At 35.3% G+C, this 72,089-nt stretch overlaps 2 protein-coding genes across 2 annotated transcripts; both read right to left on the bottom strand.

Annotated features, from left to right (window-relative positions):
• Nucleotides 1-15,751: 15,751 nt before the first annotated feature.
• Nucleotides 15,752-16,339, bottom strand: LOC112023872 (uncharacterized). Its single transcript, XM_024056494.2, has one exon. It carries the CDS (start codon nt 16,337-16,339, stop codon nt 15,752-15,754), a length of 588 nt encoding a protein of 195 aa, XP_023912262.2.
• A 25,545-nt stretch (nt 16,340-41,884) lies between these two features.
• LOC112023886 (mitochondrial inner membrane protein OXA1) lies at nt 41,885-50,139 on the bottom strand. Its single transcript, XM_024056511.2, has 10 exons — nt 49,952-50,139; nt 48,973-49,461; nt 48,140-48,230; nt 47,720-47,767; nt 46,434-46,492; nt 44,804-44,879; nt 44,573-44,704; nt 43,002-43,109; nt 42,699-42,753; nt 41,885-42,462 (listed from the first exon to the last, which is right to left on the bottom strand). Exons 2-10 carry the CDS (start codon nt 49,449-49,451, stop codon nt 42,203-42,205), a joined length of 1,308 nt encoding a protein of 435 aa, XP_023912279.2. The 5' UTR covers nt 49,452-49,461; nt 49,952-50,139; the 3' UTR covers nt 41,885-42,202.
• Nucleotides 50,140-72,089: the final 21,950 nt, after the last annotated feature.

Raw genomic sequence — 72,089 nt, 5'->3', positions numbered from 1 at the left:
AAATGAGCAAAAATCTATTTTTGGAAATAGAAGACCAAAGTGGCCCTCGGCCCATGCATGTGGACAATGGCCTGCGTAAATGGGCCAAAGCATGCGTACATAGGCACGCTCTTGCATATGCAACTAGGGTTTTAAAAGCATGAAAAATGCAAGTTTTCTGCAATAATGACTGAGGTTTGGAATGAATCCCACATCATCTGTGAGCCATTCCTAACCCCATTTTTTCCATTATATAAAGCCTTACATAGTACACTTTCAAAACAAACAGAAATCCCATGTAAAAAACCTAAGATTCACTAGAAAATAGTGAATTAAAAGGGAGTTTTTCACAAAACACCCTCAAGTCATATTTTATTTGATTGAGACATTTTCTAGCCCCAATCCTTTAAGTTTAAGATTACTAATCGCTTGTTTAATGACTTATGATAGATTTGACTAAAGGAACAGTCAAAATTAAATCTTGGGAACTCCTTTTGAGGTATCAAGCTTCAACATTTCTTTTCTCTTTTTTAGTCTTTCTTTTATTGTTTAATCTTTTTTCTTGTTTTGTTTGTGTTATAATCTATTTGCTTAGAATAGGCTTATGTTTTCTTGTATATTTAGAGCATGTTTGGTTGTTAGAGTTAGGGTTTTCGTTTATGCTCTACTTTTCTATTTCATGTTTTTGGATTAGGGTTTTTGAATAACCCCTGCGCATGCATGTCATGAGCATGCATACGCAGGTCAAATCCTGTGTACGTGGGATTTGGCCTGCATACACAGTCCTCTGTCTACGTATGCATGCATTTGCCCAGAAACCTTAATTCGGATTTCTGCTTTGTTTAGTTTGCTCGTTTCACATGTTTTGCCCCTATTTAAGTCCTTTTTGCATACATATATGTGTTTGAGTTCTTGTTTCACATGTTTTGCTTGGTTATTTTCTTTTAACTTGTTAGATTAAGGTTTTCTTGTTTAAGATGCTATGTACATGCATTCATATGTCCATGCATAGTGCCATAGGTGCTGAGATGTTGCAAGGCAAGCAAGGTAAGTCATGCATTCACATGTAGATGCATGCCATTTGTTTAATCCTCTCTTGATATATGTGTAAGAAGTTGATGCCTTATTTTTTATTCATGATATGACTTGCTATGCTGCCATGTTTGGGTTGTCGCCTTGCCTTAAGATGTATGATAGGGTGTTCACATGTTAGATGAATGCTAGGGTTTCTTATTTGTATTTAGCTTTGGCTCTCTTTTGCTTTAGGTTTGATATATAGGTTGTTTTGGGATAATGATGCCATGATTGTATGTTAGATGCATGCTAGTGTGTGTGTGAGTTAGGATACAAACTGTTGAACATGTTTTTAATAAGGTTAAGATGTAAGACACAATGATGGGAGGCCAACCTTAGGGTTTGGCGATCTTGGGTGCCTAACACCTTCCCAAGAACGTACCTAAGCTTTGAACCCATACTCTAGTAGTAAGATCAAAGGTCCTTCTTCGGAAAGGACGCTATATATATGTTTCCTAGACCATTGCAAAAACTAGGTGGTGACTCCCCCCTTGTGTCTATAGGATGTCATGGACTTACACCCAAAAAAGGAACTTTGTTAAAATCTAAATCACGCATAAGAATATCACTTACATAACTTTGTAAAACTACCAGATGCTTATCAAAGCTCTAAGGATAGCTTTTGAGAATTCTATTTACATTAGGTAGATTATCAAATACAAACAGGACAATGTGATTCCCCTGATTGTGGATTCTGAAGCCGTTGTTAGACCACCATAGTTGTTTGAACGTCCTCGCCACAGCCTCCATATGTAGAAAACGGGAAGTTAAGAACTTTGTAGCAATGACAAACTCTCCCTTCCTATGGTCCTTTAGGAGAATAAACCCTTTGTTTTCCTTATCTGAAAAAGAAAGATTATGCCTACCCTTTGTCAAGTTCTCCATAATTAGAAGAATAAACCTATGACGTCCACTCCATAATGATTATTCTATATAAAAAATTTGTAATTAGGATTCAAATCTAAGTTCATTATTCATGGATAATAGACTTTACCAATTAAACTTATTGGACTCTAAAAGATACCATTTTTTAACTAACATTAAGTTATAGGTAATGCTACAACCACAAAATATTTTACAACATTTTTACAAATTGTTAATGTGGCCAACTTCTTATTGGTTTTTATCTTAGCCCATCATTAACATCACTTTTTTATTTACCAATAACCACTCACAACATCAGTCGTTTGTAAAAATTTTTGTAACATCACTTTTTCTTTTTCATTTACCAATAACCACTCTAACATCACTTTTTCATTTACCTCTAACACTATTATGATTTGATTAATCTTTGTCTGCTATGTTTTGTAATCAAGTTGACTTATTTGTGTTCGTGAGGTTTTCCAATTCAGTCTAACTCAATGATTACATTGTCTTGTGTAAAGTTGTTATTTACAACTATGTATTTTGTTGGCTTTTATTCCGTGCCAAATTTGATTGTAATTAATTTCAATTGATCATACCCTGTATTTGTTGTGGGATTTGTTGTAAGGGCTGTGTGATAGAGAGAGTGTCTGAAGACTTAAGCATTTGGAGGCTGAAGGATTCTCGCGGGTATGTCGCGACCTAGCTTCCCGCGAACTGAAGCATGTGCCCTGCATGTGCTGGAATGCGAAGAGTCAGGCCAGGTGGAGACAGCTGTCTCTTGCGAGTATATCGCGGGTAAGGCCTTCTCGCGAGACACCCGCGAGACACGCTATTCTGCCAGCCTGTACTGACTGACTCACACATTTTGCACCCATCCTATATAAACCCTTATTACCCACAAATGTTGAGGAATGCTTCAGAGAGAAAACCCTAGCCAAACACATTGGGAATTAAAGATTGTCATCCCCACCTTTCTCTATACACTTGCTTGTGGTATTTTCTCAACTCTTCCCTCTCCATTTCCATACCATTAAGAGGTTGATAGCCCAAACACTTACCTCACTCTCTGAGTGTGTTGAGTGATGTTTTGCTGCTGTTAGGAAGCATTGGAAGAAGCCTGGAATGGCAGATGCAACATGGAGCTTGTTGCGAGATCCGGAGAGCTAGACAAGACACGGTTTCGAGAAGCCTTATTGGAGTAGGAGCTTGAAGGGCTTAGGTGCATCGGGTAGATTAGGCTTGGAGGGTCTCTTGCTAATCCATGTATCCCAACTGATTGTCTAGTGGATCGATTTCCGCTTTGAGGCCGGTGGAGAGGTTTTTCGCCGAGTTCTTCGGTTTCCTCTTCTAAAACACATCTTGGTGTTTTCTGTGTTTGCATCCTTCTTCCCTACTCTTTTATATTCCATTATACTGCTGTGTTGTTTGGTTTATGGATTACAGTAGCTTATTTGCTTATCCGCTCGCATTTACACTATTCCGCACTTTGTATTAAATTAGTGTAAAAACTATCGAGCCGTAACTTTAAATTGGGAGTCTAAATTGCTCTTGTGTTTTCAACATATTTTCGAGCTTTCACAAAGCAAAAACAATCCTTGGCCATTCTAAAAGCATAAACCAAAACATTGTTTTTTAAAAAACATTTGTATTAGAGGGTTAACATCTTTGATGAAATCATTGCCACCATTTTCTTAATCACATGAAACATAATTTTTCGTATTCTTTGGATCATTCTTTTTATCAAATATATAAAGTGGGGTGAATTTTGCATATGACGGATTTTTTTCTCAAAATTTTTATTTTGGGTTCACTTTGGTCTCTTTTGGTAAAATTCGGTGCATTTTTTGGTCCTTTTTAGTCCCTTTGGATTCACTTTGGTCCATTTTAGTCTCATTCGATCCACTTCCTTCCCTTTGGATCCACTTAGGTCAATTTTAGTCCATTTAGGTCCACTCAGTCTACGTCGTTCCATTTTGGTCCACTTCGGTCCAAAAGAAAAGTGGTTTACAAGTGAATGGATAAAGACTTGATCCAAGTCAAAAAAAAAAAAAAAAAAATGTGAAAGTGAGAAATAGATAGAGACAAACACACCTAAAAATGAAATTTGTCAAANGTCCAGTTCAATATGTCTTAACTCTTAAAACATATTAACACATCAACCAGAAGTCACCACTTCCATGATCAAGACAAATCATCATGATTGATATGTTATAGTCTTCGCAGATGAAATGCCCAATTTCATCACCGACTACGAACTATAATTCTGAGTTTACAAAAGAACTTGTGATTTATATCTTCTGTGACTCTTCACATAAATTACATACTATGCATCTCATGGACTATGTGATAATGTCCGAATATTCATGTTACCATTATTTCAGATAATAATAAAACAAATTTATTAAACGTAATATTAAGTCATACATAATGTCATACACAATATCAAACTTAATATCATACATAGCATCATACAATAGGATTTAAGGGCACTAATCCTAACACCAGTAGTATCCAGCCTAAATCAGTTTGTATACCAATGACTGCGACCCTGAGTAGTTCTTGCAGATCTTTTAGTGAACTTCTCTCATGATATAGTTCGCTTCTTCAGGGCTTAAACACCTTAGGTATGGGCGAGAGAAGCCTCTCTTGTACAAGATGTCCTTTATTAGAACGAATCATCCTGCTTGGACCTTCAACCTCCTTGCAACTTCCTTACCATTTGGTAATGCATCATTTTTTAAGGAGGAGACTAATGGTGTGGTCCAATTACTTTCAAAACCTATCTCTTGCACATCGATGGGATCTATTAATGGTGAAAACTAAACAAAGAAAAGCATCTTGTCAGGGATGATCATGTGTTCTGCTGATGTGGCCTTGGTAAGACGGTTGACTTGCTTGTTCTCTCATTTGGGGATTTGAACAATCTTGGCCTATAGGTCATCCACCCTTCTCTTTACTTGTTCCAGGTACTTCTTCATCATTTCGCCCTTATATTCGTAATCACCGTTTACTTGGTTTGTGACGACCTGGGAGTCACAATGGATAACCACACTCACGGCTTCTGCTGTTTTAGTGAGATCTAGTCCCGCTACTAAAGTTTCGTACTTTGCTTCATTATTGGTCGTAAGGAAGTCTAGATGAACCATGCATTCAATCTCGTCCCCTTCTAGAGAACGAAGAACAATGCCCGCTCCACCAGCATGTCTGTTAGACGATCTGTCCATGTATATACTCCACTGAGGATACTCTTCTACCTCCTGGCTTTCCATGTTAGTGAATTCCGCAATAAAGTTAGCGACCACCTCCCCTTAATGGTAGTACGTAGGCAGTACTATTTGTTGAACTCACTTAACTCTATTGCCCATAGTGTCATTCGTCCGGCGACTTCAAGATTGCACATTGCTCGCCGTAAGGGCTTGTCAATTAGGACGATCACCATGTGGGCTTGGAAGTATGGCTTGAGCTTGTGGGCTGTTGTAACTAAAGCGAAGACGAGCTTCTCCATTGGTGGTTACCTTTCTTGTGCACCACGAAGTGCCAGGTTGGCGTAGTATGCGGGCTTTTGCACCTGGTCTTCTTCTCTGATCAGGGCTGCCGAAACAACCAAGTAGAGGAACAATTCTTCTCTTGGTTTTGAGGGACTCAGCAACGGTGGGCAAGAGAGGTAGGCCTTCAGATCCTCGAATGCCTGCTGGAACTCGGTCGTCCACTTAAAATATTTCTTCAGTGTGTGGAAGAAAGGTAGAAACTTATCCATCGCCCTTGACAAGAACCTATTATGCGCGACTACCTTGCCGTTGAGGCTTTGTACTTCTTTCACGTTCTTTGGGGGGGGGTCATTTCTATTATGGCCTAGATCTTGTTCGGGTTGGCCTCGATACCTCTCTGAGACACCATGAACCCTAGAAACTTTCCTGCTGTCACCTCAAATTGCCTAGATTAAGTTTCATGTTGTAAGAGCGAAGGGTGTCGAAGGTTTCCTTAAGATCATCCAAATGATCTTCCTCCCTTTGGTTTTTTACCAGCATGTCATCAATGTAAACTTGGACATTTCTTCCAATCTGATGCGCCCGCGTTCTTGAGGCCGAATGGCATTACTTTATAGTAGAAGAGGCCCTACCTGGTAACAAACGAAGTCTTCTCTTAATTCGTTTCATCCATTTTGATCTGGTTATAACTTGAAAAAGCATCCATAAAACTCAGTTACTAGTGTTGAGCCATAGAGTCAACTAGGACGTCAACCTATGGGAGGGGGTAGTTATCCTTGGGGCATGCTTTGTTCAAGTTTATGAAGTCCATGCACATTCTCCATTTCCTGTTGGCTTTCTTGACCATCACCACATTCGCTAGCTAGTCGAGGTAGTAAACTTCCTTTATGAAGCTTGCCTCTTGTAACTTGCGAACTTCTTTTGCTATAGCTCGATCTCATTCTTGGGTGAACACCTGTTTCTTCTAACGGACGAGTGGAAAGGAGGGCAACACATTCAACCTGTGTACCATGACCGAAGGGTCGATTCCTGGCATGTCTTTGTGGCTTTAAGCAAATATGTCCTGGTTCTCTTTGAGAAAAGTCGTGAGTGCTTGGCGGACCATCGGGCTAGCAAGGGTGCCGATCCTTGTTGTTCAATCTGGCCTATAGTTATTGAGAAGTACCTCTTCAAGTCTTTCAATGGGCTCTATCATCATCTGTTGCTCTTCTATGTTCATTGTCTACACATGATCGTCCATCTCCAACATTGCTATATAACACTCGCGTGCAGCCACTTGATCTCGACGTACTTCTCCTACTTCGTACTCGGTAGGGAACTTGATCATTAGGTGGTAGGTTGAAGTTACAGCCTTCCACGAGTTGAGAGTAGGTCGTCCGAGGATGGCATTGTAGGCGGATGAGCAGTCGACAACAAGGAATGTAACATCTTTAGTGATTTGCTAAGGATAATCACCAACTGTAATGAGTAGTGTAACTACGCCAAGGGGGTATACTTTAGTCCCTCCAAACCCGATAAACGGGGAGTTGGTCGGGACCAGCCATTCTCTGTTAATCCTCATTTGTTGGAATGCCGGGTAGTAGAAAATGTCAGCAGAGCTTCCGTTGTCGACCAAGACCCGATAAGTGTTGTAGTCTCCTACCTGTATGCTAAAATGAGTGCATCGTCATGCGAGTGGTGGAGACGTCGAGCATCTTCTTCTGAAAATTCAATGATGGGGTTGTCGATTTGTGCCATCTTTGGGACGAACCCCGTTAATTGAACATCTTGAACCATCCTGAGGTAAGTCTTACAGGCTTTTTTGGATGAACCAGAGGCCCCAGTGCCTCCCAAAACCATTCTTATATCTTCTATGGGCGGCTTAGGACGCTCGTTCTCTCATCAGGGAGCCTACTCTTATGGAGGGTCTGCTTTTTCCTTACTGATGAACCTTTGCAACTTTCCTTGTTTGATAAGAGCTTCTATTTGTTGCTTCAAGTTGTAGCAATCAACTATGGCATGACCATGGTCACGGTGAAAATGGCAGTACTTATCTCTAGACCTCTTATTGGGATCTCCCTTCAACTTGCCGAGAAATGTCAGGGCTCCTTTGTCTTTGATCTACATCAAGACTTGGTTTAATTAGGGCAGTCAGTGGGGTGAAGCTTATGAACCTCCCTGTGGGGGGGCTTGGAGCGCCTGTGCTCTCGGCGCTCTTCGATCCTAGCCATCTTCTATCCCCTATCCTGTCCTACGTCCTCCTGTCTTTCCCTCTTCTTGGGCTTCTCTTCTCGGGCCAGTAATGCGTCTTCCACATTCATGTACTTAGGAACCCTACAAAGCACATTTGACATGGTCTTTGGGTTGTTTTTATATAATGAAAATAGGAACTTACCTTTCCGTAGTCCATTCGTGAATGCAGCCTCGAGTATCTTGTTGTCAGCTTCATCGATTGAGAGGGCTCTTTATTGTAACGGGTTATGTAAGACCTCAGCGTCTCATCCTCCCATTGCTTAATGTTCATCAGGCATGCAGTGGACTTTTTATACCTATATCCCCCGATAAAGTGTGAGGCAAACTGGGCGCTTAACTCCTTGAAGGTACTAATGGAGTTGGGCATCAACTTACTGAACCAAATCCTTGTGGGTCCTTTCAGCGTAGTGGGGAAGGCCTTGCATATGATCTCGTCTGCCACTCCTTGCAGGTGTATTAGGGTCTTGAAAGACTCCAAGTGATCCAGGAGATCCTTAGATTCGTCGTAGGTCTCTAACTATGGCATACGGAACTTTGGTGGAAAGGGGAATGAAGTGACGGATGCCATGAATGGCAAATCAGTTCGATGGACTAGGTCATCGAGGTCGCTAGATACCCGTCCTCTAAGGGCATTCATCATGAAATCCATTCGTTTTTTCATCATCTGCATCTCTGTAACTATGTGAGGTGGAGTCGTATCTGTGACAGATGGACGGCTTGTGTCCTGTCGCTCTGGTCTGCTTGGGGCGTTGCTACCTTTCGGCCCTTCTTAGTCCCTTCTCTCAGCACTGGTGCCTTCTTGGTCCTCCTTCTAAGTGTTAAGCCCCGCATTCTTTTGGTGTAGCTGTTCTTCTAGATCATGGTTTTTCTTGGTGAGGCACTCTACGACAGCAGCGAGAGTTTGAACCTGTCTCTTGAAGGCGGTGGTGCGTGGTCCATCTCCTTGAACATTGTTGGTGGTCGCCATCAAGCGAGTAAGTACCATGAAACTCTTTGTCTAGGAAGTGGTAGTATGGATTACAAGTCGCACATTCCCATAGACGATGCCAATTGATGATGCCAAAAATCGTTAGTAAGTCGCACAATCCTCATGTGCTCGAGACAATACCTGCGAAACAAAAACAAAGAAGACCTTGTAAAGAGTATCGGTGTGGTACCTGCCAAATACCCTCTGAATGTCAAGTTAGAGAACTTTTACAACTCTAGAGTGCCAGAGTTGGGAGAAATTATGCGTACCTTAGTTTGTGAGGGTTTTGGGGTTTTTATAATAGGTAGGGTTGACATTCGTTCCTTGGCATAGAGGGCTTTTCCTTGTGGGGAAGATCTTCATTAATGCGTGCATCTTGCAGGATCCTTTCCTTGCAGGAATCCCTCTGATTAGGATTAATTGTGGAGCACAAGATGTTTCCTTATATATTCATGAATGGGGGCCAAGCAAGGGCACGTCAGATCCGTCAAAGGTTTATGCATCCCCTTCAACTTCCTTCCGTTAGCTTTTTAGCCTGTCTATGCATCCTGGTTGTCTCATTCCAGCATCGCTGATCTCAAGGTGCACCCATTGGCCTTGAGGTAGAATTGTCAGCTTTATGGTGTCGTCTACGAGTGCACAAATGAGGTCGTTAGGTTCATTAGGTTTGTTAGCTTTGCCTCGCATTTACCAAACTTTCAAAATTACCCTTATCAAGTATTATTCAGTTTTGCTTTATGTTAATTCTATTATTATTGTGTTTGCATCAACACTTTTAAAAGAACATGCGGGAACTAAAGTGTCATCCTAATTATTGATGCAACTGTCAGCTATTTATAATTGTCCAACTTTGCAGGACAGTTGCTACGGCAAGAAGTATTTAGTGCATTTATGTTGTTCAGTTGGACATGATTGTGACTAATTTTCTCAACCAAACCAGAGAAGGGAAGCAATGGTTTTTTAATGTTGGACAGTATATGTTAGTAACTGAATATGAAAGAGTTGCTCTAGCGGAGCTTTTGGGTTCAAAATTTGTAGCTACCATCTTAAAGTCACCTCCAAGAGATTCTTCCCAATACATGCCTAATGTAGGTAGGATAAAAGGATTATACATATCCAATAGAATATTCGAATGATCGAAAAGTTCTAAATATCAATGTTCACAAAAATCTAAGTTTTTTCAACAAGGGTAAAATACAGTTAATACTCTAGAGGTTTAGGCTAATACCAGTAAGGTCAAAAACTTTTCGAAACTGACCAACTTGGTCCCTCTAAACTGTTAACTCATTTTCTCATCTTTCTTATAGCGATTAAGGACCAAGTGAAAAGTCTAGGACTTGGCTGACATTAGTTCAAATCTCAAGGGTGTTAACTATATTTTACCCTATAGATAATTTATTGTGAAAAACATTGATTTGTTTTTATGCTCAAACAAGCTTTTGTTGTGGAAATTTTAACAGTTCCGAATTTGAGAAGCTGAGCTAATATGGAAGGTGTTGGCTCAACATATTTGGAATTGGAGGCCTAAGTTATAATTTTAAATGAGTCTTTCTATATTTAAAATCACTTAACTAATCTAGTATTTTATATTATAATATTTTAAAATTAAAATTCATGATTTTTAGTTTTTAATATGACTAATTCATTTAATGGTGATTGTGTTAGATTTTTATTAATCCATAATTTTTTTTGGATAGAAATGCTAGAGTTATCTATAGTACTAATAACATGATTCCCTTACTTGGATTTCATCATTTTACGTACCAAAATATTCACATACAAATTCTAAATCACATACTCTTTAGTTTAATTTTATTTGTTATGAAATACAACAATAAGGTTAAAAGTGTAATTTAGCATTATATAAACCACCCAATATCCGCTAACCATGTTCATTTCACCTAAGTTAGAATCCAAATCCCCTTAACTACATACCATTTGTTCTCTATTTGAAAAGTCTGTTTTCTACTTGAATTCAAAAACTCTCAATTATGTTCGATTACTTTTTATTATTTTTTTTTTAGGGAATTGCGTATGGTTACTTTAAAGAAAAGAAAAGAACATCTCCTATCAAAATCAAGCACAATTCTATTAAAAAAAAAAAAAAAAATCAAACACTTTTTAAAAAAAAAATGTTAATCTCAAACAAAAAGAATTAAATTAAAATAAAGTGATAAACTTCAAACTGAACAATTTCCTTTATGCACGTTTCTCACTGAATCATGTTCAAATGATTAACACTTTTTTTTTTATAATCTCAAACAAAATAAAATAAAATTTAAAACAAAGTGATAAACTTCAAACTGAATAGTTTCTATTAGTTTCCTTCATACATGTCTTTCAATAACTCACGTTCAAATGATTAACACAACCTTAACTCACAACATTCAAAAAAATTGAACTCTTCTACAAAATATCCCTTCTTAAAAATTTGACAGAGAAAAAAAAAAGGTAACAAAAGACCAAAACCTCTACGAGGGATGCCTAAGATTGCGTTTGCAAATCAATTGATGGCATGTTAATCTTCAACACTCACAGGAAAAAGACCAAAAAACAGAGGTTCTCTTTTTTTTCTCACTTAAATTTTTTAGTTAACCAAAACAAACAAGTTGTTTATATACTGCTACTATTTGAGACTCTATGATTATTTGCTTTAATTTTTATTTATTTACAAATTTTTCGGCCCTAGATGTCCATGCTAAACTGCTAATTTTTCACCATTGGAGATTATTTTATTGGCTAATTGAATCAGTGCAAACTCTAATGCAATTCATGACAAAGTAGCTTCTGTTCCTTCTGGTGGTTTGATTCTAATTTTACATCTGCAGATGCTAAGTTTAATTAAACTATGCAGCATGGTATGCATTTTAGAACCTAATGGTCTAGTTTTGTTTTGTCATTTATTTGATGATTTTTAGTTGTTTTTTCCCCTTTAATTTTCTGAAAAATTATGACACTAATTTTTTTTTTTTTTAAATAGCCTCAAGGCACGCGCGAATCACTTGTTGAGGCTAGTAAATTATAACTTTTACTACAAAAACTTACAAACTGATTTGACAATGAATATGGTCAGTAGCACTTCAAGAAGATAATAAATGAGCATTTGAATGAATGATGCTAAGAATACTACAAATTTTACATGAGCCTCACCAATCATAAAAAGTAATTTAGATATGCATTTATTAGGTTGTTATTGTAATTCGCCAATCATATTTATAGTCACATCATATTGTAAAAGTTATGTAAAATTTATAGTATCTATATATAGACTCTAGAATTTTCCAATTTGAATTACGTTTTATGATTGCTGACACATCTATTTGTAAGACTAGTGTATTTAAATTTATAACTTTTTTTTTTCAATACCTCTTATTAATAAATGCCCTAAAGGCACTAGTTAAAGGTCAATAAATGTTTAATTATAAGCTATAATGCTCACTTTTCGAAAAATAATCTATGTTTCAACAAAATTTATTTTAGTCCTCTAACTTAACTTTCGTTCATTTCAGTTCTCTAACTTTCAAGTTTATTCACTTAAGACTTTTCCATCAATTTTTGTTATATGCTGTAATTAATTTTTCAATTTTTTTAAACTTTTCTTCAAAATTTTTTAATTAAAAAAATTCAACTAATGATTTAAAAGTATTTTCCAATTTTTTTTTTCAAAAATTTTTAACAAAAGTTGACAAAAATGCCTTAATTGAATAAATTTGAAATTTAGAAACTAATTGAAATGAACAAAAGCAAAATTAGGGAACTGAAATGAATTCTAAAGAAACTTAGAGGGTAAGTTTTACCTTTTAGCCTAAATTTATTATATTTATATTATGTACTTTTCTAGATATATGTATACAATTTGATTTTATTTTTAAAAAATTTAACATTATTTAATAAAATATTAAATGTACCTTCAACACTTAACCACTCGCCTTACTTAACAAAATCTCTAAAAATAACGCTCCGTTTGTTTTAAAGTAAAATATTTTCAAGAAAATATTTTACATATTTTACCATGTTTGTTTTGTTGTAAAATTTGGTCAACTGTAAAATATTTTCCGGTTAAACTGTAAAATTAAGGCAAAAAGAAGTAAAATATTTTACGCTTGAAATTTTGATAAAACAATTTACATTTTACAATCTCTTAAGCTTAGAGATCACATAGACAAACCAATCACTCCTAACTCTCTCCCAAGCCTGACAAGGAGAGCACCCACCAGCAACACAATCTTCAACGCCAGAGCAGAGATGGCATCTCTCCACTGCAAGTCAAGCACCAAAATTGCAATTTGTGTTTTTTTTTTTTTTTTTTTTTTTAGCCCTGTAGATCTGGGTATGTTTTGTACAAATCTCTACCGCTAGGCCTGTCATACAAAAATTCTGTAGATCTCCACCTATGTCATGCAAATTTGGGTTTTTTTTTTTTTTTTTTTTCCTGGTATTCAAATATATGTTTTCTGGCTTGTTGCATATCTGTATTTTTTTTTTTTTTTTTTTTAGCTAATATGAGTTTGGATGGTTTGATTTATGGCTGTGTTTCTTATTAAAATTTGATAATTTCAACTTAAGACAATGAAAATTTTGAGTTTGGTTGTCTCTAATTGAAGATTTTCTTTTTTTCTCATTTTTCACTTGCAAATGAATTTTTAAGTACAAACTCAAATACTGTAAAAAAAAAATATTTTACTTCAAAACAAATATAACGTAAATATCACTAATTACCTTATATTTGGAGTCCTTTATTTAGTAGGTCCCTACGCCATGGGCTAAAAGTGAGGCCGATGAATCTAGACTTCTTCTTTTTTTTCTTTTTTTCTTTTTTCTTTTTCTTTTTTTCTTCTTCTTTTTTTTTTTTTTTTTTAGTGTGTGTGTGGATGAACGATGAATCTGGACTAGGAATAAGAAATGTTTCTTTTTTTTTTTTTCTTTTTTTTTTTGTGGATGAACGATGAATCTGGACTAGGAAAAAGAAAAGTTTCTTTTTTGATGAAAACAATGTTACTATTTGCTGAAATTTATTGCAAGAACTGGCTAGGTTCAAGCTAAGGGGCAGAGGTATCTAAGAAAATCTAAGAAAATGGGACTGCTGTATCATAAAGATCATACAGCTGACAGTGACGTCAATGTACTCGTGCAGGAGTATTATAACTTATTGGTGTGATTTTTATTAATTATTGTGATAAGGAATTGGTGGTGCAAATTTGATCGTGCATAATTCATGTGGACCGAATTACAGGTGAACTGGTACATAAGTAAAACTATTAAAAGTAATTGTAGTATATTTTAATAAGATCATGTTAACGAGTGTCATAAGGTATTAGTTATGAAAAAATCATATAGCTGACAGTGACGTCAATGTACTCGTGCAGGAGTATTTATAACTTATTGGTGGTGATTTTTATTAATTATTGTGATAAGGAATTGGTGGTGCAAATTTGATCGTGCATAATTCATGTGGACCGAATTATAGGTGAACTGGTACATAAGTAAAACTATTAAAAGTAATTGTAGGTATATTTTAATAAGGGTCATGTTAACGAGTGTCATAAAGTATTAGTTATGGAAAAAGAAAAAAAAATAATTAATATTTTGACATTTTTTTCATTTTTCATAAAAATGATAGCAAAACTTTCTTAAAATTGATTCTTAACTAATGCCCCAACGACACTCAATAATATTTTCCTTTTTAATAATACAAATTGAGACCAACGAATTAAGGGGGAACTGGTGCGGAGAAACAAATAAAATAGATCTATGTTTATCAAAAAAAAAAGTATTCAGGAAAAAAAATTAGATCCATTTTAACCAGGTTTTTTTTAGATACAATTGAAATAGAATGATGTTTGTTTCATAATAATTTTTCTTTACTATCTTACCAAGATATGAATAAATATATTTCCTTTTATTGTAAATTTAAACTTGAATTTCTTGTTCAAAGAAAATACATTTTTTTTTAATTTTATAACTCAATAACTAAGAGAGAGAGGATTTAACTCTTAAATATTTTCGTTACAAATATCACAACTCATTAGTTGAACATCCACAATGAGGTTTAGAATTGTAACAGGGGTGTGGTGGACCCGTTGAGAGCTTCAGAGATAGACTACAGGATTTTAGACAAAGTCATCTCTAACATGTGAAGAGACCAGAAAACAAACTAGCACATATTTTGGCAAAACACACCAAAAGAATGGATAATTTTGTAACTTAGATAGAGAAAAATTAACCCATTATTGAATCAGTTGTAATTGAAGATGCTTTGTATTTATCTTCTTCATGAATAAAGTTACCATACTTCCCATCCAAAAAAAAAAAAAAAACACTCATTAGTCGAACTACAAAACTTTTGACAACAATACAATTTATTAGTTAAACTAACTTAACCTACTTAAACCTTAAGAGACAAGTATAATTATTTCTAAAACTCATAATTTATCATCAAACAGTTGACACGACTTTACCTTTTTCCACTAGAACTGATCAAACAATTTTTTGGAATACCAATAACTATCTTTCTCAATAATTATTTAGTGTGTGCGGAGGAGGGGTTGAATATATCAAAAATATAATAATGTGCTCAAAAAAATTTGGAAAACCATACTAAAAAATAATTATCAATATTATTTATTAGGCTTCATATTGCCCTAATATCATGATGATTAGTTGCAGCCACTATAAATCAGGAATTTTGAGTTTAATTTTAATTGTTTGAGAGGCAAATAATTAAAGACACGGCAGGGGGGAGGTGGGAAGATAAGTAGTTCAAGGTTGGGAGTTGGGACTTTAAAGAACCAACCGTATTGAATTTGTCAATAATATGACTGATAATTGATTAAAGCCAGCACTATTGTGACTCTCAAGAAAATGATTCAACTATTTTCCAAACAAAATAAAATTGCGATGTTTGAATTTCCCTTTCAAATGTTGAGAAAAGCAAAAACAAAGGAAAAAGAAATAAATCAGTAATAGTACTAGTATTCCGCTTCTATAGTGGATGTTTTGAGAGATGATTTGTGTATGTTTTGAAGATTGAAAAAAAAGTAAAGTTATACATTATTATTTTTTATTTTTTGTAAGGATGAAGTTAATGCGACAGAAAAAGTAATTTAAGTGGTAAATTTTTTTTTTTTAAAAGCAAAACGATAATTCATTCATCATTCAATAAACTAGCATCCAAGTACAAAGCATCAGGGGCTGGGGGTGGGGATTCTTCTAGCCATACAAGTTCCTCCTCTAAGTGACTGGCATAACGCGCCAGGCTATGGGCAACAGAGTTGGCACTCCGCTTGATACATCCAACAGACAAACTTCTAAACCCAGCAGCTAACGTGCGAATGTCATCATGTATGTGTCCTAGCCTTGATCTATCCAATCGTGGAAATACATTGGCCTTCATCACCATGGCATTATCCCCCTCAATCATGAGATCCATAAACCCTGCATCAATGGCAAACTCAACAACTTTCCGACATGCTAGCACTTCTGCTTCCTCACTGCTTGCCACAACTGGACCATAAGTAGACAAGCCAGCCATCACCTCCCCCAGACTATTTCGGATAACCACGCCCACACCTGATGATCTTGTATTAGCTAAGACCGCCACATCGAAGTTAATTTTGTATACCGAACCTGTGGGAGGTCTCCAAGCCTGAATTGATCCCGAATTTGCCGAAACAGCCAGTTGAGCCTGCGTTCCTTTGAACTTGTTCAAGTAATCTCTTGCATGTTTGTTCATGAGTGTTGGGTTCTATATTTTACCTCCATGCAGCGCCGAATTAAGTTGACTCCAGATTATCGAACATTGAACCCAGAATAACTCCTGCTTTTCACTGGACAGACTAAGAATCAAATCCACCACCAGCTACATGATGTCTGTTTGCCCAGTTTTACCTTTTTGCAACCACCTCAAGCTTCCAACCCATATATCTTGCGCCACCCCGCATTGCCAAAGAACATGAATCACAGATTCCAAATTCATTTTACAAAACTCACAACCGTCATCCACAATCACTGTGCGACGAGCCAGATTCTCCTGAGTTGGTAAAACGTTTTGGCAAGCTCTCCACCCAAAAACTTTTATTTTGTTTGGGAGGTGCAGTTTCCACAAGTGCTACCAGACCGAACTTCCATATACTTCCCTTGAGCACTCCCCCATATCACTTTCCGGTAAAACGTTTTGCTATCCCTCTCACAATATATTCTCCATTTTTTGTATGAAGCAACATGACCAGGTCAGAGGCATTTCTACGACTTAATGGCATGCTTAGAATTGCTTTGGCATCCTCCCTATGAAAGTTTGCTTCAATAAATTCCAGATTCCATGTCTTGAACCTCCAGTCAATAAGGTCAGCCACCCGCCACTCCCACTTCTCCTCCAATGGTGGGTGGAGAACCATGTTTATTGGATGATTTAATATCCACCTATCCTTGGTGACACGTATGGATGCACCATCTCCCACCTACTAACAAAACCCTTGTTTTAAGATTGGTTGAGCAGCCATTAAACTCTTCCATACATAAGAGCTATTTGAAACATCCGAAGCTTCTAGAAAAATACAACGTGGGAAATATCAAGCTTTAAAGCACCCATACAGCAAAGATCCTTGGTCTTAGAGCAATCTCCACCCTTGCTTTACTAGCATTGCAAGGTTGAAATTTCTCAAATCTCTAAATCTTATCCCTCCTTCCTTTTTAGGTTTAGATAAAACATTACAGCTCTTCCAATGAATTTTCTTCTCATCCCTAACCTGGCCCCACCAAAACCTAGCGCACATTGCATTAAGTTCATTACATAGCTTGACCGGCAATTGGAATACTCCCATTGTATAGGTAGGGATTGATTGAGCAACCACTTTAATCAACACTTCCTTGCCTGCTCCAGAAAGTAATTTTTCTTTCCAACCTTAAATCTTCTTCCAAACTCTATCCTTCAAGAAAGAAAATGTTTGATATTTTGCCCTTCCAACCGAAGTAGGCAATCCCAAATATGACTCAAACTGGTCAACCTCCCTCACCCCCAACTCATTTTTTATTTGTTCTCTTTGCACTTCTTTTGTGTTGTTGCTAAAGAAAACTGAGGATTTCTTAAAATTGATACACTGCCAAGATGAGGCTGCATATAACTGAAGAGTGTCTGAAATACACCGTACTTCCTCTTAGTTAGCCTGACAAAACAGTAATGAATCATCAGCAAATAATAGGTGGGATATAGATGGTGCTTTCCGACAAATAGATACCCCATGAAGCCGTCCTTCTTCTTCTGCTCTAGCTAATAATGATGTAAATTCCTCAGCACATAGGAGGAACAAATAGGGTGAAAGGGGGTCTCTGTGACGCAATCCCCTTGTTGGGATAATATTTCCATAAGCTTTGCCATTGATGAGAACTGAAAAGAATGATGTAGACACACAACTCATCACCCGGTCAATCCAAGCCTCGGGAAAACCCAACTTGAGCATGATATTTTTGAGAAAATCCCACTCAACCCAATCATAGGCTTTACTAATATCCAACTTCAGTGCTAGGGAGCCTTTCTTGCCTAATCTCCTGTAATGCATAGAATGGAGTGTCTCGTATGCAACAAGCATATTATCTGTAATAAGGCGACCCGGAACAAAGGCACTCTATGTAGGAGAAATCAGCTGAGGAAGTATTTGTTTAAGCCTGTTAGCCATCACTTTGGAAATAATTTTATAAATAACATTACATAGGCTAATAGGTCTATAGTCTGACATTTTTTCAGGTGACTTAACTTTTGGAATAAGTACAATGTGAGTGTAATTTATATCAGGATTCATATTACCCGAATTCAAAAAGTATAGAACAGCAGCAATCACATCATTACCAACAATATGCCAAAATTCCTAGTAAAAGAGAGTATTCATACCATGGAGTCCCAGCGCCTTTGTTGGCCCCATTTGGAACAATGCCTCTCTGATTTCATCAGCACTATACTCACAGTGTTTTGAAATGTTATGGATGTAGAACTTCTCATAATGTTAGCACCATGCACTTTGCTACATTTGTCTTACATTGCACATTGTGAGTTGTGAACAAAAAATGATGAAGCTGGAAATGTGCCTCGTTCCTCGTCAGTGCGATAGACGACCTTCGGGACCTGCTGTCAATATAAGAAGAAAGCAAAAGGGGTATCTTCACCGGCGTGAGGCCAGCTGGGAATACTCCAATGCTTAAGTCAGATTATGCAATCCCAAACTTAACTTTCTCACAGTTCTCTTTTCTCTGGTGTTTTGTTGCTTGTCTTTTTTACCTTTGCACCGGGCTCACCTTTTATATCCTTCCCTAGGTTGGTGCAATTATGTTCGTTAAATGCTGGGTCAAGCGTTTCTCTCATGACCGTTGCATTTAATGGGCAATAATAGTCTCAGTTAAGGAGCAACGGACGACTGTTGCGCTGTTACCGTTCTTGTAACTGTCCCAGTGTAGTTATGGGATGCCAGCTGTCCGGCTTGCACTTAGCTATGCTATTAATGCATGTATGCCTTGCCAATTGTGATGACGGGGTCTTGCCCCTATGTTCGTCTCTACAAGGACATAGTATAGATCGTCGTTACTACAGATGACCAATCGCAGGTATTCATCAGTTGCCCCTCATTCCATAATCGTCATGATTTTGGACGATATTCGGAATGTGATTGGATGTGACGATTCAGCTTTCTACAATTTTCAAAATCCATCATTTTGGTTTAAATGCGAGGCGACTGCCCTTTCAGGAAATGGGCACGTGTTGGCTCTCGGTTAGGGGTGCGTGCGAAGTTACATCATTTTTGGCGCTCTTTAATTTTGGGTTTTCCTTTTTAGAGGAAACCATTCCCCTACCTCCACCCTATTTTGCCTGCCTTTTGAAGCGCCAAGTGGTTTTCATCTTCAAAAACTCTGGTAAGGTTTCTTCACTTTTCATTTTAATGGTTGGTTTTGAGCATCTCAGTCAAGAGTGCCCCTCGGTCTCTTTTTTCTTTGTCAGGTTGGGAGTTTTCCTTGAGCATTCTTCTAGTCGACATCCCCAGTTAGGTCTGTTTGTGTCTCATAATTATGCTATTAGGCCCGTTTTGCTCACCCTCTATCCCTTAATCCACCAGTCTTTAGTTAGGTAGTACTTAGAGATGGACCCTATTGAGTATAGGACGGATGATGTTAGGTCCAATGAATTGGAGACCAGTTTGTATTCCAATGTTGAGTCTTTAAACCTAGTTGTTGACACTGCCATCTCTAAATTGCCTTTGACTTCAACCTCACGGCCTTTACATGCTCTTTCCAAGTCTTGTTCCCTCAAAGAAAGCCACTTGAAGGGTTATAGAAAGAGGTTTCAATTCCCTATAGGAACTTCCGTCAGATTACCCCGTTTAGGTGAAAAGGCTTGTAGTTTCGCCCACAGTGAAGTGTGTTTTTATGAGGCCAACTTCCTGTGCAGTCTCCGTTTTCCTATCCATCCTTTCATTATGCAAGTGCTGGACGAGTTTCAAATTGCTCCAGGACAGCTCGTTCCTAATGCTTGGAGGACGATTGTTAGTTGTATATCTATTTGGTTGTACGCTTGTGACGGGGAGATGATAACCCTGAATAAGTTCCTGTACCTGTACCATTTGAAAGCTTCAACCCACTATGGCTATTTTGAACTCCTACTATGGGATAGGAAGTGTAGAGTAGTTAGAGGTTTTCCCTTTTCTTTCCGTGATTGGAAATCATGGTATTTCTTTGTCTCAGGTAAGGGTTGGGAAACTCTGTCTGATGACTTATGGGGAGAAATCCCCAGATTACTGTGAAAATGGGAAATCCCTACCCTTGGTGCGTATCTTTGTCATTCTTCTTGGTTTCTTTTCATTGTTTAGGTTCTTCGTCTGACGATGATTTTTTTTTTTTTTTTTTTGGTAGTAGCACTTGATCGACCTGACTTAGAAAACCAGTGCCGTCATCGTGTTCGCGCTGCACCTGCTTACGCTTGTGAAGTAGACGATTTTGACAATTTTGTTAATCCTCGTCAGTTATACGTCTGCTGCTTAGGTCCAAAACCTTCGACATACATGTTGGAGAAAATTCGTCGAGAGGAAAAGAGTAAGATCTTGTCTATCTTTAACCTTTTCAATTTCGTCGCTTTCCTTAACTTTGTCTGTGATCTGCTTGTCTTTGGTTGCCCTCTAACTCTCTTTTTAAACAGAAATGGCAACTAGATATAGTAAAGATAAATATGCCCGTATTAGGGATTTGAAGAACGAACCTTTGGCCAAGTTAACATCTGACTCAAAGAAAAGGAAGTTTGGTGATGAAAAGGTTGATGTTGCCCCTTCTACAACTGTTAATGTAGCCCCTCCTTCTCCAACCCCCTCGCTGGAGGTAACTGCCGTAACTCCCCCAATTACTTGCCCAAAGGGGAAGAGCAAAATTGGGCAGAGTGTGTGGGACGATCCTGCTACCGCTTTGGGTCGTGTGCACAATGTTATTACCAATGACGAGTTGAAGAGTCTATCGTCTATCCCTTCTCACGAGCTCGTCAGTCGACATATTCACAAATTGGAGCAGGTAAGCAGCTTAGCTCTTTTAATGACGCTTTTTTTTTTTAGTGAAACTTTTTCCTTTTCTGATTACTCCAAGTAGGTCCTTGGAGAATCGTTGCGCATCACCATAGACTATCTGAACACAGAAGAGAAGGTAGTGGTGGCCACGTCAAAGGTAGAATCCGTGGAGGTTGAATGCTCCCAATTGAAGAAGGATCTAATCACTGTTATGAATGACAGGAACATGGCAAACCAAAGGATTAAGGAGTTAACTGAAGCCCTTCGTGTGGAGAAGGCTTTGGTTGTCCAGAAAGATGAACAAATTCAGGCAGCTCTCTTGAAGACTGACGAGGAAAGGGTCAAGGTCATCAAAAATTTCTAAGAGTCAGAAGAATTTTCAGATCTTCAATTCATACAGTACTTCAAAGGGTTTGAACTCTTGCGTAGATGGACAATGAAGCATCACAGCACGGCAATAAACTTTTCCAACTTAGGCTTTGAGAAGATTGACACCGAGATTCTTGAGGATGAGTCTAAGGAACCAGAGAAGGATAAAGCAACTGACGACTAATCCTCTGCACCTCCTTCTTAGTTTATCATCATTTTCTTCTTTTCTCTTTTATTTGGAAAACAATGGTTACTCCCATGTTTTGGGGATTTATATTTTTGATGACGGGTTTCCCTTTGGTTTTGGGTCCATCTTACAAACAGCTTATGACTTTTGTGCTTTAGAATTACTCCCTTGTTTGCTGAATTCCTCTTTTGATAAAGTTTCTAAGGTTTCTCGTAAACAATGTTCGTCTTCATCAATCTGACTTTTAACGGAGTATTTGTTCTTTTGTTTTGAACTTTGCATTTTTCTAGCTACCTTTGATGAGGTGTTTGTTTTGGTGCGCGTGGCTTTTATTACCTAAGCCAGTATTTAACCTTACTAACCACATCGATGGGATATCTTATTCTGGTGATTTAGACTTAAGGTTTTTATCACAATTCAGATTTGTAATTTCATCATTCTTTCTGATGGAACTTTTACCCTTAAGTTTGGATTTTAATCTCGTCATTCCTATTGACGGGATTTTTATCATTGTGATTTAAACTTATAGTTTTTATCACTTAAATTTGGACTTTAATCTCGTCATTCATATTAACGGGATTTTTATCCTTGTGATTTAAACTTATAGTTTTTATCACTTAAGTTTGGACTTTAATCCTGTCATTCCTATTGACAGGATTTTTATCATTCCTATTGACGGGATTTTTATCCTTGTGATTTAAACTTATAATTTTTATCACTTAAGTTTGGACTTTAATCTCGTCATTCCTATTGATGGGATTTTTATCCTTGTGATTTAAACTTTCAGTTTTTATCACTTAAGTTTGGACTTTAATCTCGTCATTCCTATTGATGGGATTTTTATCCTTGTGATTTAAACTTTCAGTTTTTATCACTTAAGTTTGGACTTTAATCTCGTCATTCCTATTGATGGGATTTTTATCCTTGTGATTTAAACTTTCAGTTTTTATCACTTAAGTTTGGACTTTAATCTCGTCATTCCTATTGATGGGATTTTTATCCTTGTGATTTAAACTTTCAGTTTTTATCACTTAAGTTTGGACTTTAATCTCGTCATTCCTATTGATGGGATTTTTATCCTTGTGATTTAAACTTTCAGTTTTTATCACTTAAGTTTGGACTTTAATCTCGTCATTCCTATTGATGGGATTTTTATCCTTGTTACTGTTTCGATCGTTTGAAAAGAAATGGCTCTACAGACGGTTGGCCTGTTTTATTCATCCTTGCTTGTAAAAGGGAGATTACAAGGATACACAACAAGTGCTTAAAAGGAAATGAAACATGTAAAAGTACAAATACATAACGAAAATTAATGTCTTGCTTATCTGTGAGCGGATAAACAAGATTTCCCCAATTCTGGGGCTTATTAAGGCTAAGGATTGGCTCCTTTACTGGTAGTACTTCTTAAGATTTTCAGCATTCCAGGGACGAGGCAAAGGCTTTCCTTCTATGTCTTCCAGGTAGTAGCTAGCCCTTCTTGAGTAACAGACGACCTTGTACGGGCCTTCCCAGTTGGGGCCTAGTTTCCCGTCGTTTGGATCCTTGGTGGCTTGTGAGACCTTCCGTAGGACCATGTCTCCTAGGTTGAACTGCTTCAGCTTGACTCTCTGGTTGTCGTACTTCATCATCCTCTCCTGATACAGTTTCATTCTCTGTGCAGCATCATCTCTGACTTCGAGTAAACAATCCAAGGCTAACTTGAGGCCTTCATTTCTTTGCTTGTCGTACCAAGCCTTTCGAATGCTTGATACTCCAATCTCCACAAGGATCACTACTTCAGTTCCAAAAGTCATCTTGAAAGGAGTCTCGCCCGTCGGGGTCCTTGCAGTTGTTCTGTATGCCCATAAAACTGCTAGGAGCTCATCAAGCCATGCCCCCTTTGCCCCCTCAAGTTGGGTTTTGATCAATTTGAGCTAAGCCTGATTTGTAACTTCTATCTGACCATTGGCCTGTGGATGACTAGGTGAGGAGTAATGGTTCTTTATCCCTAACTCTCTGCAGAAGTCTCTGAATTTTCTGTTGGCAACGACGAGAAATTTTACCTGTTTCTTACCACGAGGTAGGGGGCCCATTAGGTTAATTCCCCACGTGGAGAATGGCCAAGGAGAAGTTAAGCTTGTCAAATGCTCGACTGGGACATGTTGCACGTTCCCAAATCGTTGGTATTTGTCGCATGTCTGGACAACTTGAGCTGCATCCTTCTGCATTGTTGGCCAAAAGTATCCTGCACGAACAACCTGACTAACAAGTGAACGTGGTCTGGAATGGTTCCCATACACTTTTTCGTGGATTTTCCTTAGAACATATCCAGCATCTCTTAGGCTAAGGCACTTCAAGTAGGGTTGGGAGAATCCCCTTTTGTATAGCTCGTCATTCAAGATTGTAAACCTGGACGATCTTATCTTGACTTTACGAGCTTCGGCTGGGTCTAACGGAAGACTGCCAGTCTTGATGTAAGTGACTATTGGATCCATCCAGCTTTCTCCTGACTACACACAACTCATTTCAAGCCCTTCGATACTTGGGAGATACTGTACTTCCAATAGCAAATTTGGTCGTCCCTTGCTGGTATCTGACGATGCCAGTCTAGCAACCTCGTCTGCTTCAGGATTCTCTTCCCGGGGCACCTGGATAATCTTGACATTGTCAAAGTTAGAAATTAACTGATTAGCTAAAGCCAAGTACCTCTTCATTCTGTCCTCCTTAGCCTCGTATTCATTGTTCAGTTGTCTGGTCACAATTTTCGAATCAGAGTTCAATTTCAGACTCCTTACTCCAAGAGCCTTTGCCACCCGCAAGCCTGTCAAGACAGCTTCATATTCTACTTCATTATTCGTCGTAGGGAATTGGAGTCTCACCCCATACTTGATGATGTCTTTTTCTGGGGAGAAGAGAATTACACCTACTTCGCCTATGCCCAATGCCGTTGATCCGTCCGTGTATATCATCCAGTGTCCTGATTATGGATCTTTCTCAGCTGTAATGAATTCAGCAACGAAATCTGCCAGTGCTTGGGCCTTGATTGCTGTCCTAGGCCTGTAATCAATGTCGAACTGGCTTAATTCTACTGCCCATTGAGCCATTCTTCCTGCTGCGTCTGGCCTGCCCATGGCCTTTCGTAGCTGTTGGTCCGTCATTACCAGTATCGTGTGTGCTTGGAAGTAAGGACGGAGCTTCCTTGACGCAATAATCAAAGCAAAGGCTAGCTTCTCTATCCTAGGGTATTTTGCTTCTGCCCTCTGGAAAGCTTGGCTTGTGTAGTAAACAGGTCTTTGAACTTGTATTTCTTCCCTAATAAGTGCCGAGCTCACCACTGTTTCAGAGACAGCTAGGTATAAGAATAAATCTTCCCCCTCGATGGACGGGCTTAACAATGGCGGTTTGGATAAGTGACTTTTGAGAGCTTGGAAAGCTGCTTCGTACTCGTCTGTCCAATGAAAAGCCTACTTCAAAGTCTAGAAGAACGGGAGACACTTGTCCATTGCTCTGGACACAAACCTATTCAAGGCTGCTACGCGTCCTGTCAACCTTTGAACTTCTTTCACACTCCTTGGTGACGTCATTTCCAATATAGCTTTGACTTTCTCAGGGTTAGCCTCTATACCCCTCTATGAGACCATGAAACCCAAGAACTTGCCAGATGACACCTCGAATACACATTTGGCTGGATTTAACCTCATTTGATACTTCCTTAACACATCGAAAGTTTCCCTGAGGTCGCCTAGATGTTGCTCTGCTTTTCTATTCTTCACAAGCATGTCGTCTACATAAACCTCCATGTTCCTTCTAATCTACTTATAGAACATCTAGTTTACTAACCTTTGGTATGTAGCTCCTACATTCTTCAGGCCAAAAGGCATGACCCTGTAACTATAACCCCTGACTGGTAACAAATACAGTTTTCTCCTGGTCTTCCTCACTTATGCGGATCTGGTTATAGCCTGAAAAAGCATCCATGAAAGTTAATAACTTGTGGCCTACCGTTGAGTCCACCAGCTTATCGATCCTAAGGAGTGGAAAACTATCCTTAAGGCAGGGTCGATTGAGATCTGTAAAATCCACGCACATGCGGCATTTCCCGTTGGACTTTTTCACCATGACGACGTTAGCCAACCACTCAAGATAATACACTTCCCTAATGAATCCAGCTGTCAAAAGCTTCTCTACTTCTTCCATAACTATTTTATTCCGTTCTGGGGCTAAAACTCGTCGTTTCTACTAGATGGGCTTTTTGGTGGGGTTGACATTCAACTTATGCTCTATAACCTCATTTTCTATCTCCGGCATATCTTCGTGGGTCCAAGCAAAGACATCTAGATTTTGCTTGAGGAACTCCACAATCTTGCTTTTCAAAGCGATGCTTAGTCCTGTCCCCACCTTTGTCACTTTCATCGTGTCCCCGTCTTCTAGATGCACTTCTTTTAGCTCTTGGGATGATTCCTTCGGTTCCACTTCCACTACCCATGCATGGTTTTCTTTTGAAGCCAGGACTGCTTGATAACATTCCCTAACCAATAGTTGATCTCCACATATCTGACCTACCCCATTTGGAGTCGGAAACTTCATCTTCAAGCAGTAAGTCGACGTTACTGCTTTGAGCCTATTCAGGGTGGGTCGTCCTAAGATGATATTGTAGGATGACGGGCAATCGACGACTAAGAAATCTGCTTGAATTGTCACTTGCACTGGGTATGTTCCAGCCGTAACGGATAACGTGACAATTCCCCTTGGGTAAATTTTATCTCCGCTAAAACTAACCAATGGAGAATTAAAGGATCTAAGCCTCTTATGATCCAATTTCAATTGTTGGTAGGCTGTCATATATATTATATCTGTCGAGCTTCCATTATCCACTAGCACCCTTCTCGTGGCAAATCCTTCCACCCTCAAAGTGATGACGAGTGGATCATCGTGAGGTTGCTTTATCCCACTTGCATCTCACTCAGAAAATGTGATATCGTCATCATATGACCGTCGATACTTTTAGGACAGATGTTTCATATGAACATTATTGACCTGCCTGTAATACGTCTTCTTCAAAGACTTGTATGAGCCTCTTGATACGGCGTATTTCTCCCATGACTTGCTTTGGATGATCTCGTCCATCGTCCTTCGCATCGTCATGATTTTTATCCTCAGCCCTTGGCCAAGGCTGATGATCCTTTTTAACGAACTTTTGAAGCTTTCCACGCTGGATCAATTCCTCTATTTGTTCTTTCAGATCGCAACACTCATCAGTATAATGACAGTGATCCTTATGAAAACGACAATACTTCTTTGGGTCACATTTCCTCGAGGACGTGCTCAATGGCTTAGGCCATTTCAACCCCGGTTTGTCCTTTATCTGCATCATGATTTTGTTTACAGGCATAACCAAATGAGTGAAATTCGTCTTTTTCCTCGGGGCGTCAAGACTACTCTTGGCCTTTGTCTCCAAATATAAGTCCTTGCGATCCCTTTTCTTACCACGAGACTCACTGGTCTCGTCCTTTTTCCATTTTCCCATTAAGCCCTTGGCTGTATAGGCGTCCTCCCCATTCATATACTTTTGGGCTTTGAACAGCAGATCAGTCATGGAGGTTGGTGGCGTCTTGCCTAATGAAAAGATAAGGTTAGGATTACTGAGCCCCACCTAGAAGGTCGTCATGATGACCTGATCGTCAACTTCGTCGATCTCCAATATTGCCTTATTGAACCACTTCACATAATCCCTCAAGCTCTCGCCTTCTTGTTGTCTCACTATTAGCAAGTAAGAGTTTGGCTTTTTATGCCGCTGTTCGCCAATGAAATGGCGAACGAAGGAGTCACTGAGTTGCTCGAAATTTGCGATGGAAGACGCTGGCAACTTGCTAAACCAAACTCTTGCGGCTCCTTTAAGGGTGGCAAGGAACGACCTGCAGATAACTTCATCTGGGGTTTGTTGCAGGTTCAGGATGGTTTTGAAGGCTCTTATATGGTCGAAGGGGTCCTTCATACCATCATAGAACTCTAGTTGAGCAGATGGAATTTTGGAGGCAGGGGGCACTCCAAGACACTAGGCGTAAAGGGCAAGTTTGTCCATTTCAGCATCCCATCCAAGTTCATTGCCGTCTTTCCCTTCATGGCATTTTTCACTTCATCAAGCTCTTTCCTTAGATTCTGCATCAAATTGTCATTGCCAGGTATAGATTGTCCAATGTACTCCATTGCATCCCTTCACTTGCTATTCGTAGGGCTACTGGCTTCCTCGTCATGCCTGCTCCGACTCCGCCAATGAAGCGAAGTGTTGCTTCCCTCTGGACGAGCTCGTCATTTCAGCTCTTCGTTTTGCTTCATTAACTCCTGCACATTTGTTGTCAAAGCTTGGATTTGTTGAGCCATCACCATGGGGTCTAGAGGCGTTACTGCTTCATTGTCCATCTCTAGACCGGAACTTTATCGGTAGGAGCACGATGGTCCGAGTAAGAGTTAACTCGCTGTGTCCCCACAGACGACGCCAAACTGATGAAGCTGGAAATGTGCCTCGTCAGTATATTCCTCGTCAGTGCGATGGACGATCTCCAAGACTTGCTGTCAACACAAGAAGAAAACAAAAGGGGTATCTTCGCTGGCGTGAGGCCAACTAGGAATACTCTGATGCTTAAGTCAAATTATGCAATCCCAAACTTAACTTTCTCACAGTTCTCTTTTCTCTAGTGTTTTGTTGCTTGTCTTTTTTACCTTCGCACCGGGCTCACCTTTTATATCCTTCCCTAGGTTGGTGCAATTATGTTAGTTAAATGCTGGGTCGAGCGCTTCTCTCCTGACCGTTGCATTTAATGGGCAATTATAGTCTCAGTTAAGATGCAACGGACGACCGTTGCACCATTTGTTCTTGTAACTATCCCGGTGTAGTTATAGGATGCCAGCTGTCCAGCTGGCACTCAGCTGTGCTATTAATGCACAAATGCCTTGCCAATTGTGATGACGGGGTCTTGCCCCTATGTTCGTCTCTACAAGGACGTAGTATAGATCGTCATTACTACAGACGACCTATCACAGGCATTCGTCAAAAATGATGGGTCTATGTGATAATGACAAACAGTTGTTAGGGTATTTTTTTTTTTTACACACATAATTTTATTTGAGTACCATCTTTTTATTTTTCAAAATACACATCCTATTCTATTTAAAGCCCAAGAATACTTATGCTTGGCAATATTTAAAAAAACTCATGATTCAAATCCATAACAGAACAATTTTATCAATGGAATTCAAATCCATAATCAAAGCCCATGGTTTAAACCCATGGCAATTTATTTATCCAAAAACCCAATCCTCGATCATTGGCAATATTTGAAGCCCAATTTTTCATTGGCAACATCAAAGCCCAATTCTCATTGGCAATATCAAAAGCCCAGTTCCCGCTGGCAATATCAAAAGCCCAATCTTCATTGGCACTATTTTATCAAAAAACCCGAGATTATTAACGGTTGGCAAAGAGAAAAGTATCATGGCATAATTATTGCTTAAGTATTACTATGGCAAAAAACCATAACAACTATTTTATAAAAGCTCATAGGGAGTTATCTTGAAGAATATGTTCTCACATTATAACCCATGAAACACATGGTCATCACTTGCATCACAACATCCATAAAATATATCTTCAACGCTCATGGAAAATACTCGATCCCACAAACTTATCATTTAAATTATGATGCGACTATTAGAAGCCATGAACGTTATTTAATGGAATCCATCATAGTAAAATTTATTTTCAGAGGTATTTTGAAAACTTGTCATATTGTTTCAGATATTACAATTGCAAGTATCTATGAAAACCCAAAGAATATTTACTAATAAAAGTCCATGAGGAAGGAAAACCCATGGCAACATGTGTTGTTGATTTTGTAGGATGCACACAACTCGACCCAAAGGAACTAGCCCAAGTGAACAAGCCCAATCTAAGAGATCCCAGCAAGAGGCAGAGGACTGAAAGTAGGCAAAACAGCCCTTGTTCATCCTTGACCGAAGTACAACAAGAGAACCAAGTCCTTAAGAATAAACTAGAGGTTGTTCCATCGGCTTTTGGTCACTCTCTACCTGACGTGAACAGTACCCAAGGCTTGTAACATCAGCTGAAGTCTAAAGGGTGATGGGACTCCATCATCTTTTTTCAAGACTGCACCTCCAGCGGAAGGGGAGCTAAAACCAAATTATTTAAATTCCAGCAAATTGATGCTATAAATGTTACAAACGTTCAAGACATGATTTATGTACCAAGCCCATGAATCCTAAAGGGAAAAAAATTGGGAACATGTGGTTTGGAAGGCATGAAGGAACCTCCAGCAGAACCCCCTGAAGTAGGCTTAGAACTTGACACTTGGCTTGGGGTGTTGAACCTTACTTTTTGGGGGTCTAAATCTCAGTTGCAGCTTTAGGATTTGCTCTTAATACATGCACCAATCATATTGATTAAGCTCAGCCTCAAAAATCTTAACATTTAATGCAAAATCTCATCATTACCCAAAGAAGCAAAGCAACCCATAAAGAAAATCTTCTACTTCTGACCAAAAAAATCCCAAGATGATTAACCATGGTTCTCCACCTCTGATTAACCCTACGTTTTTTTGGACTCATGTTAACCAATGCTCCTCTAAACTCCATTATAAAAGCATGAGCATCTCAGCCCACAAACACAGCAACTACTCCTTAGAAACTCTTGATTTATTTGCCATTTTACTTGTATTTTAGCTCTCTTTAAGTTCACTACTCATCCCTCTCAGCCCACATTCATCCAACCTCAGACATCTTTTCCTCTCCCTTACACTACCACAACTCATAAATGTCTTTTAGTGAGTCACAAACAGACCATTACTCATAAAAGACTTCAGTCTAACATCTCTCCCATACCACTCACTCAAAAGACAGGCCTCATTCCACTTGTCCATGCCTTATAAACACACACTCACCAAAATTTTAGCTAAATATTTACTGCACTGAGCTGGGGATCTTCCTCTCCCTTCACACCATGCCAATTAATCCTCCTTTTTCTTTTTCCTATGGAACCTTTGATGTTTACTTTTTATTTTACTATAGAAGAATATGATGTATTCATAACGATCGAACTTTTCCCTCACATTAATCTAATAATAGCTGAAAGCACAATAAATTCCTCTTGAATGAGACACATAAGAACCTAAAATTTGCTTAAATTTATTTAATTGTTGATTGCTAGACAGTATAATTTTACCCCTGTTGTTGGACAGTTTATCTCTTTGAACTTAAGTGAAACATTACCCTTACTGCTGGAGAATTTATTTCCTTTGGACTATCAAAACAGGACCACTAATGTACTAATTAAGTATTGTAAAGTATTTTTTTATTGGGCTTTTGTTGCTGATTTGTTAAATGCATCCTTTGTTTCCTTGCTTGGGTAGGCTTGTTATCACACCGATAGCCTTTGAGTGTTATCTCAAGAGCCCATAGTTGAGTTTCGATTTGGTTTCCCAACATCTTATTTAGAGGCATCAATTTCTCCCTCGATGTTAATCACAATCTACTACATAAAACAGTTGTGACAAAGGGTGTATTACAGGCATTATTAATTTCACACAGTTCACACCGCGTACAACTGCACCATACATACAGCACCAATTATTCTATTCTTCCCCACTTGTGACGCAAAAACAAGATCAACCGGAAATGCAATGTAGGAAACTTGGAAAAAGTATTATATTACCAAAAACAGAAGGAAAAGGGTTAAGAATCGGCAATCTTCTAGATTTAGAAATTAGAACCGAACCCTACTTTCTATAGTAATATTCTATTTCGGTCTAGATCTGCCGTCTACCAAAGGGAAAGAAAAACCTACTCTTGGTCCACTGCTATTGATTTGGACAATTTTTTCGACTATAATTTAAGTTTTAAACTTGTTCAAAGCATCTCGAATGTTAATATTATCCCAATAAAGTCAAAGTTTACATAAGGAAAAATATGGGCAAAGTATATTTATCCTAAAACTTTTGAAAGTAACATTATAATTTATAAGATATTATTTTATTTATAAATCATAGTCGTAAAAATAAATTGTGAGTTGTTCATGTAATAATACGTGTCCAGTGTCCATATTCAAAATTGTATTTTCAAGTAAAATAGAAACATAGGGGTTAAGCGATATTCAAAATGTCAAAGAATTTAGTGTTTTACAAAGAATTTACATGAAAATTTTGTGTATTCTTTTTTTCACAAATTTAATAAAGAAAAGCCTACGCAAAAAGTTATGACTGAGCCGACTATACATACATGGCATAAGAAATAGAAAATTAGGGAAGAAACCATTTAGGGAGGGGAAATATTTTTCTTAATCTAAGTACATTTTTTTTTAAGTTTGATTGACATTTTTTTGTTATACATCTATTAATTTATAAAATACTTCATCTATGTGTTGAAAATGTTTATAATTTTTTTTTAATTTTACTATTATTATTTTATTTGTTTTTCTATGGCAGGTGTCCAATACTATTTGAGGGTCTAATTATTCTCTCTAAGTATGTGTGGTCCCCCTTTTCTACAGGCATCATCTATACTATATATAAGAGAATTCCCCTCTTTGAATTAGACTTTTATATGGTTCAACAATACTCTCATTAATAAAGAGTAACTTCTTTTAAAAATATGGTCGTAAATATCAAATAAAAAATTTTATTTTGAATTCAAAAAGAAAACTCCTAAAATTTAGGATTTTTTTTTTCCTTCACATTCATCTTTTTATTCCCTAAAAGTTACCCTTTTTATTATTTATTTTCTATAATATATGCAAATTATTAACTTTTACTCAAATTTCCAAATGCAACCTTGGAGTAATTTTAAGAATTTTTTTTTTTTTTTTGGGAGAAACAAACTAATTGCTAAACATTCCTCAAAAATCTTAACATTTAATGCAAAATCTCATCATTACCCAAAGAAGCAAAGCAACCCATAAAGAAAATCTTCTACTTCTGACCAAAAAAATCCCAAGATGATTAACCATGGTTCTCCACCTCTGATTAACCCTACGTTTTTTTGGACTCATGTTAACCAATGCTCCTCTAAACTCCATTATAAAAGCATGAGCATCTCAGCCCACAAACACAGCAACTACTCCTTAGAAACTCTTGATTTATTTGCCATTTTACTTGTATTTTAGCTCTCTTTAAGTTCACTACTCATCCCTCTCAGCCCACATTCATCCAACCTCAAACATCTTTTCCTCTCCCTTACACTACCACAACTCATAAATGTCTTTTAGTGAGTCATAAACAGACCATTACTCATAAAAGACTTCAGTCTAACATCTCTCCCATACCACTCACTCAAAAGACAGGCCTCATTCCACTTGTCCATGCCTTATAAACACACACTCACCAAAATTTTAGCTAAATATTTACTGCACTGAGCTGGGGATCTTCCTCTCCCTTCACACCATGCCAATTAATCCTCCTTTTTCTTTTTCCTATGGAACCTTTGATGTTTACTTTTTATTTTACTATAGAAGAATATGATGTATTCATAACGATCGAACTTTTCCCTCACATTAATCTAATAATAGCTGAAAGCACAATAAATTCCTCTTGAATGAGACACATAAGAACCTAAAATTTGCTTAAATTTATTTAATTGTTGATTGCTGGACAGTATAATTTTACCCCTGTTGTTGGACAGTTTATCTCTTTGGACTTAAGTGAAACATTACCCTTACCACTGGAGAATTTATTTCCTTTGGACTATCAAAACAGGACCACTAATGTACTAATTAAGTATTGTAAAGTATTTTTTTTATTGGGCTTTTGTCGCTGATTTGTTAAATGCATCCTTTGTTTCCTTGCTTGGGTAGGCTTGTTATCACACCGATAGCCTTTGAGTGTCATCTCAAGAGCCCATAGTTGAGTTTCGATTTGGTTTCCCAACACCTTATTCAGAGGCATCAATTTCTCCCTCGATGTTAATCACAATCTACTACATAAAACAGTTGTGACAAAGGGTGTATTACAGGCATTATTAATTTCACACAGTTCACACCGCGTACAACTGCACCATACATACAGCACCAATTATTCTATTCTTCCCCACTTGTGACGCAAAAACAAGATCAACCGGAAATGCAATGTAGGAAACTTGGAAAAAGTATTATATTACCAAAAACAGAAGGAAAAGGGTTAAGAATCGGCAATCTTCTAGATTTAGAAATTAGAACCGAACCCTACTTTCTATAGTAATATTCTATTTCGGTCTAGATCTGCCGTCTACCAAAGGGAAAGAAAAACCTACTCTTGGTCCACTGCTATTGATTTGGACAATTTTTTCGACTATAATTTAAGTTTTAAACTTGTTCAAAGCATCTCGAATGTTAATATTATCCCAATAAAGTCAAAGTTTACATAAGGAAAAATATGGGCAAAGTATATTTATCCTAAAACTTTTGAAAGTAACATTATAATTTATAAGATATTATTTTATTTATAAATCATAGTCGTAAAAATAAATTGTGAGTTGTTCATGTAATAATACGTGTCCAGTGTCCATATTCAAAATTGTATTTTCAAGTAAAATAGAAACATAGGGGTTAAGCGATATTCAAAATGTCAAAGAATTTAGTGTTTTACAAAGAATTTACATGAAAATTTTGTGTATTCTTTTTTTCACAAATTTAATAAAGAAAAGCCTACGCAAAAAGTTATGACTGAGCCGACTATACATACATGGCATAAGAAATAGAAAATTAGGGAAGAAACCATTTAGGGAGGGGAAATATTTTTCTTAATCTAAGTACATTTTTTTTTAAGTTTGATTGACATTTTTTTGTTATACATCTATTAATTTATAAAATACTTCATCTATGTGTTGAAAATGTTTATAATTTTTTTTAATTTTACTATTATTATTTTATTTGTTTTTCTATGGCAGGTGTCCAATACTATTTGAGGGTCTAATTATTCTCTCTAAGTATGTGTGGTCCCCTCTTCTACAGGCATCATCTATATCTATATATAAGAGGATTCCCCTCTTTGAATTAGACTTTTTATATGGTTCAACAATACTCTCATTAATAAAGGGTAACTTCTTTTAAAAAATATGGTCATAAATATCAAATAAAAAATTTATTTGAATTCAAAAGAAAAAACTCCTAAAATTTAGGATTTTTTTTTCCTCACATTCACTTTTTATTCCCTAAAAGTTACCCTTTTTATTATTTATTTTCTATAATATATGCAAATTATTAACTTTTACTCAAATTTCCAAATACAACCTTGGAGTAATTTTAAGAATTTTTTTTTTTTTTTTTTTTGGAAAACAAACTAATTGCTAAACATACACACTTTTTAATTACATTCTCAACTCCCTCAAACACATTACTAAACCCAAAGTACCATTGCAAAAAGACCTTAATTTTAAGATATTGGTTAGGAGTTTCAAATTCAATATCTCATGGATATTATGAGACCTTGGGAATCACTAGAAAACAATATTTATATTTTTTTTTTACCCTTATAATGGGTTAAAAACATTTTTATTATACATGTGACATAAGAGGAGCTTTTAAAACACCACTTTTATACTTGTGTATAAAAAAATGGAAGAAGAAGTAAAAGGAAAAAGAAAGAAAGAAGAAGCAATAGAAAAGATATACTTCCAAGATAAAAATATTTGGAGGTAGTGAGTTATAATTATAAATATTGGAGGTATTAGTTGAAAACATTAAGAAATGTTAGTTAAACTATAAGATTCTTGACATATAATATCATTTTTTTAAAAGCATTATGTTAAAAAAAAAAAAAAAAGGATTAATTATTTGTTATCAATGGTTGTGTCACTATCTTAGGGAGCATTTGATTCACTGTAATGTACCCTTGATATAATGCACATTACGATGATGTGACATTAAGATTTTTGATTTTCGGTTTTTTATTTTTTATTTTAACATTACTATAATCTAAAATTATGAAATATATCACATTACTTTAATTTCGTTACCTTCCTAAACAATGTAATGTTATATTCTTGTATTGAGATCATATTAATGTAAAATTACAATAATGTAATATTACCAGTGGCGGCTCCAAGAATTTTTCTCAGGGAGGTCATGAAGAAACATAAATTAAAAAAAAAAAAATCTAATAAAAAGATAAATTCATATATTGACAACAACCAAAAAAAAAAAAGTCAAATACATGAAGTCTTACAATTTCCTTCTATGAATTTTTTCAATTTAAAATCGTTGCATGATAATCTCATTATCAATACTGCAAGCTATATCTTTTTTAAAATTTTAGTTAATTAAAATTTTTCTTGGATTTTTCTTTTTGTTTATGAGGGCTCAATATATTGTTAAGAGGAACAAAGTTTGAGAACAACATTTGACTACAAACTTAGTTGTAGCCTAATACTACAACTTTCACTAAACAAATTAACATGACTACATATTTTAAAAATCTAATCATTGAATTATATGTTCTTTATGTTCTTAAAACACATGTTAAATTTCATGTCAATTGGATATTATTTACTATTTGATCCATAAACTTTTTTTTGTGTATAATTTTAGACTACAAAAACTCGAAATTTAAACATTTAATTGATGAAATAAGCTATTGATCTTTGATCTTCTTGAAATTTTGCAAGCATGGATGATATAAGCAAAAAAATGTAATTTAATTGTGAATTTGTCAAAATTCATATCTAATAAAAAAAAATTTTGAGTGAAGTTGTAGCCTTNTCTCTCTCTCTCTCTCTCTCTCTCTCTCTCTCTTATATATATATGTATATTCATGAAAGAAGACTTACTTGGTACATGAAGAAAGCTGCTGAGAGTGAAGAAACCATGTTCACCCCCATCTCTTCTTTCAACCAGTGTAGGAAACTCTTGCACACTGAGCCTCCAAGACCCAGATGACATGTCACTTCTGGTTGCCGATTCAACATCCTGTGGCACAAAATTCTCTCTTCTGCTCTCATGGGTTACCTCCATGTTATTCCCACCCTCTTCCATAATCACCTCCTCTCTCTCTCAGACACAAAAGAAAAAACAAGACTGGATGGATTATTTGATACACAAAAACATGGGGAAGTGTTACATAAATAACAAGTTTTAGTACTGAGTCTTCACTGCAAAGAATGAGAAGTTCTAAAGAAAACGGCTGCATGGATTATAATATAGGAATATATACAATAGTGGCATAAAATAGAAAGCAAAGGAATAAATAATTTGAAGTTGTCTATCACAATTGACATCTTTTTCGAACTTGCAAAGAAATTTCCTACCGACTACCAACGAAAAGTAAAAGCAACCTCCACGTGTGCGGTGTCATAAAGATTGCGTGTATAAAGTGTCGCTTTGGTCGAGTTCATATCATGACTCGGATGTTTACTGCTATACTTCCTAGAGAGAGGTGGCCAAAATAGGTGCCTTCGGCGTGGAGGAAATTTGTGCAAGGCATATCGGTAAAGGTGGGTCAAGCGAAACGTGTATATCTCAATAAATTTTCTCACACTTATTAAAATGAACGTTTATGTATGATATCTATATTTTTCAGATAATGTTCACGTTTAAATCACTAAAAGTGATAGTGTGCACGGATTAATGAGTAGTATTTGATAATTAGGGGTGTCTATAGATCCGTCAAACCTAACCCACCTGAGAGATCTAACCATACTTGAACCGAACTCGATCCAATTTGGTGACAGCCGGTCTCCACATCCAAAATCCAACCCACACGATTCAATCAATGAACCTAGTCAAATCCAATGGAGATCCACCAAATCCAATGAGACTTTGCTAGATTGCATGTTCTTTATACTCTTATGGCATGTTTGGATGTTAAAAAAAGGAGGGGGAGTAGAGTAGAGGGAGGGAGAGTAATGCAATTACCTGATTTGGAAGTTTTTTAAAGAATGAGAGGGAGGGTTTGGAGGAGATTGGAGGGGTTGGACTCCCTCTAACTCCCCAATTTTATGGCATGTTTGGATGTTTAAAAAAGGAGGGGGAGTAGAGTAGAGGGAGGGAGAGTAATGCAATTACCTTGTTTGGAAGTTTTTTAAAGAATGAGGGGGAGGGGTTTGGAGGGGTTTGGACTCCCTCTAGCCCCCCAATTTTAATTCCCCCAAATTGGAGAGATTTGGAGGGGGAGTAGAGTACATAAACTATTGACCAAGTAAATTACCTAATTTACCCTTATTATATTAACAAAATTACACAAGGGGAAGGGCTAATTACTCCCTTCCCCCTTACTAATTTTAAAAACATCCAAATAAGGTGAAGGTGAATCATTCTCCTCTACTCTCCTCCCCACTACTCCCCTTCCCTCCACTCCCCTTTACTCTCCTCCCTCTCTAAACTTCCAAACAAGCCATAAAAGACCGGCATATTATATGGTTACAGTTACAACTAACAATTCCTAAAAGCCAGCCCCTCCCCCTTTGGCTTTCTTCTTATTTTGGTACAGGTTCACACATCTCCCAAACAATGAAATATATAAGGGGTATTTGGTTTACTGTGATGTACCTTTAATGTGATATATATTATGATGATGTGACATTAAAATTTTTGATTTATTTTATTTTTTTTAACATTAACATAATTTAAAATTACAAAATATATTACATCATCTTAATCTCATAACCTTCCTAAACAATTTAATGTTGTATTCTTGTATTGAGATTACATTAACGTAAGATTACAATAGCGTAATATTACGGCATAATGTAACATCACGGCGAACCAAATGCTCTCTAAAATAAACTTTTAAATTAAAAAAAAATTAAAAAAAATAACCAGTTCTTACAACATCAAACTTAATTTACATAACTAGTGGCATACTATCATAGTCCCAATGCCCTCACTATCTGATATATATATATACACACACACATTGTACACAATATAAGGACAACCATAATATATGCTTTTTGTTCCTCTTCTAAAAGAGCTCCCTGCAATCATAAACGAATGTGGAAAGATCTATGACACAATCTTCTCTGTTAAGTAATCAATTTTTCTATGGGAGTTAAGTAATCATTTTTTTAGTTGTGCTTGGATCACCAAAAATGGTACAATTTTGTGCTACAACTCGCCATACGATACAGCATCAGCTGAAGGCTTCAAGTATTAAAAAGCTATCAGTGTTTGCACCTTTTATGATGACACATTATAGTGTAGTGTGCTCTGTGCACAAATACATGGCAATTGCTGTTAGCTGAGTTTAAATGTCAAACACATAATCTATTTACAGGTCAGGGTAACCATAACAAGAAGTTCTTAGGGTTTGGGCAGAGCCCTTAGGACTAGGCAGCGCTGATTTATCTTTAGCCCAGAGGGATTTTGGCTAAAACTTACATATTAGATGTAAGCCATTAATTAATGACCCATGTCAAGTTGACTAAAACTCTAAAAGTTTGTAAAGGAATAAAATAGAATAATTCAAGATAATGGAATGGAAATTTATATATAAATAATGAGCATAATAATAATGGATTGTTTTGTTCTGTCAAGTTTTGGAAAAATGTGTATTGGATGCGTTATGTAACAGAAATGGACATTCTGCCCTCCCAAAAACTTCTGGGTGAGACACGCGTATAAGCCATTGTCTCACTGACATGTGGGACCCACACACGTGGGTCCCACATGTTAGTGAGACAATGGGCGTATATGCCCGTCTCATCTAATACCTTCTCCTCTCCTTCTACCTTGCCCCTATTCGTTTCTTACCTTTTTTATAAATCCCTAAAAGACCGGCATATTATATGGTTACAGTTACAACTAAAAATTCCTAAAAACCAGCCCCTCCCCCTTTGGCTTTCTTCTTATTTTGGTACAGGTTCACACATCTCCCAAACAATGAAATATATAAGGGGTATTTGGTTTACTGTGATGTACCTTTAATGTAATATATATTATGATGATGTGACATTAAAATTTTTGATTTATTTTATTTTTTCTAACATTAACATAATTTAAAATTACAAAATATACTACATCATCTTAATCTCATAACCTTCCTAAACAATTTAATGTTGTATTCTTGTATTGAGATTACATTAACGTAAGATTACAATAGCGTAATATTACGGCATAATGTAACATCACGGCGAACCAAATGCTCTCTAAAATAAACTTTTAAATTAAAAAAAAATAAAAAAAAAATAACAAGTTCTTACAACATCAAACTTAATTTACATAACTAGTGGCATACTATCATAGTCCCAATGCCCTCACTATCTGATATATATATATACACACACACATTGTACACAATATAAGGACAACCATAATATATGCTTTTTGTTCCTCTTCTAAAAGAGCTCCCTGCAATCATAAACGAATGTGGAAAGATCTATGACACAATCTTCTCTGTTAAGTAATCAATTTTTCTATGGGAGTTAAGTAATCATTTTTTTAGTTGTGCTTGGATCACCAAAAATGGTACAATTTTGTGCTACAACTCGCCACATGGTGAGTTGTAGTTGGTGAAGATGTGTCTGTGGACCATGTGGGGACATACCTTCACCAATCACAACTTGCCATATAGCGAGTTGTGGCACAAAGTTGTGCCATTTTCGGTGGTCTCAGCATTTTCCAATAATTTTTAACTAATTCAAAGTTTGATTCTAGATTGAATGACATTCCCATAGCCCAAATTCCATGCCATGGTTAGCCCATGTTGAATAGCCCATAATTCCACTGAATTATTCGTTGTATTACCTAAAGGTATTGAGAATCCTATAATCCAGTTCCCCTCTTGATCTCTCACTACTCCTCTAGCCCCTGCTTGGCTAGGATTGCCTTGAATTGAACACTCCCAATCCGTGTTAAGTTTAACATAATTGGCTGTTGGCATCATTGGGGTCATTTTCTCTTTTTGGGTAGAGAAAAATAATTCATTTGCGAGATGCACAATTGTATGAATGCAGTCATAAGAGGATACAATCTCTAGGCATAAAGCTATAAAGATATTAGCAAGGGTTGCGAAGTTTGGAATAATTATTAGGTATTTTCGAAATACAATAAAATAGTACTATTTTCTTTCAAAAAGTACCACGTTACTGTATTTCAGGATTACCTAATAGTTTTCTAAAAATTTGTAGGGAGAATGATTGGGAGAGACTGCCACATAATCTTGGCCCATCGACAATCCCTTAGCACGTGTATAGTTGTTTCCTGTGATTTGCATAGAGGGGCATTGTTGTTCCCTGGTGCTATGCGTGCCAGCAAAACATGTTGCTACGACTAAGAGTCAAGGTAGCTTTTCCAAATAAGTATTAATATTATTTGGTATTGATAGCTTTTATATCCAATTCCCCCTAAAGTCCCTCTGATTGATCAGTGTTAGTTGGAAAAGAAATTGGCTTGCCACTTTCACAGAGCAAATTCCATCCAACTTCCTCTAAATTTGTTTTCAGGGATATTGTTTCTTATTGGGATTGGTTGTGCACAAATCTGGTCAATGTTTTTGGGGATGTCAAAGGAGATGTTTGATAAATCCCACTTTTCCCTAGACTTTGATTAGAGAAACATATTTGAGAAAAAGTAAGAAAATCTTAACCTAAGCTTATCAATCTTTGAATACAAATCAATTCTTCTACCCACGGCCAAGCTCATCAACTCAGACCAAATGAAGTGATTTGAATGGCAGCAGTATTTGAGGAGAAGAATTTGGACTTCAAATTTCAATTCAAATGACTTGAATAAAGTATGAAATGGCAATTTTGTTTTCTTGATGAAATTTATGGATGGATTTTTAAATTAATTAATGTGTGGATTTAAAATACTTAAGCGTATTTATATTAACAATTGTTCTCCAAATCCTTTGATTTTAAAACCTGAATGACTCCAGATTGCATCAGAAGAAATAGTGGCATACCTTCACTAACTCGTGTTATGTAATGATTAATGAACACGACAATTCAAGACTAAAATATGAAGGATCTCTCTATCCCTTTAACATACACAACTAGCAAAACTTTCTAATGTAACATGTTTGGCCCTGAGGCTGAAACAAGAGGAAGAAGTAACTGTTTCTGGCTGCACAACCGCCTGAGAGATTTTCAATACCGTGACGGTGAAAAAAGAGGCCACCCAAATAATGTAAATCAACACAAAAGTTTAAAATACAACAGGTAACTGGTTTTAAGGCTGAGTTGAGTCAGAGTTGTGATTTTATAATATCATCCAAAATTCATATTGAATATATAGACATGGTAGATGGAAACACAAATGGCATTCAAAATAGATGCATCTTCGTGTTTATATTCTACTAAAGGATGTGAGCCTTGAATGGCCTTGTGAATCCATTCGGATAAAAGATATTGCCCCCACAAGAAACACATATCCTTAAAAAAATTTCAACTCATTTGGAAAATTACAAAAACTCTCTAGTTTTTCACCTAATTATTGAATAACCTCCTTGTACTGCTCTCTCTTTCTCAGGTATAAACCCTCACCCAATAAATAAATTTTGACTATTTCAAAAAATATTACATTAGCTTAAAAAGCAGTTCTAACAACATACTTTTTTCCTCACCTCTTCTTGTTTTTCTTTCTTCCTTTTGCCTGTTTCTCTAAACTTTTAATCCTTTGACTAAGAACTGAAGTAGAAGATATTCTTTGGTCTGGAACCTTCCCTGATTCAAGAGGTACTGCAGTAGATTCTGCTTTGGCTGCCATAGCACGTTTCAGGGCTTCCAACGCAGAGAAGGCAGGTTGTGGAGCTGTAGTTGGCTTTGTAACAGGTATTTCAGGAACCCCCAAGAACTTCTTTACACCAGGATATTTAAGCACTGGAAAATTCAAAAAGAGTGCCATTCTTTAGGCAAAAAGTGAATAGAAATTTTTGTTAACAGCAAGAAGTGAATTTTTTCATTCAACTTCCAGTCTTCTACAGTTGAAATTAATGCAAATTGGTGCATGACACAACTAAAGAGCATATCACTGAAGAAGCTTTCCACAATCCTTAAGATGGAAAAGGTGAAACTGAAGTAAAATTGCTGACAAACTAGAATCTAAAAGGACTCACCCAGTCCATATGAGAGCGAGAACAAGTTGGATGTAATCCAGTAACAAAATATAGCCTGCAGTAAAATAAATGTTTATGAACATGTAAACAAATGAAAGAACCATTCATGCGGAGAGAAGTATGCAATGCTGTAAACAACTGAAAGAAGCTTATGAACATGAAACACTAAACCCATATGGGCAATTTTACAGGAAGAACCAATATAGTGCAATCATTAATGCCAAATTCATGTTCATATTAGAAGTGAACAAAGAGAAACTTGTAAAATGTAATGTCAAAAGTAACTAAACAATGGAGACTTACCTTAGGAAAACTCATGGTGAATGGAACTGTAAGAACAGCTAGGCCCCTTGAAACATTTTTCATGGTGCCAGCAACAGGATTTCCTTCCATACCCTCCTGCATGTTGCACTGAGGAACAGACAGAAATGAGTTAAATTTAAATTGGTTCTAGAAAAAGGGGGGAAAAGTTAAGAGTGAATCAATTAGGTTTCAACCCGAAAAAACAAGAACAACAAAACAAAAACAAAAAGACACAAAGCTAAACTAATATATAAATAAACAAACTGCAAAAGTTCATAGTGAAGCAATTGGGTTCCCAACCCAAAACGGAAAAAATTAAAAATAAAATAAGAAAAAAAATTAATTTTATTTCAATTTAACATCTAGCATTTAATACTAGATATTTTCAGCATGGATCAATTGCTTCATTCCTGGTTCACGTAATACTAGTGGAAATTGTTAACCATAGAACATTCTATAAAGGAATTGATAATTGGTCAAATTGGTTCTACATTTAATTAATGGACATAGATGCAAAATTAATGCACTTTAAACAAATAAGTCAACTGCCTATGTTCAGATCTAACAGAAGCAACCTTATCTTGATCAAAGTCAAACACATTACTCACTCCACTTGAAATAAAGGGAAACAGTAATGATAGTGTTCAATCAGTACTTGAGTCAAACTCATCATGGTAATTTCTCAGCCTCTTCAACTCCACTTTAAACAGCAAGTAGGCCTGTCCAACAAAACCGCAGACCCGGCCCACCTGGCAAAACTGACCAGACCCGAACCGGCAACCGCCCAACCCGACTACCTGGCGGTCAGTGGCGGGTCCCTGCCATCCCAAACCGATTCCGGCGGTCTTCCCTTCCAAAACCCGATCCACCCGACCCGACCGTGTATATAACCCAGTTCTTAGTCATTTTATATTCTCCACTCCAGTTCAAACCATCACCGGCTCACTCATCCTCAGTTTCTCTGTCCACTCACTCTCTCAATCTCACCTCAGAGTCTCACACTCTTGATCTCTCTCGCGCTCAACAGCCAACACCATCGCCAATCTGAATCTTTAGATCGTCGAACCTCCACCATCGCTGAGCTACGATTCTCCTTCATCACACCATCGCCGATCTGAATCTTTAGATCTTCAAACCACCACCATCGCTGAGCTACAAATCTCCTTCATCGCACCATCGCCAATCTGCAAGTAACACTCTTTATTTCTTCATTTTAGTCTCATGCAAGTTCAGATCTGCTATTATTTCTCTCTATTTCTGTCTGGGTTCTTCGGATTTGTGGTTACCGATATTTGGGTTTGTAGATTTGTTCTTAAGATTTGTGAAATTTGTATCAAGTTTTGTCTTTGTTTTCAGTCTTTCGGTCAAGTCGGGTCCAACCGCCGTCCACCCGAGCCCGATCCAACTCGACCCATAGTTTTTCGCAGTCAGCGGTGGGTCCGCCGTCCTTCAACCCGACAGAGTAGGTCGGTTCCAGGTTGAGCCCAAACCTGACCCGACCCAACCCGTGGACACCCCTAACAGCAAGTAAGAAAAGTTGACACAGATGATTAGAGATAGTAGAGACCTACCTCCACAGTAATTAAGAATGACAGTGCAGCCAAAACTGGAAAAATGTATAAAGCATCAGGAGTTGTGAGATCCAAAAACCAGAACGCTCCACCAGTTTTGAATGATGGGACTTTGTCTGACATATTTGTAATCTGCCAAAGAAAATGTTGTCAGAGATATATCTAAAGACCAACGATAAAAACAAACAATTAATCATTTGCAAGATGTTATGAAAAAGAAATTTATCTTACAGCCATGAAAAAACTGATGAAGACAGGACCTTGTATAAAGAGTCCCTTCAGTGGAGTAAATGGATTCACACCATATCTGTAGAACCCAATCATAATGACAAAATGAAGATGTCAGGCAAAACAAAGGCCAGATAGGGGAGAATTGACGAATTGAAAAACATTAGACATAAGAAGCATATTCTATTCATAACACCTCTGTAGCACTACAGAGCTTTCCACAAGGGATTCCTTTCAGTCAAGTTGGTAAAATTGGAAACAGAAGGAGGTGAGGCTTGCATTTTTGCTATATAAACACACATCATGCACCACCCCTTGTATAAGCACACATCTCCTTTTTAGCTTTATGGTTAATCTAAGCTCCAAAGTCAAGACCATGAAGAGATGAATCACAAAATGATTATGTAACTGCCAATTTGAAAACAAATCCCATTACTAAATTTATGAAGTTGAAAATCCATTCCTCTATGTCATTTGGATCCTTCCCTTTTTTGATAAGTAAAATACTTTATTGAAAATGGAATGAGAAAAAATACAATGAATATAAGGCACATAGGCAGTGTGCTATAAAAAAAGCCAGAATATGTAAACTAAATAGCAGTGGAAGTATAAAAACCAAGTGAATCAGGCACAGAATTAAAAGTAGAAACACCTGAAACATTTGCCCACTCAAACAGAGTACGAAAGAAGGAAAGCTTTAAATCATGAATTGGTCTTTCATTTCCTTTAAAAATATGTGCATTCCTTCCCTCCAAATAACCCACATGAGGCAATGAGGGATCATACTCCATATAGCATTCTTTTCTGCACTACTTTTATCAAGTTCCTCTCCTTTACCCTATTTTAGAGATCCAACCAACAAGACTCCAAAAGAAAAGAGAAACTCTTCTAATTGTCATAAAACATAAACCCTGATTTCTCAAGTATCTTACTACTGCCCAATATACCAATTATTAATAATAGAATTATAGTAACAATCTTCCAATTAGATAATTCACCAGCACATTAATCCTACGCTATATTATTTGCAACTTTTATCCTATATTACCATTATACGGTATGAAGATATGTGAAATTCAGGTAGTATGAAAGATGGGTCAATCCACTGAAGGAAAATATGAAATTATCCTACATTTCCTATTAATTCTTCCATTTTCAGACACTTCATGGGTCAATCCACTGAAGGATAATATGAAATTATCCTACATATCCTTTTAATTTGCCCATTTCCAATAATTTCCTGGGTCAATCCACTGAAGGATGAAACATGATACAGAAGTCAAGGTTTCAAACATTGGGCTATAAGCATTCACCATAATCACTTTTTGACATTGGCAGAAATAGCAAGGGAGCTATTGTTGAAGTGCTTATTGTTCTCAACGGTCAGAAACATAGAACAGGGCCCTTAATGCAAATCAAAGAAGAAGCTGGCACTATAAACTGTCAATTAATTGATTTGAATGACGGAAATCACAGAAAATGTGGCATGCATATTATCGTCTCAGTTAGTAATCTCTATCACCATCAGGCTCTTTATGGAACCAAAACATAATTACCAAAAAAGGAAAATGAAAGCCATCAAACAATTAAATTGCCATGGGTTCCTATTGCAGGCTGTGGAAAAGTTGCTTACTCCTTAAACAGCTTCTGCATTCGTTGCTGACCGTCAGCGATGGCATTGGGATCCATAGCCTGAAAAGGATAAATGAACATTAACATGCAAAGAAGAATCCTTTCTAAAAGCATCCAACATTCTATGGTATACATATCCACAGTAGATACAGGCCTAAAAAACAGAGTCTACATTGGCACAAGGAGATCTTGAGACCAATTAGGACTGCCATTATTTCAAGAATGCAAATGCATGTTTCTCAAAAGCAAAAATACACAAAGTTGAATAATTTTTTCCAGCAGCTTATTGAAAAAGGACAGAAGCTTGAATGGGCTTTGATATCAATTTTGATTTAGGATCTTTACAAATTCAGAACTAAATTAGATTCTTGACAAGATCTTGAATGGTTATGGCTATTCATTATTGAAACGATGAAAAGAACATGAAATAAAGGAAAATAGAACACTAAGCAATCACACTTAAGCAGGAGAAGACAATCACACCCTAAAACTTAAAATAAGCTGCTGGAATTTTATTAAAATCACTCTCTCTATCAATGTTATTCACAACAACAACTTTATATAGGCTAGGGCTAGATCCTTTTCTAGAAGGACTAGGACTCCTAAATAACCTAGGATTACTAATAACCAAAAAAAAAAAAAGTACTTAAAACTTCAATGGACTCAAAAAGCAAAATAAGATTCATGGGCCTTTGGTACAGCCAAGGACAGCCTATTCCAGAAAATATGGAAATCATCAATTAATCTTATTCTACAAAACGTAATTAAAACTGATCCAGCAACTTTCTAACCTAAAAAACTTAATACTAAGACTCAATAAGTAAAATAATTCATGAAATTTCCAAGAAGTCCCACATCAAAACTAGACCATAAATCTTAAATCTTTTTGTATTTAGTCTTGTTTTTGCTTGAACCCTTTCTTGTCTGAGTCATTTAAAGGAAGATTCACACATGGTATCTAACAGCGTAGGCAGGTGAGTGGTGAGAAGCTGAGTTAAGTTAAGTAGCATCCTAGATCTCTCATAGCTTTACCAAATTTAAAACCTAAGCTAACCAATCATGGTATTTGTGGATCATGTGCATATCCCAGCAAGCCCCAACAAAATACTGATGAATATAAAGATGTAAAATCATAGCACAAATATGATATTGGCTGATGGCACTGATTAACAAATGACATTTGGGCCTTGTCCTTAGTGAGTGACACTGGACTTATGGTTAATTTGTACCAACATGATTATTGCAGGTAGTGATTTATAAAGTGATGCAATGAACAAATAATATTACCTTGTCTTGCATCTCCTGCTTTATTTCCTCCAAATGTGGCCTCAAGAGCTGCAGAACATGCATAGACCATTATGGATGTGTTGCCATCATTTTAAAATAGAAGGATGTACATTATATGATAGATTAAATGCAGATTAAAATGAAAAGTAAAAAAAAAAAAAAAAATCATAGATTTATGTAGTTTTGTGGCACTTAAAACAGGTCTGCCCTCACAATTTCAATGAAGAAAACTACTTTGTAGAAGTAGTAAACAATTCATAAAACATACACCACATCAGCAAAGACTATTTACAAGTAATTAATAAATTCTTAATTGATCTGCAGGTATGAGGGCATCAGATTGTCAACAAGCATATCCGACAATTATGTAAATGAGTCACCAAAAACGCAATGCTGTAACTAACAAGTACTGCCACATACAGTGAGTTTTGCAGTAGCTTTAAGTTGATTTATCAAAAGTGGAAGCGTTGCCCCCCGAATCACAAGAGTTGTTAAAGCTATAGCAGCCCACCTGAAAGTAGTTAAAAAAAATTAATATTAATAAAATACTTCCATGTTTAACATATTAAAAATTCAATGGTGGCGTAAACTAAAAAGCTATTAAATATAAAATCACATATTCAATCCATTGTAACTTGCTTGAGTAACTAGAAACCTTGTACTGCATCAATAAAAATTGGAATAATCATAACGAAGGTTGTTAACATCTAAATTATCTTTCATCGCATAACAAAGGAGGTCATCATCTTTTAATGAGAAAATTTGTATGCAAATGAAATGAATAGCCGAATTTCTTCATTATGTGACTTTCTTGGTGACAGCAGCTAATGCACAGGCAGATATTGTTATTGCATACAATTGTGGCAAAAAAGTCAGCTTTATGATACTGTGACTCACTACAATTGGGTAATATGAATCCAAAGAACTGACAGTTCAACAAGCCAAAAATTTTTTTAAAGGTAAAAAGCCAGTTTTGTAATGTCAGACTTTTTGTAATTTAATGGTGGTTCGTGTCAAGGTGGTTGGGTAAATGAGGTAATCTTCATGAACATCCATTTATGATTCTTTGTGCATCGTTTCTTTCAGTAATCAGCAATTCTTAGTGCATGTTCTTAAGCAATTAATATAAACAATGTTCCACCATATCTGAACTTTGTAATTTTTTAGCATTCAATCTTACAAGAAACCATTGCAGTATAAAGAATTAAAGATGTCATTAAAAATAGAAAATAGAATTGCAAATGGCTCCTCACCAGTTCAAGCCAGTATAACAGTGCACATAATCTATAAAGTACTGCAACATCTTGACTGGCAAGAAAGAATCAGCAGCAGCAATGGCAACTTCATTCACTGCTGCGGCCTGTGCAGCTACTGTTTCCATGGATGTATTTGAGAGAACCTCAGCAACACCACTGATTATTTCAACTTTGTCCGGCCCTCCACCAACTGTGGTCGACATATACCTGCAGAAAGAGGGACCTGAACTCGGCAGAAGAAACTCGTGGGAATATCTTCTATCTTGGAAAAAAGCACCAAACCCGGTTGAATTATTGAAGCTGCGACTTCCAAAGGACCTCCTTTGGAGAAAGCTATCAATTCTTTGAGAAGACAAGTCCTCATCAACCGAGCGGGTTTTACTATCATCATCATTATGGAGAACGTAACTAAAAGATGGGTGGCATCTTCGAGCTATAATCGTAGCTCTTGTAGATAAACTACGCATAAAAGCCATTGATACACTTCTGAAAACAAATTTCACAAAAACCCAGATGAGATATAGAACCCTAAACTCAATTATATAAATAAAAATGAAAAAAATATCACTTTTTCAAAAGTGTAACAAAATTACATAAAAGGTTGCATTAACATGGCTATTAGAATTCAAATTACAAATCAACAATGATGGAATATAAAAATGAATACACGGATCAAGAAAAAGAAAAATTCTTAAACCCTAGCAAAACCCCCAACACCATCTTTTGCCACACAAGGTGAAAATTCCAAAAGACCATGACTTTAATGACAAACCAAAACCACAAAAACCAAAATTTAATTCATGGGCATGAAAGCTTTACAAATGCATAGCTTTAGTGAGTAAGGGAAATGGACCCAATATATATTAGAAGCCAAAGTAAAGGACTTTGAATTCGAATTGAAGTAAAAACCCCTGATTTCAAATCTGTAATTCAAAAGCAGAGGTTTTGTGAATGGAAGATTTGGTAACGATCTCACCTTTACGAATCAGCTCCACAGAGAGAGGAGTCTAAAATCTCAGAGGGGTCTGAGACTGTGTATCAGACTCAGTTTGGGTAGCGAACGAAGTGTGGCCTAGTCCAAGAGATTGCTTTGCTTACTTGGTAGTTGAACCCAAACGAGGCCAATGATGGTCTAGGGCTTAATTGTTGGTTCGTCAAGTTTAGTAAGTTAAGGAAAATTCATAGTTTACATGAACTCTTTCTCCAAAATATAAATATATATATATATATAATGTAAACTTTTTTTATTTTTTATTTTAAGAAACTAGTATAATGTAAACTAAATCAACATATGGATTCCAGTTAGCTCAATTGGTAAAGTCTCTTATGGTGGTATAAGAGATCTGGAGTTCAATTCCTACTTATACCAAAAACTGATTAGTCTTGTATAAGAGATATGGGATTCAATTCCCACTTACACCAAAAACTGATTAAACTTGATAACATATTAGTCATGTTAAAACTGATTTCCAACATCTTGAGGGATTTATCCTTACCTTGGCATCCATAAAATAAGGAAGAGAAATTGTTAGGAGTTAAACTTCTAGATAAAAGAAAAAAAATTAAAATAAGATAAGATAATGATATAAAAAGGATAAAGATAACAAAGTGTGGTCATATTTTGTATGCAATATTTTACGTGAGAGTTAAAAGTTTTTGTTTTTTCTTTTTCTTTTTCTTTTTAAACTCTAAGTTTGAGTTGAAATAATATTTTTTTAATAAAAAAATATAAATTTGAGTTTTAAAAAACTAATATGAGTTCAAATAGAACTCATATATTGAAAATGTGAATATAAGAAAACCATATGCATGTGATAAGTTTATTAACATGATAAGTGTGAAATGCTTAAACTTGATAACAGATCAGTCGTGTTAAAACTGATTTCCAATATCTTGAGGGATTTATCCTCACCTTGGCATCCATAAAATAAGGAAGAGAAATTGTTAGGAGTTAAACTTCTAGATAAAAGAAAAAAAATTAAAAAATATAAGATAAGATAAGATAATGATATAGAAAGGATAAAGATAACAAAGTGTGGTCATATTTTGTATGCAATATTTTATGTGAGAGTTAAAAGTTTGTGTTTTTTTTTTTTTTTTTTTTTTTATGAAAGCTTTACAAATGCATAGCTTTAGTGAGTAAAGGAAATGGACCCAATATATATTAGAAGCCAACGTAAAGGACTTTGAATTCGAATTGAAGTAAAAACCCCTGATTTCAAATCTGTAATTCAAAAGCAGAGGTTTTGTGAATGGAAGATTTGGTAACGATCTCACCTTTACGAATCAGCTCCACAGAGAGAGGAGTCTAAAATCTCAGAGGGGTCTGAGACTGTGTATCAGACTCAGTTTGGGTAGCGAACGAAGTGTGGCCTAGTCCAAGAGATTGCTTTGCTTACTTGGTAGTTGAACCCAAACTAGGCCAATGATGGTCTAGGGCTTAATTGTTGGTTCGTCAAGTTTAGTAAGTTAAGGAAAATTCATAGTTTACATGAACTCTTTCTCCAAAATATAAATATATATATATATATATATATAATGTAAACTTTTTTTATTTTTTATTTTAAGAAACTAGTATAATGTAAACTAAATCAACATATGAATTCCAGTTAGCTCAATTGGTAAAGTCTCTTATGGTTGTATAAGAGATCTGGAGTTCAATTCCTACTTATACCAAAAACTGATTAGTCTTGTATAAGAGATATGGGATTCAATTCCCACCTACACCAACATCTTGAGGGATTTATCCTTACCTTGGCATCCATAAAATAAGGAAGAGAAATTGTTAGGAGTTAAACTTCTAGATAAAAGAAAAAAAAATTAAAATAAGATAAGATAATGATATAGAAAGGATAAAGATAACAAAGTGTGGTCATATTTTGTATGCAATATTTTACATGAGAGTTAAAAGTTTTTGTTTTTTCTTTTTCTTTTTCTTTTTAAACTCTAAGTTAGAGTTGAAATAATATTTTTTTAATAAAAAAATATAAATTTGAGTTTTAAAAAACTAATATGAGTTCAAATAGAACTCATATATTGAAAATGTGAATATAAGAAAACCATATGCATGTGATAAGTTTATTAACATGATAAGTGTGAAATGCTTAAACTTGATAACAGATCAGTCGTGTTAAAACTGATTTCCAATATCTTGAGGGATTTATCCTCACCTTGGCATCCATAAAATAAGGAAGAGAAATTGTTAGGAGTTAAACTTCTAGATAAAAGAAAAAAAATATATATTATTATAAGTAAAAGGAGATAGTATTTAAGGGCCCAACTAGTTCGGAAGGCATTAGTTTTTTTTATTATTACTATTCTATGAGTTGTAATCTAATTTTAATTTTAAATAATGAGAATTGATAATCAATATTATAGGTGCTAATCAAATCAGTATATGTAACCAATGATTATCTATACTAAATTAAGCTCTCTAGCCTATTTGGATTGAATTTTAGTTTGTTCCAAAATACCCCTATAACTTATCGTTTAACTGGGGAATAATTTAATATGTTCTTTAATCCCACGTTAAAACTCGATCTACAAATAAGTACTTACTCTAGTCACTTGACGTTGTTCTTAAATCAAAATTACTAAATGGATCTCAACCGTATCTAATACTCATGTTGGTTTTTTTTTCGAAACCGTTACTACCTATTCCTTGTTTGTTCAATATGAGTCTTATATAATTTGAGTTCAATTTGAACCATTTCTTATATATTACAACATGAGTTCTTATATTCCTAAATGTATCACATGCAATTTAATGGATCAATGCACGTTATTCTTATGATCGCATCTTTCCCCCAAAAAAAAACAAAAAAAAAATACAAAAACAAAAACAAAAATAAAGTCATGTTGATTTGAGTNAATAATTTTTTTTTTTAATAAAAAATATCAATTTGAGTTCAAATAGAACTCATATATTGAAAATGTGAATATAAGAAAACCATGTGCATGTGATGAGAACTCAAATCAACATGACTATTAGTTTTTGTTTTTGTTTTTGTATTTTTTTTTTTTTTTTGGAGGGAAAATGCGATAATCATAAGAATATCGTGCATTGATCCATTAAATTGCATGTGATGACATTTAGGAATATAAGAACTCATGTTTAAAAATGTGAATATAAGAAAATTTGAGTTCAAATAGAACTCATATATTATATAAGAACTCATATTTGAACAAAACATAGGAATATAAGAAACATGGTTATCAAAAAAAAAAAAAACCAACATGAGTGTACTGGAGTGTGGTCCTATAATTTGATTTTAAAAACCAACGTAAGTGTACTAGAGTGTGGTCTTATTTTGTAGATCGTGTTTTACGTGGGAGTTAAAGAAATATTTTTACCAAGTTTTTCCCCTACTTAAACGTAGGGTTAAGGGGTATTTTGGAACAACAAAATTCAATCCAAATAGGAGAAGCCCCTTAAATAGTAGTATAGATAACTCATTTAATAACCTATTTGATTAATAGGTCATACCTGACCTAAATAACTTGTTATCAATTCTCATATATTTAAAATTAAAATACGATTACAACCATAAATTAAGTAATAATAACAAAAAAGCTAATGCCTTCCGAACTAGTTGGGCCCTTAATACTATCCTCTCTTTTACTTAATAATAATAATTATAAAAAAAAAAAAAAAAAAAAAACTAAAACTAAAACTAAAACTAATACCTTTATAAGCTAAACGGGTCAAACAAGTTCGCATATTAAACACGAATACGACCGTCAACCCAAATATGACCCAAACTACTTGTTTATAAACGATTTAGTTATGTTGGATTTGTAGATCATGTCAGATTTTGACACCCCTAGACCCAAGGTGGGAGTGTAGTGGTCAAACACGTCATCTACCTTGCATCGCTTAAGCCTTGAGTTCGAGTTGCATTGGACCCATTAGTATTGGAGTTGATGAGGTCATTTAGTATCGAGTTTAACTTGTTATGGTGGAAAGTGATGCCTTACTCCCAATATTCCAACTTTTTTCTCACATAAATAAATACATAAAACTTTGGGGAAAATGAGTTTTTGGTGTAAGGTAACAAATTTTTTTTAACATCACAACTAATGAAACAATGAGTTGTAAATCAAATCATATAATTTCATATACTGTTTATTAAATTTTTTTTTCCTGAAAAACTATATAATAAAATTTGGGCTTAAAAGCACAGTAATAATAACATCTTATTTGCTCTTATCAAATCAAATAAAAAAAAAATTGGGTTTAGAAGTCATGGTTATGCCAAGTGGTTACACCAAATTATAGTAAAAAATTTTTAATAATAACATCATATTTGCTCTTATCAAATCAAATAAAAAAAATTGAGTTTAGAAGTCATAGTTATGCCAAGTGGTTACACCAAATTATAGTAAAAAAATTTTAACTCCAAAAAGTGCAAATTTTTTCTAATAAAAATAACATCTTATAAATTTTTCTCATGATTATGCCAAGTGGCTACACCAAGTTACAGTGAATTTTGTTTTAACTCATAAAAATTTCGGAAACTTTTTTGATAAAAATAATATCTTATAAATTTTTCTTCTATTAATTTGTCACTTCTTTGGATTTTTTTTTTTAAAATAATTCTTTGGATAAAATTATGTTGATAACAAGTTAACAACCTTTCTTACTTGTGTATTTTTTTTAATGTCCACGTTGATAATTAATTATATATATATATATATATAATCTATCTCATTTCTTTGCAGCCAACATTCACGCTTTCTTTCTTTTTATGTTACGTTCATATTAACATATTTTTTTTTTTATATGACCTATTTTTTTTATAGGATATTGGCAACATACAAATTGATTAGAAATCCTAATTTTAGTAGAATTTAAATTATATCAAATGGGGCTGTACCAATAAATAAATAAATATTTATATTCAAAAAATTAAATAAAAATATATCTTATATATCCTTAAAGTCTTCATTCACGTTTTCTCTTTTCTTTTTTTTTTTTTTTTTTTTTAACCTTATAATCAACAAATTTTTTTTTTTTTTCATTCTGTTTAAGACAAAGTTTAGTTAGAAAATTGGTTGTAGCCTAAAACTACAACCTTGTTGAATAAAATAAATATCACTATATATTTTGAAAATCTAACTGTTGAATTACATGTTCTTTATACTCTTAATACACATGTCAAATTTTATGTCAATTAGATATTATTTACTATATGATCTATAAACTTAAATTTATGCATAATTTTAAAATATAAAAACTTGCAATTTAAACAATTTATTGATGACATAACTATTAATCTTTAATTTTCTAGAAATTTTGCAAGTATGGAGAATATAAGAAGAAGATTTCATCTAATGGTGGATTTGTCAAAATTCACTTCCAATAAAAAGATGTTGAGTAATTTTGTAACTAAATTTTGTCACTTTGGTTATATTTTATTCCATTTTTTTTTTTCATGAGATGGCAACAAACAAGTTGATTAAAAATCATACTTTCAATAGGATTTAAATTGTATATTAAATGCAACTCTACCAATATATATATCCTTTCGAACACACTTTTTTTTTTTTTTTGAGAAGGAAATGTGTTCACATTTAATACATGATGTTATTTTCTCCGCACAAAAAAATACATGATGTTAAAGAGATATTATTAGATGGAAAAAAATAATTTGAGAGAAAGATGGAAAAAAATAATTAAAACCCACTTAACTGAGCAAGTTACACAACCCTATGACCGTCCTAGCTAGAATATATTCAATGGTGCAGAGTGTACACATTGTTTTATCTCAAATTTGTTAAAAGATTATTTAGAATTTGTCCCCAAAAAAATTATCATGAAAAAATATATATTAATTGCTACAAAACTTGGGCAGCCAGTCAACAGCTCACACGCAAGGAGATGAGGGCACCGAATTTCATTTGTTGCCTAAACATGCGGAAGCATAATAAAAAAATAAGAAAACAATTTTTTCTAATAACCTTGTAGTTTTGAAATATCTAATAATTTCCCCCTTCATTCTCATTTCCTCCACTTAAATAAATAAATAAATAATTCCATTCCTATTTCCCTTGTTAATAATTTTTTTTTTTAAATCTTAGATCTAATCAATCTAAAATCAAACCAACGGTGAGATCAAGAAAACAGTTGCCCATGTCAACTTTCGAACTTGTCAGTCAAATCAATAGTTATAATCTTTTTTTACTCTCTGTTTCTCACTCTATCTTCTCTCTCGCACAATGTCCCTCGCATTTGGATGCAGTGCACCGGGTGCAATTATCCTTATTTCCTCTCACATCAATTTTTTACCACTCTCATTTTTTATTCAGTGATTGAGATTGGAAATTGTTTCTCTTAATTCTCAATCTCAATCATCCAAAGATATCGTATCGGTGCAATACTCTAATTATTGCACCTTATATCAATCTCTTGGTCTCATATCAAGCTACTTCTCGCTAATATTAATATAATTTTTCAAGTTTTTTTTAATAATTAAAAATTGTTTTCGTTTTGTTTGATTCCCTTGAAGGCGAATATCAATGAACGTGCCGGAGTTTACCAAAATGCCAAAAGAGGCTGCCAAGATCTTTGGGGTTCTGGGCGGGTAAATAAAGTGGATGTGTATGTGATTTTTAAGTCAAACTCATCAATATTCTATATATATATAACCAAAACATTTGAAACTTTTACAATTTTTCACTTCAGTACAATATTTAAATAAAATTATTTTTATTTAGTCCTAACTTAACAAGAAGTGAAATTTTATCTCTTTAACAAATCCAACTTAAATTCAAACTCAAACTCAAACTCTATCATTATCATTTTTTTTTTTATCATATACTATATAATAAAAGTTGGGCTTAGAAGCCGTGGTTGCGCCAAGTAGCTTTACCAAATTGTTGAAATTTTTTTAGATTTTTAAAAAATTATATAATTTTTCCTTTCATATAATTTCTAAGTTGATAAAAATATTAATTTGATTACAATCCAAGCTCTTCATTTAATTCTATGTAAAAAATGTCCATCTAATCAATATATATATATATATTAGATAAATTATATTACTAGACGTAAAAATTGCAATTTTTTTAGATTTATAAAAAAAAAATAGATATAATTTTTTTTCTTATCTTCTTCTCCTATAATTTATAAGATAATAAAAATCTTAATTTGATTACAATCCAAATTCTTCATCTAATCCTTATCTTAAAAGTATATGTTTTGGTCATCTAATCCTTATTTTTATATTACTACATGTAAAATAAAACAACAACGTATAGCTAATAAAATTTATTTTCAAGTAAATTATCTTTAATATAATATAAGTGTGTGATTTTGAATAAATTTTCTTTCTTTTAACGTACAACTATTCTTTTTATCTTAAAAAAAAAAAAAAAAAAATTGTTCCCTTGGGTCTATTCAAAATTAAATCTCTTAGGAAGTGAGTCCTAAGTACAAGTCCAGATGTCCTGCCATCATTTAATGTACAACTATTCTCTTTATCTATATATAAATAATAATAATAATAATAATTGTTCTCTTGGGTCAATCCAAAAAAAAAAAATCTCTTAGGGAGTGAGTACTGAGTACATGTCCAGATGTCTTGCCATCAAAAAAGTAAAATCAATTCTAATTAAACTCTTTGTCTCAAACTCAAACTATTAATAATTAATGAACTTTCCCACCGTGTTACAATTATACATAAAGTGATGGAAAAGAAAATGTTAATATCAACGTTAAGCTTTTGTGTCTATCCAAAGATAAATAGAGGAAAGTTGATAAGAAAAATTAAAATTTTGTATTTATCCAAAGATTAGTGGTGGAAAAGTTGATAAGAACTGTTAGGTTTTGAGTTTGTAATGTTGGCAAACAGTTACAAAAACTAAGTTTTATTGGTTTAGAATGGTCTACATTGAAGTCCAAGACAAAAAACTCAAGTTCGGGATGAAAAAAATGAGTTACAAGCTGTATCGTTCGATTGGTACTCGATCGATCGAAAGTCGCATATCAGCAAAAAATCAGCAAACGTAAAAAGGTCATAACTTGACCGTTTGAAGCTTAAATCGGGAACCGTTTTTTCCAGTGTTTAAATGAAATTATAAGATAACCCTAGAGAGGGTTTTCAGAGTTTTTTAGAGAGATTAGAGTGCATCTTGTGCCTCTTTTTTAGATTTAGGTTTTTGTACCCAAAAGCTCTCTAATGTCTTCTACCGGTATTATTCCTTGAAGAATCTCAAGATCTGGTGTTGTAGAAATTGCTGCATACAAGATCAACGTTTAAGGAGATCCAAAACATTTGAGTGGAGTCCCAAAGTCACAAGCAGGTGAGCTTGTGTTGTTGCAAAGGCCAAGGAAAGAAGTAGTTCGTAGACTCGGAGCTATCATGGGATCGTGGTAGTAAGTTTTCTACTTGAGATAGCAATAAAATATTAGTGGTCTAACTTCTATTGTACAAACTTCAATTCTTTCATAGTGGATTTACTTTTTACCTTGATGATAGTTAGGTTAAATCATCCCCAAGTTTTTTATCGGTTTGATTTTCCTGGGTCATCATATCATTGTGTTCTTTATATTTCTGCTACTTTGCATGATATGATTAGTTTGTTTTAACCTAGATCTGAATAATAAACCTAAGTATTTACTTGGTTAATTAATTAGGTTAAACAATCTAGTTTTACAGGGGTCTAAAAACGTACAAGAACGATTAAGATTTTGTGTCTATCTAAAAAAATTGCTTCAATTTTTGCTTACCTTTAAGTATATATAAAACTTGAGATTAGATCATAGGGAATAAAATCAATTGGAAAAAAAATTAAATTATAAATATTTTTGCTCCACCTCCCTCAAACTTCTCATTTAGACTATGCTCTCTCTATCATTAAGGTTATATTTTTTGTATTCTTAGTTTTTTTTTTTAGTGTATATTTTTAGTTGGTTTTGTTCTATAATGGGTTTATTGATTTTTAAGTTTCTAGGTGTATCAACATCCTTATTCAATAGGAAATGGGTTAGCAATGGACGCTATACTAGAAGCACCAGAGTGTATTATACTAGGCCAGATTGTGTGGATACTTTAAGGATGCCTACAATGAAAGCTGCAAGTTCTATTTTTCTCTCCAAGGTTATTTAACTCCATCCTTTATTCTTTTTTTTTTCTTTTTTTTTTCATTATTTTCATAAAATACATCATATTTTTTATACTACAAATAACAATTGGACTCTTTGTAGCTATAGAGTTCAGAGGAAACTTTGAAAAGCTTAGTTACTATAAGCTTGAATTATCAGAACATAATTAAATAGATCTTCATCAACCATAATCTATTGGGATATGATCACAACAAAGATTTCTCAAGAGGGATAAAAATGTAGTTGGCCTAGCAAGTTTAGGTCAATTGAAATATACACTGGAATAAAATAAGAAAATAATTGCTAAAAAAAATATACACTGGGAGACTCCCCTCTTTTTATATCCCCTTTCTTTGTATCCTGACCTTCCACCTGTATGCCTCCAGGCATTCCTAAGGATACTTGCCCCATCAACACTTTGCTGAAGGTGGTGGAAAAGGCTGTTAGTTGTGAAGTTACTGTTTAGGAGTAATTTCCTTATTTATGCAGCTGATAAGGTTGGTGCAGAGCATTTAATGCGGAGGGGGAAATTGTTCCTTCCAAGAAACTTCCTCCTTTCTTCCTTGCCTTCACCGCTACCCCTTCTCCTTACCTTAGAACATCACAAGACGCCTGTTACTTTGATTATGCTTCCATCCTCGGTTGGGTTAAATCTTCAAAGTGTGTTTATCTCTTCAGGTGTGGGTTAAGCAATCTAATCCCTAATCCAATCCTCCTCGGTCCTTAGACCCCTCACACACACACACACACACACACACATATAAGTATATAAACCTTCTAGGGTACCATAATCAAAATAATTTCAAAAATAGATAAATAGAAGTACATAAAAAGAAAAGAAAAAAAAAACTGTATTGCAATGTAAATGTAAAAGTTTACATATAAATTACCTGTGTCTAGCCATTTTGATATTGCCATAAGTGAGAAAATAATCTGCAGAATCAATTAAGAACATCAAATCAAAAAATACATCAATAAGAATTGCATTATGCAAAATATTTTTTAAAAAAAAATCATAAAATTTAAGTAATAATTGAACTACATTAATTTTGGTTTTTTATTTATTGATTTTAGCATTCTTAAATAGTAGAGTAAAGTAGACTTAGTAGAGTTTTAGTTCGACTCAATTTCTCTTGGATTCAAACTTAATTTGTGGAGGTGTGAAAAATAATCACGTTAACTCAATCAAATATCACGTTGTTGTTGTTGTTGTTGTTGTTGTTGTTGTTGTTGTTGTTGTTTTTTTTTTTTTTTTTTTTTTTTTTTTTTTTTTTTTTTTTTTTTTTTTTTAGTACTTTGGTTTTTTTATTGATTGATTTTAGCATTCTTAAATAGTTTTCAAATATCACGTTGCTTTTTTTTTTTTTTTTTTAATACGTGTAGCAATTTGATTTTTTTTATTGATTGATTTTAGCATTCTTAAGTAATTTGTTCTAGTCCCGTGTGTTGCACGGTTTTAGTCATTAATTTGTTCTATATATATTTTTTAAATAAACAATAACTAAATGAATACTTTTTTTATGTGAACCAAATGAATCATTATTACATCATTTCATAATTTTTATCTTACATAATTTATATATATATATATATATCATATACTATATAATAAAAGTTGAGCTTAGAAGCTGTAGTTGCGCCAAGTGGCTTTATCAAATTGCAAAAAAAGAAAAAAAAGAAAAAAAAAGGGTTTTTAGATTTTAAGAAAATATATATATAATTTTTCTTCTACTATAATTTCTAAGTTGATAAAAATTTTAATTTGATTACAATCCAAATTCTCCATTTAATTTATCAAATCCTTATTTTTTTACATGTAGTGTTGAAATAAAATTAGATTAACATTATTATTTTTATTTGTTAGGATATATTTCTTAAATTAAGGGATAATATTTAATATACAAAAATTTAATTCAGATAAAATTTTATCATCTAAATTTTATAATTTTAATTCTACTCTAACTAAGAGTCTATTTTAAAATTTTTCTAAAATTAAATCTCATCCCATGTTTTCGTTGTTTTTATTTTCCTCAAGTTGCAACCTACATAAATCTCATCCCACGTTTTCGTTGTTTTTGTTTTCCTCGGGTTGCAACCTACATTTTATATATTAATTGAAGAGGGTAAAAATTTAGGTTGACAGATCTCCATGAAATGGGCCTGACGGTTCCATATCCGTGGGCCGATAGTGGACGGGCCCATCGCGTGCAAGGTCTGTTATGGACGGATCTTGCATGAACTAATGCAATAGGGATGAATCGAGCACCCACGTGGCAGCCAGAAATCCTAGAAGGGAAGTACTTGCGACACACACTTTGCCACCATGGAATCCCAAGGTAAATGGAATCCTAGCACAAAGAGGATTTCGGAAGATACGCGCATTAATGAAGATCTTCTCTATAAGGAAATGTCTTGTCCATCACGTTTGGGATAATTGAAGAGGATTCCTATAAGGAAAAGACTTTAATACCAAGGAAGAGATGTCAATCTTCTACTACTATAAAAGCCCCAATGCCCTCAAAAAAAAAGGTACGCATAATTTACTCTTCTCTAGCACTCTAGATTTGTGAGAATAGTTCTAACTTGACATTTGGAGGGTATTCAGCCGGTACCACACCGGTGGTCTCTGTTAGGTCTTCTCTCTTTGGTTGCGAAGGTATCGTTACGAGCGTGAAAAGATCATGTAGCTCACTGGTGATTTTCTCAACATCATCAGTTGGTGTCGTCTGTGGGAAAGTATACGTCGGTTGGCCATAATATCGCTTCCTGGACATAGAGTTGCATGGTACTCACTCGCTCAATGGCGATAACCAACAACATTTAAGGAGACGAACTGCAACCTACTGCCCTGGAGAGACAAGTCCAAACCTTCATGGCTGCAGTGGAACGTCTCACCAAACAGAATCATGATCTGGAAGAACAGCTACGCCAAAAGAATGTTGGGCACGGCACTCAGGAGGAGGACCAAGAAGGTACCAGTGCCAAGCGAAGAGACCGAGAAGGGCTTGAAGGTAGTAACGCCCCAAGTAGACCAAAGCGACAAAATATGAGTCTCCCATCCCTCACGGATGTGGCTCCACCGCTTATTGTCGTTGAGATCCAGGCAATGAAGGAACAGATGGAAGTCATGATGAACACCCTCAAGGGACGAGTGTTCAGCGATCTTGATGACCTAGTCAATCGAATCAACTCACTATTCACTGCCCCTGTTAATTCCTTCCTCCTACCACATAAGTTTCGTATGCCACAAATAAATAGTTAAGACGGAGTCAAGGGCCCTCTAGATCACCTAGAGACCTTCAAGACCTTGATGCACCTTCAAGGGGTAGTAGACAAAATCATGTGTAGGGCCTTTCCTACAACGCTGAAAGGCCCTGCAAGGGTATGCTTCAGTCGACTGACGCCGAACTCCATCAGCACTTTCAAGGAGCTAAACGCTTAATTTACTGCACACTTTATTGGGGGACATAGGTATAAGAAGTCCACGGCGTGCTTGATGAGCATCAGGCAGCGAGGGGAAGAGACGCTGAGATCCTACATAACCCATTTCAATAAGGAAACGCTCTCGATCGATGAAGCCGACAACAAGGTACTTGTAGCAGCCTTCACGAATGGGTTACGAAAGGGTAAGTTTTTGTTCTCTTTATACAAGAACGACCCAAAGACCATATCAGGAGTACTCTACAGGGCCACCAACTACATGAATGTTGAAGACGCACTGCTGGCTTGGGAGGAAAAGCCCAGGAAAAGGGAGCGACAAGAAGACATACGGCAGGACCAAGGGTGGAAAATGCCTAAAACAGGAGATCAAAGAGATGAAAGGCGCTCTAAGGCCCCACGAGGGAGGTTTACAAGCTTCATCCCATTAACTGTCCCAGTAGACCAAGTCCTAATTCAAATCAAGGACGAGAGGGCTCTAACCTTTCCCGGAAAGCTGAAGGGAGATCCCAACAAGTGATCTAGAAACAAATATTGCCGCTTCCATCGTGACCACGAACATGACACAGTCGATTGCTACGACTTGAAGCAATAGATTAAGGCCCTTATTAGACAAGGGAAATTGCAGAAGTTCGTCAGCAAGGAGAGAGCGGATCCACCTCCTCAAAAGTAGCCCCTCCGACGGGATAACGAGCGTCTTAGACCCTCTATCGGAGACATAAGGGTGATTGTAGGGGGAACATCGGCTACTAGGTCGTCCAAAAAGGCTCGGAAGACTTACTTTAGGATAGTCCAGAACGTCCAACTGACGGGCTTTGTGCCAAAAATAGTGTGGAGAGAAGGCCCCATCATCGGGTTCTTGGAAGAAGATGTGCGACATCTTCACCACCCACACGACAATGCACTTGTTGTTAGCATACGAGTGAAAGACTACAACATGCACCGGGTATTGGTCGACAATGGTAGCTCGGCAGATATCCTATACTACCTGGCATTCCAGCAAATGAGGGTTGACAGAGAAAGATTGATACCGACGAATGCTCTGCTGGTTGGTTTTGGAGGAACAAGGGTATTCCCATTGGGCGTGGTCACACTTTCCGTAACAGTAGGTGCTTATCCTCAGCAAATCACTAAGGATGTGACATTCCTTATGGTCAATTGCTTGTTCGCTTATAATGCTATTATCGGATGACCCACCTTTAACTCATGGAAGGCGGCAACATCAACATACCACCTAATGATCAAGTTCCCTATGGATTATGGGGTCGGCGAGTTACGAGGGAATCAGGTGGCCGCACGCGAATTCTACATTGCCATGCTGGAGATGGAAGATCACTAGCAGACCATGTGCATAGAAGAGCAACGGACCATAGTGGAGCCGATTAAAGAACTAGAAGAGGTAACCCTTGATGAATCAAGACCTGAACGGATGACTAGAATAGGGACATTGGCCAGCCAGCCAATACGTCATGCCCTTGCAGCATTCCTTAGGATGAATCAAGACGTGTTTGGGTGAAGCCACAAGGACATACCCGAGATTAATCCCTCAGTCATAGTTCACAAGTTGAATGTGAACCCAGCATCCTCACCCATCCGATAGAAAAAGTGGGTGTTCATTCAGGAGCGAGACAAAGCGATAGCAGAAGAGGTCAGGAAGCCGCTGGTAGCAAGTTTCATTCGAGAAGTATACTACACTGATTGGTTAGCAAACGTGGTTATGGTCAAGAAGGCTAATGGGAAGTGGCGAATGTGTGTCGATTTCACGGACCTCAATAGGGCATACCCGAAGGACAGCTAGCCACTCCCTCGGATAGATACCTTGGTAGACTCGACGGAATAGTTTTTTTTTTTATGTGAATAGATTTTTTATGTGAATAGATTTGTTGAACATATTTTTTTTTTATGTGAACAGATTTTTTTATCTGAACAGATTTGTTGAACAGATTTTTTTTTTTTATGTGAACAAATTTTTTGCACAGGTTTTGAATTATTATTGTTTGGGTGAACAGTTTTTTTTATAAAGTTTCTGTTGAGTAGTTTTTTTTATAGGTTGAATAGATTTAAAAAAAAAAAAAAACAAAAACAAAAATAGATTGTTAATGTTTCAAATCAAACCGACCAAACCGATTAAACCAAGCCGATCAAACTGCACTGCTATAGGTCGGAAAACTAACCCTAATCGGTATGCATCAGTTTTAATTATTATAAAACCGATCCCTATCGGGTCAGTAACAAATTTGAAATAAGACCGAGCCGACCGAATTGCACACACCCGCAGCGGGAGTGCACGAGGTTTTGTCATGTAGTAATTTAATAGAGTAATTTTGCAAAAACATGGGCTAGCATTTAAAATTAACAAAATATTTTTTCCAAAATCAAAGTTCATAGCAAGCCCAAGCCCATTTTTAACCCCAGCCGAACTCTAATAAGTACTCATAAGTAATAACTACAATTAATGCCAGGTACAACTAACGTAGTGGCTTTGAAGTTCTCTTTAACACAACCCTCTCCTCTTCATGTTTATTACAAAAGCCAAATTCTCCTCAATTACACCAACTCATCACTTTCTACCTCTTGCTATCCTGAGTTCCAACCTTTCACTTTTCTGTTTCAATCTCAATATTAAAGTAATGACTTCTAAGGGCCTCAAATACATGACCGAGATGCTCTCTATGCTTGACATCAATTTTGCCAAGTCTGTAAATCTCTATAACTTTGTTTCTCTTAAAAATAAAATGTCCATTTTGTTTCCATAGAAAGTAGCACTTCAAAGACTTTTTTCTGAAAAATTTCTTGCCAAAATTAAATGGAATTTGAACTTTGGGTTTCTATGTGGTCTTTTAACATTTTGAATGATGATTTCAAAAATATAGGACCGACCTAGAAGATCAACCTCAAGCACAAAGGTTGACCTATCAAGGAAAAAAAAGAACCTACTTTTGGGTTTTTTATTTTATAATTTTCTTTTTTCATGGTGTAGTTAAATTTTGTTAATTTGTTAATCCATATCCATCAATATCCAAATTTCTGTAAATACAAATGGATCCCACAGATTTAGGATTGAAGCCAAACACATAATCTGCACATGACATATAAAAACTAAGGAACAAATACTTGAAAGTATTAAGAAGAATGTAAAGTCTTGAGTCGAGTTTCTTTTGGTGCAGGTAGTTGTCCAAGGCTCCAAGTAATTGGCAATGATCTTGGGTCTAGGTAACATTAGTCACGTAAAATAAGTGTAGGGACATAACTAGAAGTTTAAGACTCTAAGGTAGTGTGTGCAATACAATAATACAACATGTGTAGAGGTGTATGTGTTCATGACTTTTTCTGGATGTTGAAGAAGCCACAAGATTTTTTGTGTAGGTACAAGTAAATTTCCCATCCAGGGCTTAACATTTGCAAAGTCCAAAATTAACTTTGTTATACATGATATGTATATATTCCACTCCATGTCTTCCCTACTCAAAATTTTCATGTGTTTTATGGTTGCCTTAGAAATTTTAATAATTTTCTGTTTGAGGTATGTGTGTGTGTGTGTATATATATATATTTAATGATTTGTTCTAGGTATATTAGAGCTTGCCAGATGCATATTATCAATTTGGTTGTTAATACTTAGGCTCTATAAAGATTCTATAAACTTGAAAATTGTTAATATTAGTTCTTACCCTTCCAATCTTTGAACTTTAAAAAAATAAAAAATTGGTTGGATCATGGTCCCCTAAGACTCAACAAATTTCCAATAATTGTATTGTTTGCAGTTGCACCTATCTCACTCTCAGTTGTGCATCAACTGTTGCTCAAGATGGGAGGGTTGGCATCTTTGTCCACTAAAGGTTACTAGGTTTGTTTTTTTATCCTCTTAATTTTAGTTTAGTCAAGTAGCCTAAAAAATTAGTGCAACTACTAATTCTTTAATTTTTTTTTTTATAATTATTTTAGTTCTAGAGTTTGAATTAGTTCAAATTAGAAAATGCAACTTAGCATATGACATTCTTTGAATATGTTTGAAAAAAATTGCTACCAAATTTTGTCTCTAACGTTCCTTCTCTTGACTAAATGAAATTCGTTTCGAATTTATTAGTTCTCCAACTTGGATCATGATTTTAATAAAGTTGATCTATGAATGAAAATTCACAGTCTTCTTTTTAAAATTTTCTTTTAGGCCTTAACCACAGTGGTTGATTACTACAAAGGCAATTCTTCAATAACTAATGACATATTTGCAACACTTGGATTGAAAATTCATGGTGGCAAAAATGTCCCTTATGTGTAGGACATTTTCAATAAATTAGGTCTTGGTATGTATTCAATAAATTCTTGAGAAATATATAATGAGAGTGTTGAAGCATTTTAATATTAAATAATTAAAATGAATAAATGTTACAACATAAATGTAAAGATATGGGAGTAAATATGGAAGATGAGTAGTTAGTGAAAATATTTAATCCCGCATTGAAAAGGAGAGAGACTATTTTATTCTTTTTAATTGTGGTGATTAATGGGCTAACATGAATTGTCTCAGATATTGGGTGAAAGTTCAAAAAGTGTGTAAAACACCTATGAACATTTAGACCCCCAAATATAAAAAACCAACACAAGCTTATAATCAAACAATATATGTGCGGAAAATGAAATATAAGCTATAACCAAATTGGTAACACACTCTAAACCATAATTAATAACCAACACAGCAACAATTAAATGGTAAAGAGAAAGGGAAGAAAGATTCTCTAGCTTACCGGATCCTGTAATCACCCATTGCATCAACCAAAATGAATTGATTCCTTTTAAACTGCTTCCCAAGTACCAATATACCTCCTCACTGATATGGGTAAGGTGAGATAATGATTTGGCTAAATGTATCTCTCAAAGATATGTCAATGGAGAGGGTGAGAGGAGAGGAATTTGGAGAATCAAATGATGAAAATTGTGGATGAGTCAATCTTGTTTTTCTCTAGGGTTTATCTCTCAAAATTCTCTCTGGAAACTCTTAACATTTCGTGAGTATAAGGGTATTTATAGTACAGTGTATGAGGAATGCAAAAAGTCATTTTTCAACAAACAGGGCATTCTGGCGACTTAACCTCGTGACTAGAACGAGTCGCAAGCTAATTGCCTGGCCAGACTGGAAGTTTTGTCTTGTAGTGCTCCAGCTATTGTGACCCTTCAACTCCCTTGCATGCTTTACACGTGTGCCACCTTTAGCGACTTGCCAGACGCGAGATTCAATCGTGAGGCCCTTCTTGAGTGTACACTTCTTGAGCCTTCTTTACACTCTCTCATACACTACCCTTACATAATTCCCACCTAAATACAGGGTATCTAATTGCTAAATTACAAGTAAATTTGGCATGGAATAAAGCAAACACATGATTGAATAAATTCAACTTTACATTGGGCTAGATATGTGCGCAAGAGGGAGGTGAAGGGTGGAGGTATCAAAAATGGAAATGAATCAGCCTCTTGGATCCTCCTACTTGATAGCCCATTCAAAGTAATTGCCATATCCATTAGTGAGTAAATGGCCCGAATTAATACTCCATTTTTATTATGGAAAATGAAGAGTCATTAACCCACTTAATGAACTATCCGTTTGGGCTTTTTCATTCTTCAGAAACTCCTTATTTCCATTAATTGTGTAACTCTAACCCATCAGATTAATATCCTGTAATTAATCTTGAAACACCCACTACATCAGAATAGTGGACTAATTAAACAAATTAATTTGGGTAGTAATTTCGTGAGACCCATTGAGCCTATAAATAGACTCATTCAAAACCAATCCAAGTTACTGAAAAAAATACACTAAAAAATTTAGAGAGGTTCTTGGCAGGGAAGTGTGTTCTTTTTGGTGAAGTTTTGCGCTTGAACACTTTGTGCAGAGGTTGTTCTAGCCATACGACACTTGTTGGGCTGTTATATCTTGGGGGAGACAAGTCAGATAAGGTCTGTACCGGTTACAAAGTTTAGCCAACCAAGAGCTTGAATCTCCTTAAAGAGAGCGAGTGCCGCGCCTCAGTCCAAATAGTGTTGTGTAATTTTTCTCATTGAATTAATAATATTTAGAAGTACTATTTAGTTTCTCATTGTATTATTTTCATTATTATTGTGTTTTGCACCAAAAATTTTAAGGAAATTCAACACATGGAGTCTACACAAGAGAAACCAAATGAGCCTATTGGAGATCTCAACAAACCCTTTCGCTTTAAAGGAGCCTACTTCAAGAGGTGGAAAGGAAAGGTCCTCTTCTACTTGAGTATTCTCAAAGTCGCCTACATCCTCACTAACAAGAATCCATCAAAGGTTTCTACCAATGAGATGAGTGAGGAAGAATTTAGTCTCCATCAAGAAAAAATAGATAAGTATACAAAAGTTGAATATAATTGTCGCTCTTATCTTTTGAATTGTCTTGATGATCATTTCTATGATTATTATGATACAAATTATAATTCTACTAAGAAAATTTGGAAAGTTTTACAAAGCAAGTATAATATCGAGGAGGCAGGTGCAAAGAAGTATGCTGCTAGTAGATTTTTTGGTTACCAAATGGTGGATGGAAAATCGGTGGTGGATCAAGCACAAGACTTCCAAATAACTGTTGCAAAATTGAGATCCGAAGCCATAAAGATTGGAGACAATTTGGTGGTAGCTAGCATAATTGATAAACTACCACAATCTTGTAGGGAGTTCCAAAAGACTTTGCGGCACAAACAAAAGGAGATATCCTTGGAGACTTTGATCACACACATCCATGTGGAGGAGGAGGCTAGAGGACAAGATGCACTCATGACATAAGATAGTAATGGTAATTCTACCACAAAGGTAAACCTTATTTTAGCCAATAATAGTATGCTCAAAAATCATTTTCTTAGAAATGGTTAATTGAAGCCTAAAAAAGGAGCCTTTAAAAATAATAATAGACCTCAAGGGGAAATCCAAATAAAAATTACAATAAGAATCAAGGACCCCCTTCACAAGATCAATTTAATAGATCCTGTTTTGTCTGTGGAAAGGATGGGCATATTGCTTGATTTTACAAATTTCAGAAACGTGAATCTGTCCTATAGGCTAACGTAACCGAAAAGTCTTTAGTGGCTATGATTACAGAAATCAATATGGTGCAATATGTTGAAGGGTAGTGGGCAAATTCTGGTGCTAATAGGCACGTCTGCTATGATAAAAATTTGTTCAAATTGTACACTCCTTTTTGAAGAAGAAAAAGCTGTTATGCTTGGTGACTCTAGCAAAACCAAGGTTCTTGGGAGTGGTGAGGTTGAATTGAAATTTACTTCTGGACATGTGCTAACATTAAAAGATGTACTTTACACTCCGTCCAATTTTTTGCTTAACAAGGTTAGCTTCAAGCAAACTATGGAATCTGATAATTATGTAATCACTAAAAATGGATTATTTGTGGGCAAGGGTTATGCTTGTGATGGAATGTTTAAATTGAATGTTGAGAATAATAAAGCATCTACCAGTTTAGTCTATATGCTTTCTTCTATTTATTTTTGGCATGCTTGTTTATGTCATATAAATAGTAGATATGTGAGAATCATGAGTAGTTTAGAATTAATTCCAAGACTGTTAAAAGATTTTTGAAAAAAATGTGAAACTTGTAGTCAAGCTAAGATTACAAAAAGTCCTCATAAAAGTGTTGTAAGAAATACCGATTTGCTTGAGTTAATTTACTCCAATTTATGCAAATTTGAGGGAATTTTAACTCGTGGGGGAAATAGATATATTATCACTTTTATTGATAATTTCTCAAAATATATAACTATTTATTTGTTGAAAAATAAAAGTGATGCTTTTGAAAAATTTCAAGATTTTTTTAAAAAAGTTGAAAATCAATTCGGTAGAAAAATAAAAAGAATAAGAAGTGATAAAGGCTATGAGTATGAATCAAGTGCATTCAACTCATTTGTTCAGTCTTTGGAAATTATCCATGAAACTACTGCACCTTCTAATGGTGTGGCTAAAAGAAAAAATAAAACTTTAATTGAGTTAACAAATGCCATGTTAATTGAATCTGGTGCACCTTTACATTTTTGGGGTGAAGTTATTTTAATTACATGTCATGTTTTGAATAGGGTGCCACATAAAAAATTGCATACTACACTTTTTGATATGTGGAAAGGACATAAGTCAAATTTGAGATATTTGAGAGTATGGGGTTGTCTTGCTTATGTAAGGCTTACTGACCCTAAAATACATAAATTAGGTATAAGAGCTACTACCTGTACTTTTCGTAGATATGCAATTAATAATGCAGCCTATAGATTTTTTGATCTTAAAAACAAAATAATTTTTTAATCTGGCGATGCAATTTTTCATGAAGAAAAATTTCCTTTTAAATTGAAAAATAGTGGGGGTAAAGAAAATATTTTGTCACGACCTAGTTCTTCTACTTCTCATTTACAAAATCAAGAAAATTTTGAAATGGAACCTAGAAGAAGTAAAAAAAGCTAGAGTTGAAAAGGATTTTGGTCCTGATTACTATGTTTTTAACATTGAGGAAAATCCCCAAAATTTAAAAGAGGCTTTAACATCACCTGATGCTATACTTTGGAAAGAGATTGTAAATGATGAGATGGAATCTCTAATTTCTAATAGAACTTGGAAATTAGTAGATCTTCCACTAGGTTGTAAGACCATAGATTGTAAATGGGTCCTTAGAATAGAGTTGAAATTGGATGGATCAATAGATAAGTTTAAAGCTAGACTTGTTGCAAAAAGTTTTAAACAAAAAGCTGATCTTGATTTCTTTGATACATTTTTTCCGGTAACAAGAATTACATCTATTAGATTGTTAATTGCTATTGCTGCAATTTTTTATTTGAAAATTCATCAAATAGATGTAAAAACTACTTTTCTAAATGGGGACCTAGAGGAAGAGATTTATATGGATCAACTTGAAAGCTTTGTAGAGTTTGGACAAGAAAGTAGGGTATGTAAGCTAACTAAATCCATATATGACTTAAAACAAGCACCTAATTTGTGACATGAAAAGTTTGATTCCTGCATGATTGAGAATGGTTATAAATCAAATGAATGTGATAAATGTATTTATTCTAAATCATGGAATAATTTACATGTTATTATTAGCCTCTATATGGATGATATGTTGATTTTTGGCTCAAATATGCATGTTATAAATAAGACAAAAAATATGCTTAAAAGCCATTTTGATATGAAAGATCTTGGTAAGGCTAATTTTGTTTTGGGCATGAAAATTATAAAAACATGTGATGGAATATTTCTTGATCAATCACATTATGTTGAGAAAATATAATTTTCATGATCACAAAAGTGTAGCTACTCCTTTTGATTCTAGTGTTCATTTATTTCCTGTGAATAATGATGATGAGTTTTTTAATCAAAAGAATTATGCTAGCATCATTGGTAGTTTGCGTTATGTTACTGATTGTACTAGATCTGACATTGTATATGCAGTAGGAGTACTAAGCAGATTTACTAGCAAGCCTAGTAAAGATCATTGGCTAGCTATTAAGCGAGTCATGAGATATTTAATTGGTACCAAAAGCTATGGCTTATTTTATAA

The sequence above is a fragment of the Quercus suber genome, unplaced genomic scaffold (genome assembly GCF_002906115.3).
Source record: "Quercus suber isolate HL8 unplaced genomic scaffold, Cork oak 2.0 scaffold_160, whole genome shotgun sequence".
NCBI classification, from domain to species: Eukaryota; Viridiplantae; Streptophyta; class Magnoliopsida; order Fagales; family Fagaceae; genus Quercus; species Quercus suber.
This window is presented reverse-complemented; position numbering and strand designations above follow the sequence as displayed.

Bases quoted from the DNA above. Each gene is read 5' to 3' on its own strand.
- LOC112023886 (XM_024056511.2), bottom strand. From the start codon at position 49,451: ATGGCTTTTATGCGTAGTTTATCTACAAGAGCTACGATTATAGCTCGA. The intron at 47,768-48,139 runs GTATGTGGCAGT...CATGTTCTGCAG, and splicing joins AAGCTACTGCAAAACTCACT to CTCTTGAGGCCACATTTGGA. The intron at 46,493-47,719 runs GTAATATTATTT...TATCCTTTTCAG, and splicing joins AGCAGGAGATGCAAGACAAG to GCTATGGATCCCAATGCCAT.
- LOC112023872 (XM_024056494.2), bottom strand. From the start codon at position 16,339: ATGAACAAACATGCAAGAGATTACTTGAACAAGTTCAAAGGAACGCAG.